We start from the raw sequence: 72,089 nt of genomic DNA on the forward strand, positions 1-72,089 counted from the left end.
GTCCGGAAACACATTTCGATTACCCGCAAACAAGGGCAGACATATATAAGTTCATTAGGAAACGTAAGCTCAAAAGTTTCACTTACAAGAACAGAACAAAACTGGTCAGCCCATTGAAAAACCAAGTAAAAGAAACACAACTAGTGGACTAACAGCGCTTAGGATATAAGAGTATTGGGGGCTTACAAGCACTTGAAAATGAGGATTTAAACAATGCACCTCCTGGCAAAACACAAAATCTTATGAATCAACAAGGAATTAAGGTTAATGAAACAATAGGTACAAATTCCAAACCAAAATTTAAGTTTGTGCCAATAATGCAGAGAGACTCGATAGATACGTTTAGTGAAACAATCACAGCTGAAGTGAAAATACTGAACCGAACAACGAAAATATAACAACAATCAACAAAAATATCATCAGCTTATCAACAAATTACGTGACTACGATACCATTGAAGTTCGAAACTCAGACAAAGGGGGCACCGTTATACTCTGGCAAAAACAACAATATCTAAAAGAAGCCATGTCACAACTGAACAACAGGAGTTGTTACAGATTAAGTACCAAACAAACATTGTGAGCCGCTCAACATGATCTACACACCAAACTTTTGGCCTGGAAAAGTATGGACCTCATCAAACAGGATGAGTATAAATATATGAAAACTGACTATCCAATAATTCCAGTCATATACTTTATACCTAAGGTTCACAAAAACATAAACAACCCCCCAGGCAGGCCAATTATATCGGCCAAAAAAAAGTCTTCTTGAGAAAGTATCAATCTACATAGACTTTTTCTTGCAGAGTCATGTAAAATCGTTACCATCGTATATACAGGATACAACAGACTTTTAAAAAAAAGATTCAAAACATCACTTGGCAAAATGACTATGTTTTATTATCCCTTGATGTATCAAATTTGTACACATCTGTACATCACAGGGACGGACGGACTACGTGCGGGTGACCATTTTATGAGCACCAGTTAGATTGAATATCATCAACACAACAAGATGATTATGAGTTTGATTAAATTTTGCCTCAATAACAACTATTTCCTATTCCACCAACAACTATACCAACACATAAGGGAAGTGGCTATGGGGGCGAGCTTTTCCCCCTGTTACGCTTGCCTCCATATGGGGTGGTGGGAAGAGTTTTTGATTAACATCAAACATGCTGCCACATTACTGAAAACGTAGTTGTTTGGATTTGATATATCGATGATTTATTCGTCATATGGCGGGAATCTGAACAAAGTGCCACGGATTTTGTCAAACAAATCAATGTCAATGAGTTAAATTGACATTTTACCTGTAACATAAGCAAAAAGAGAATCTGTTTTTTGGATGTGGAGGTATATGTGTCACAAAATCAGCTACACACTAAATTGCACCACAAGCCTTCCGCAGGAAACACCCCACTCCACAGGCTTTCATCCTAGGCATTCTATATGCAGTATTCCATATGGAGAAATGCTCAGGATTCAACTTATTTCCAGCACTGAGACTAACAGAGGCTCAATTAGCCAGTAAAAAACGCTTTCTAGAGAGAGGCTACACTGAGAAAACAATAGCCAGTGCCATAAATGAGACGAGAGAATTATCCAGAGAGGAACTTCTGTCCAGGCCCTCTCGGAAAACTAGGAAACACATCTTGTAGAAAGAATCATCAACAGGCAAGAGTGGTCCCAGACTTATCTTAACTTTTATTAAACAACAAGATAGTCTGAGTAAGATCATCACAATTGGCATCTGCTAAGCAGTGATCCAGTGCTAGGCCCCAAATTACCAGCCTGACCAACGATCACATACAGAAAGGCCCCCTCTACAAGTGATTTTCTAGACAGCAGCAGCCAGAACTGACAAAAAATTCAGGGTGGCTTTCAGGAAGAAAGGGTATTATAAGATGTTCCACATGCAAAGCATGTACACATGGGATCAGCAAAACCGTGTTCCAGACAGCCTTTGATACTCGACCCACTAAGATCAGTAAGCTGATCACTTGCAAATCGGAGTATGCCATCAACGTCTTGGAGTGCCCTTGTGGACTGCAGTACTTGGGAAGCACAAAGCTGCAGGTCCACAAGCGGGTCCTCCAACATTTGCGACCCATAACAAACATGGATACAACTTATCCAGTGACACGCCATTTCAGTGAGATGAATGGAAATGATGCATCTCAATTGAAATACTTCTCAATAGACACTATACCTCCATTAGGAAGAGGCAGAGATAAAGAGGACTCCTACGCAAACTTGAGACCAAATACATCTTGGAACTCAATAGTAAAAGTCCTCAAGGACTGAATGCAACTGAAGACTTACCCACGTGGCTGGATTAATGATGCAATTCTGACGCAGTAACAGTTAGTTTTAACTTCTCATAGTAGACACCTCTAGCAGTTTTTCCACAAGCATTTAGGCTACATATTACTAACAAATGACCTTCCTAATCTCTGCCACACATCACTTCCTTTTTAGCAGGCATACCATAAAGATTAAGGAAAAAGAATAATAATAATAATAAAATGTTTTAATGTTAACGTCACCAAATAAGGGGGAGGAGAAAAAATATTTTTTTTCCCGCTTAGTTCATGCACTTTTATACATGACCTACTGAATTCCAGGGAGGATTAGTAGTGGACCATGCATAGGGTATTACACTTGCTTTCTTACACTTAAAACAACTGAATATTTTAACTATCATTGGGTTTGCAGGCCCACTGAGGGCGGAATATTTTTTAAGAATGTATTGCGACAGTACTTTTGAATAATGTATTAAAACAGAAATTTCAAGGACGTGGTATGAGTAATGGCAATCATTGTGTATCATATATTTATGCTATTTATTGTATTTAAACAAATAGCAGATTGTATACACATCAAATTTAGATATATTAGCTTGCCAAATGTTTTTTTTAGCAAGATCCATTGTATATATATTCAGATGATTTTATTTATACATATGTATAAACATACATTGGTTTTTAACAGCAATATGGAAAGGGGCGACCATTCGGTCCCCCCGAACGTATGGTGGAGTACCACGATCCCCCCGGGAAGCCATCTTGGGCGGGAGGCGAGCCTCGGCTGGTATGCCCGAAGCGGCGTAGCCGGGGCGCGCCTTTTTCCCGCCCTGGAGTGGGCTGGCCTAGACACTGACCCGGCCGGCCACGCCCTTTGGGGCAGGCAGGGGCGGGTGTACGCCCGCCCTGAAGACGGATAAAAGGAGCAACAAGCCAAGAAAGCATCCTCTTGTTCCTGTGCTCTGAAGCTGCACCTCCTCGCTGCACGTGAGCTCGAGACGGAACGAAGAGCCAATTTTGAGCGTTGTAATCTTTCTTGTTTGTTTTGCAGATACTCTGTTGGAGAATGCCTAAAAAGGCGGGAAAGAGAATGACTACCGAGCAGATGCTGCGTGTTCTCATGAAGGAGGTGACCGACCTAAAGAAGCGAATGGCGGATAAAGACGAGGAAGGGGGGCCGAAACGGCCTTTGGCAGGAACAGCTCCAGGTGGAAAAGGCAAGAGGCCCAGAAGGGGAGCAACGGGGGGAGACGTCCCAGTTCCCTGTAACCCACGTGAGGCACCCATTCCTGTGCCGGAGGAAGGGAATCCGATTCCCGTAGTGGTCACCCCCGTGTCCGGAGAAGATATGCCGCCCGAACTGGCAGCACAATTAGCAGCGTGGTTGGGTAAAGGTAGCAAGGGCGCCACGGCTGACGACGCACGGGTGTTGATGAGGCAGCTGCGGGAAACAAGGGAAGCGACGAAGGCGCCATTGCCGGCTGCGGCAGTCGCAGATACAGCTTCCAGTTCAGGTAAGCGGCCTTTGCCGGTTGCGAGGGATGAGTCGGCACCCTCTCGAAGGGAAAAGTTGGGTCAACATGTCCCTCTAGCTATCAAAGAGAAGATATGGGCAGAGGAGTATATAAACATCTTCTCGTTGCTTACCGATCATTATGAGATGGAGCATGTTAAGAGCCAGAAGGAGCTCATGCATCCGAGTGTTTGGCGCGCAAAGATGGCCGCCTTCAAGGTAAATGAAAACATTGGCAATTGGGGCAAAGCATGGGGGGTTTTTACATCCATCTTGGGTGAACGGAGGCCCGAATTACTGCCTGAATTGCCGATTTATCAGTCACGGATCATGGGGTATTCTGTATCACACGAGGGCAATCATTGGTTCTGTTACGATAATATTTTCAGAAAAGCGAAAGAGCATGATAGAAACTTAACTTGGGATTGTTATGATTCTGTGTCCTGGTCCAAAATGGAGGACTCTGGTATGTTGAAAGTGCCATTAGTAGGGAGTAATGTTGTTGAATCCTCCCGCCAATATGCGGGGACGCCCTTTCGATCAGGTACGAGTAACGAAAATCACTCAAGGCCAATCGGCAACACAGGTAAAAGGGGGGTATGTTGGAACTTTAACAGGGGAAAATGTACTAGGCCCCAGGGGTCATGCAAATTTAGGCACGAGTGTAGTGGGTGTGGGCAATCATCCCATCCTGAGTCCATGTGAAGAGCCAAAAATGGTGATAACGGGGGTAGAGGAGGCGCCAAACAGGTCTGACATAGTCCGAGGGGCGCCTTTACCTACTCCAATTGATACCATGGCAATGATTCCCTGGCTCAACGAATACCCGGATCACGCTTCCGCTCGGGTGTTGCGGAACGGGTTTTCATATGGTTTCCGCATCCCAGTGGGGGATTTTCAGGGTATAGCAAAATGTAAAAACCAGATATCGGTCCTGCAGCATACGACCGTGGTACAAGAAAAGATCGGGAAAGAGGTGGCTCGAGGTCGAGTCGCCGGTCCATTTAATGTACCACCAGTGGCTAACTTTGTTTGTTCCCCTTTAGGGGTGGTCCCCAAGAAGGACCCGGGTGAGTTTCGGCTGATACATAATTTATCAGCCCCACGTGGTCTTTCCGTAAACGATGCGATAGACCCGGAAGTGTGTTCGGTGCGGTACGCATCCTTCGATGAGGCCGTAGCCATATTGAATCGCCTGGGGCCCGGGGCGCTGATGGCAAAATCTGATATCGAGTCAGCGTTCCGGTTGCTCCCGGTACATCCAGACGATCAGCGTCTTCTTGGTTTCATGTTTCAGGGTCATTATTACATGGATAAGTGTATGCCGATGGGGTGCTCTATATCTTGTGCCTATTTCGAAATGTTCAGTTGCTTCCTGCAATGGGTCTTCACAAAGAAGACGGGGTTTCACCATGTTATGCATTATCTCGATGACTTTTTGTTTCTGGGGGCAGCCGGGGATCCGGAATGTGGGCAGGCTTTGTCTGCATTTTGTGTCTTGATGAATCAGTTTGGCGTGCCACTGGCACCAGGTAAGACGGTGGGTCCCTCGACTTGCCTCGAGTTTCTGGGGATCGAGCTCGATTCCAAAGAAGGTTGTTTTCGTTTACCAGGAGACAAGGTGTTAAGATTCAGGGCATCCCTGCAAATGTGTATAAGTGAGTCTAAGGTTAAGCTACATCAGTTACAGCAATTGGTGGGACAATTGAACTTTGCCCTAAGAGTTATACCGATGGCCCGCCCCTTTTCTCGCTCGATCGCTCAAGCCATGGTCGGCCTGAGGGAGGGTCATCATCGCACAAGGCTCTCGGCAGAGGTTCGCCAGGACATGCGCATTTGGTTGGCATTTCTGGCGGATTTCAATGGTCGCATTGTCTGGAACAAACCAGCCGTGTCCTCTGAGGAGCTGGGGCTGTGGACAGATTCGGCTGGGAGCATTGGTTTTGGTGCCATATTCGGCACGCAGTGGTCGGCACAAAAATGGCCGTCGTGGTGGCATGATAATGGACTGACAAGTAACATTGCTTTCCTAGAACTTTTTCCCATTCTGGTGGCCCTGAGAACTTGGCCTGAGGGATTCAGGGATCACTCTGTGGTATTCTGGTCTGATAACATGACCGTGGTTGAGTGTATCAATAGCCAGGCAGCACGATGCAAATGGATTCTGAGATTGCTCAAGGAAATCGTATTACTATGTATGCAATTGAATGTACTATTTAGGGCAAGACATGTCCCGGGGGTAATGAACAAGGCGGCTGATGCGCTTTCTCGTTTTCATATGCAGGCCTTCTGGGGTTTTCTGCCCACAGCGGACCCGGTGGTGGCACCCTTTCCCGAAGCTCTCTGGTCTCTCGGTGCCCCGAACTTCGTAACCTCGTGGGAGAGAGTTTAGCACCCAGGACGAAAAAGGCATATGAAGGGGCGTTCCGATCCTATTGGGCCTTTTTGGGGGCTGCTAGGGGGGAGCTTTGGGGCCAGGAAGAGTCTGTAGTAAACTTTTTGCTGTCTTTACATCAGGCAGGCAAATCGGTGGCTACGGCCCAGAGGCATCGGGCCGCCATTTCCTTTGTGACTAGGGCTCATGGGATCCAGGACCCGACAGCGTCTTTCGTGGTGCAAAAAGCGCTACGTGGGTGGCAACGCCTTGAGGGTCGCAAAGTAGATGAAAGGCGCCCGATAGGTTTGGATAGGTTGGCCCTGTTATTATCCAGACTCCCTGCAACATGTTCATCCCAGTTTGAAACAGTGTTATTCCGAGCCGCTTTTACGCTGGCATTCCATGGGGCCATGCGGGTGAGCGAACTAGTGGCGAGGAACAAGCAGGATGTGATGGGGGACTGTGCCGAGAGCACGTTCAGATCAGAGGGGAGACAATGACTGTCTCGTTTTTCAGGTCCAAGACCGATCAGGGTGCGATGGGTGATTGCATAATCATACAAAGGATTCCCGGGTCCTCCATGTGCCCGGTGAGTTGTGTAGAGACATATTTAACACAAAGGGTGGCATCATGGGGGGGGACCTTGTTGAGACACGCTGACGCCACCCCACTGACGAGGTTTCAGTTTCAGCGGGTGCTTGCGATGTCGATTACTGCTGCGGGCTTGAACCCGGGCGAGTTTGGGACCCATTCCTTTCGGATAGGGGCTGCTACAGAGGATACAGCCAGGGGTCTGGATGTTGAACAAGTTAAACGTGTGGGGCGTTGGTCCTCCAATTGTTATAAAAGGTATGTGCGGTTGCACATGTTGTGAAGCTGTAATGATGTACTCACGCTTCTTGTTTTTGTTTGGTTTCAGTTGCGCGAGCCTATGAGGCGGGGCGAACTATGCAGTCGACCCAACACCGGGCCAGTGGTCAGACTTCACCGGCTGTGAAAAAGGAGGTGTGGGTCGTGGGCCACTCATACGTGAGGCGTGCCGCGGACGTATTCAAAGCAGGTGACATGATTCACGTGGCTGGGGAATACGGGTACAGGGTGTCCTTCTACGGAAGGGGCGGACTCTGTATTGACCAGTTTCAATCATTTTTTGAGGGTTTGCTAGGGCAGACGAGGTCACCGCCGGCTATAGTCATAGTACATCTTGGGGGCAATGATTTGGTCACCACTGGTAGACGACTTCTTCTTGAGGCAATGTTTTCCACTGTAAGTTGGTTGGCAAGAAGAGTTCCAGGGTGCACGATTGCATGGTCCCATTTGATCCCACGGCTATTTCTGTTTCTTCTCTGAATCATTCAGTAAGGAAAATTAATAACAAAGTGAGTAGATTGTTCCGTTCCAATACACTGCATTCTATTTCGCATGGTTGTATTACTGGTGACAGTATGTATCTGGGGGATGGTGTTCATTTGTCCCGGGTGGGGAACGAGTTACTCATAGGGGACTGTATAGCTTGGCTACAGACCTTAAGACATGACCTTTAGGTAGGAGTGTTGTGGGGGGTCCGGATAGCCGGTCAACTATCCGGCCTGTGGCGGTAAGGTCATGATCGGTGAGCACTAATTGGTAGATCCCTATGAGTGGGCGTCACCCATTACGGATGGGAGCGCTCGAGGGAGGTGGCCATTGGCCCCTCAACGGGGAGGCGGTTCCTTCTAAGGATGGGCCGCCGAAAGGAAAGGAAAGGCGGTCAAGGCCCCTTCCTGGGTAGGAGGGGTTACAGCCCCCTCCTGGAGAATTTCCCGGGGCCAGGTCATCTGCGACGGCAGATGTGGTAAGTTGTGTGGGGTTTGGGAGGGGGGTCTACGCTACCTTCTAGATACCTCACACGAGTCCTCGAACGACCTTTAAGTGGCGTCGAGTTTAATGGGGCCCCCGTCAAGTCAAGGGAAATTGGTAGTGGCACTTGAGGTACGCCTCTGTGCGGTCGCCCCTCACAAGTGAGGGGGTCATTTCTGGTTTAGGGATCTTGACACCGGTTACGACCTTGCCGTTGGCCCTTAAACGTTAGGATGTACAATTTCAAATTACAAGTTAATATTTTGTAGGATGTTAGTTCGGCTAGGAGAACCTTTGTATTAGAGCATATGTTAAGGTTAGCCAAACATCGCAAATGTGGAAATGAAATTGTACATAATATGAAACTGTTATTTTCATGTTTTAATTTTTGTTTCATATTTTAATAAATACGGCCGGGAGGGTCACTCCCTCCCGTCTTCCAAAAGTTCAGAACTGTTTCCGGTTTCCCATCCTTGGGGATTGTGTTGCGAGGGGGTGGCGGGTATCTCGGCCATATGAGTATTTACCATTTCACTTGGCAAACATGAATTTAAAATTACTCTGTGTTTTTATTTAATTTATAAATGCACATTTCCACATTTGTCCGTTTGCACAAATTTACCATCTACTGTTGCACTGATTATACATATTTTGCAGCTAAATAGCAGTAGAACTTTGGTTTGGGAAATGACAGTCTGTTGTTTAGGTCAATTTTTTGCACTGGCACTTTAAAAATGGGGAAGTGTTGTCAGCGCGCCATGTGATCAAGGTCTTTGTGGACCGAAACGAGTCGTGGTGGCATAGCGCAAAAATACAAATAAAATAATTTGCACAAAAGAAGAGGTGTCCGTTCCTGCTTTCCGATTCACGCTGCATTGGATCATGTGCAAAAAAGTTTACCTGAGATATATATATATATATATATTACCTACTGGCGGTCGCCAGTAGGTAGTTACAGTTAGGATTATTTTCAATGCAAAATCTCAACATTCTATTGGGAATAACTTTGGCGCCGGTTGAGGAATCTGCCTGACAATTTCCTCACATTTGCATCGCGGTGCCCCAGTCCTTCCCTGAAAGTTTGGGGGGGATTTGTCAAGCGTGGGCCGAGATAAAAGGAGGGTCCCAAAATGTGTTTTCCCCATGGTAATTTCTATAGGGCGGTCAACCTCACTTTTAGCCCGAACGGCTGAATGGATTTCCACCAAACTTGGCAAAATTGTAGGGACTGGTACCCCGATGTGCCTTTGCTATGTCTCAAGATATAGGCTCCAGTGGTTTTTACGAAAATTAACTTTGAAAAAATATATATTGGGCTACATTGTGCTATACATATGTTAGAGCCCAAATGTAGCCCAATGTAGCCCAAAGATGGCCACCAGAGACAAAAAAAACAAATGTAGCCCAAATATCAGCCAGATGTAGACCAACTATAGCCCAATGACAGAATGTCCCAGAGTGTTCTAAAGAACAACTAGAGCGCTAACAGTCTTACTTATGACAAAAGTATGGCACACCTGAAGTCATCTTGATTGGAATAAAGTGTTAACACTTAAAACTGATGACAACATCCAGTGAATGTGTATCTTTCTGAAAAATATATATTTATATTTGCATATCTAAAGGTTAATGGAAGAATAAATGGGTAAATAAATGTCTAAATGGATGTTTTTTGTGAGTAAAATTGATTGGTTAACTGATTTATTAAATGTATCTTAGTGAATACATATATTAGCGAGTAATGTTTAAATATTTAAATATCTGTATCTGTGTCTCACTTTTTGTATAAGTGGTTGCATGGGTTGGTGAGTAGCTACATGAGTGTTTATATGGGTTATTAGTTGTTTTTTTGAGTATCAGTATCAGTGTCTGTATGGTTCGGTGGGGGATATTACTTAGAGCACAGATGCATGAATGAGTGACTCACTATTTGTATGTATTTTGAAGACAGCATGTGTGCAAGACTGTATGGGTGGATGATTGTGTGTATGGGTGGGTTAGTGAGTATGTGTTTCTATAATTGATTGTTTAAGAGAGTAAATATGTTTCCGTTTCTGTAGAAGTATGTGTAGTGGTGTGCATATAGCAGTATAATCAAGTAAATGGTTTTTTGATCGTTCATTTGCATGTGTGAATTTGTGTGTGAGTAACTATATGGATGAGTATTAGTGTGTAACAGGATGTATAGGTATATGAGTACATATGATGAGTAAGTACATGCATGAGTGACTATATAGAACTGTTGGGGAATGAGTGGATGCGTATGTAGATGTTGGAATTACCTAATAAGTTGTTGTAATTGGTATTGGTTTCTCCTTTTTTAAGAAAATGTTAGTTTCTATTTTTGAATGTGTGTGTCAAAGGTTATTTTATGCTGATAGGAGGTCTGCCACTTTGTCACAAGGATGTTGTCATCAGTGATGTCATTTGAGATGTCATCAGTGATGTCATGAGTGATGTCACTGACCATGTCATGAGTGATGTAATATGTGACGTCATCAGCAGTGCATTGCACGCGCAAGTTATAGTGAGTCCAACTAACTATAACGTGGGAATTTCAATGGTTTTATGCGAGTAAAATTTCCACCTAACTATAACTGGTGTGAAACCTATGGTTTTTTCAGTGAATATATATATACACACAGAAATATATATCAATACCAGATCTGAGCTGCAGGCATTAAAACATACTTTTTTTCATTCATTGGCAGTAAGAAAAGTCAGCCTTGCACACAATCTTCAATAATGAGCAATTTTGTGTGTAAAATTTAGACAATGCAGTGAAGTGATAGACACTGTTTTCAGATAAAAAGTAGCAATAGCAACTGCACATATTAATGAACCAGAATTGTTTTCTATGGATGAACACACAGATAAGTTGTTCACTTTTCTTCACTCATAAGGATTGTGGAAACTGTGTCCCACAGTCCCTATGAGTGAGGAAAAACGAACACACACTTCTTAGCAAGGCAATATGTGGGATTTGTGTAAGTAAGGATATAGGAACCTGAAGCCACATATGATTAGTGTTGGATGTGGTTCCCTCTGCAGTGTTACCCCCTGACCCTATGCCTCCACCTTCCACTTTTTTCTGGACATTTTACCACTTCTAGCCAGTGCTAAAGTGCGTTGTTCTCTCATCCTTAAACGGGGTGCAGGCAAAATATCGAGTTGGAACTGTCAACCTACAGAAATATATCTACCCTTGCAGAAGCTGGAACAAGGTCACCGAAGAACAGCTCACCACCTCCCTCAGCAACACCCCACCTCCGACTGCCGATACTAATACCTCAGCTTGCAACCTCCACCAATGGTTCTCCAACTGCGCCGATGCACTGGCTCCTATCAAGAAAGTGCCAGGCAAATCACACTCCAAAAAAGCGAGTTGGTTCTCCCCCACCCTGCAGTCCAAACGCTCCTGTGGACGGCTCAAAAAGAGATGGAGGAGCAGCAAGACCATGGAAGACAACTTAGCCTTCAAAACTGCTGTCACTGCATATCACCACCTCATCAGAACAAGAAGGAAAGAGGCCCTGTAAAAAAGGATCAACGCCAACGCCCCCAATAGCAAGCAACTTTTCACTTGTTGTCAAATATTTTGCCAAAACCAGCACAGGGAGGGCATATATCCCACCCTGCCGAGACCCGTGCAACAACCTTAGTGCCTTCTTCCACCTCAAGATTGAGAAGATCTATGACAGCTTCAACAACCTCGATACCCAAGACCCTCTCACCGCACTCGCAACCACCGCACCCAACAACACCAGACCCCAGCAGACCCTAACAACACCCCAAAGATCATGAAGAGCATCCACTCAGGATCACCCTCAGACCACTGACTGCACCACATCTTCAACAGAGCTGGAAACTTCATCGTCCACGAACTCTGCCAAACCATCAACTGCTCCATCAACTTCACCACATTCCCGGGAGACTGGAAACACACAGAGATCAACCCCTTGCAGAGGAAACCCTCTCCTAACCCGAAGGACCTAAAGAACTTTAGACCCATCTCTCTGCTCCCCTTTCCATCCAAGGTCAACTAGAAGTCAATCAACGCCCAACTTGCTTAGTTCATCGAGGTGAACTACTACCTGGACTGCTCGTAATTTGACTTTTGAAGCAATCACAGTATGGAGACTGTCCTCCTCGCTGCCACAGATGGCATCTGTACCCTCCTTGATCAAGGCAAAACTGCAGCCCTCATACACCTGAACCACTCAGCCGTCTTCCACACGGTCTCACACCACACCCAAAGCACAAGACTCCATGATGCTGGGATCCGCAATAATGCCCTGGAATTATTACAATCCTTCCTTAGCGGCCGAACACAGAGAGTCAGGCTACCACCATTCCACTCGGAACCCACCGAAATCAGCTGCGGAGTGCCTCAGGGCTCCTCCCTGAGCCCCAATCTCTTCAACATCTGCATGGACCCACCCGCAGCCATCCTCAGGAAGCATGGACTCTACATCTTCACCCAACTGACCCTCTCCCTCACCAACGAACCCACAGTCACCAAGAGCAACTTCTATGATGCGATGAAGGCTGTCGCCACCTGGATGAAAGACAGCTGCCTCAAGCTAAACTCAGAGAAGACTAAAGTACACATCCTGGGCTCCACCACCTCCACTTGGGGTGACTCCTGGTGGGCTGCAGATCTTTGACCTCTGTCCACAGACCACGCAAGAAATCTCTGCATCATCTTGGACTCCTCGTTTACCATGCACCACCAGATCAACGCTGTCTCATAATACTCCTTCCACATGCTACGTCTGTTCTAAAAGATCTTCAAGTGGATCCCCACAGAGTCTAGAAAGACAGTCACCCACACCCTCGTCAGCAGCAGACTCAACTACGGCAACATATTATACGCCATTATCGCCCAGAAAAAACTCAAGAAACTGCAAAGCACCCAGAACGCCTCCACTGGACTCTTCCTCAACATCCACCGCCGCAGCCAAATCACCAGCCACCTGAGAGACCTCCATTGACTCCCAGTCAACACAAGAACCCCCTTCAAGCTCCTCACACACTCCTACAAAGCCCTACATCATACGGGACCTGCATACCTCAACCACCACCTCTCATTCCACGCACGCACTAGAGACCTCCGCTCTGCTCAACTGGCCCTTGTCGCCATCCCACTTATCCGCAAGACCACGGCCGGGGTAAGATCCTTCTCCTACCTCTCAGCAAAGACCTGGAACACACTGCCTCCCCCCTAAAGGCAATCACTGCCCCGATGCAGGACGGAACTCAAGACCAGGCTCTTCGACTGAACCAAGGAGCCTTGCAACAGATCTGCAATCATACCCCCCAGAGCCGTGAGACCCTTATAAGGAAGTAGTAGCGCTTTACAAGCTACTTGATTGATTGATTGATATCTCATCTTTGGTTTTGGCAGAGGTATCCACTTTATGGAACTGGAAATTGCTGAAAGGACTAGGGCCGCCGGAGCAATGTGTTGCCCCTCTACCACTCCCTGTGTTTATGTCTTAGAGAAAAGGGAGGACTGCCACAGTAGGAAGCCTCCCGAAGCTGACAGTGGGTAAGAGGTACTCCACACCAGTACAAGGACAGTGCCAGCTGAATAGGGAGCCAGCTGAATCATGAGGGCTTATGCTTCTATCTGGCCATGAGCCTCACCAATCCCCAACTGCCCTACAAAAGGTGTAGGGGCACCCACATAAAAGATCTTAAGGTTGAGCTTAAGAGCACATAAGTGATAGAAAAGAGTAAAGAAAAAAGCCTTACTTTTCATGGCCTAAGGCAGCCTCTCAAAACAAAGTCACTCAAAGGCAAAGGCCTCCCTGAAAGACATGGGGCTGCCAAATGTGAATATTTGACTTATGCTGCCCCAGGAGGACGGAGGCTTGCGGAGGCTTGATGTAAAGTGCATGGGCCACGGAGGAGCAGCAGTGTACCTCGGTATGGCCACAGTATCCTTCTTTGAAAACATTGAAATTCATCATAAGTCTTTTAAGTCATTGAATTCATGACCTAGGGAAGCTTTACTGTGGGTTACAGTGAAGTACCAGGCTGCGTTGCAGCACATATACAAATAAAAAACACACCTCTGCTGCAGAGTGTTGAATAGTGCTAGCCTTATGAAGAATAGGTATAATCACAATGAATTATCATACCTGAAGTAGAATGTTATTGAAGGATGGTAGCAGCCAGCAATGATCAATAATGCATGCATTTTGGTTTACATGTATTGGCTGAGGGGATAATTTGGCAATGTCATGACTTTAATGACTGCACCCTAATATATTGTATAAGCATATGTGGGGGAATATTGCAGTTTTCAGGTTCAGGGCTTGCTGCTACACAAAGGGGCATCTCCAAAACGGAGGAAAGGGTACATTTAGGTGGCTACCTGTTCTGTGGGGACTTTCTTTAGTGTGCACCACCTGTTGCTTGCGGAATCCTATAGAGAGAATCACCATAGACACTCCTCCTTACCATCATGCTTATATTTGTAAATGTGTGCATAGTATTTCTTAGTGTGTGTTATAAATTATTTTCCTTTTTATAAAAAAAAAGCTCTGACTCAATAGTGAATTATTGCTTCTTGGTTGTTGCATTCCTGTGGGGAGCAGTACTTCTCTACAGCACCTCCCCTGAGTAAGTCCAGTGGCAGCATGCGTGGAAGTGCTGTGTGGCGGGAGGGGCAGGGTGGGGGATAGCGGTGTCCGACCTACGAACAACAGGAGTAAGGTAAGTAATTAAATAAATCAAACAATTTACCTTGCACATGCTATATCGCCAACTCGGCGATGCAGCACGCTTTAGGTAAATGGTTTTATTTATTAATGTACTTACCTTACTCCTGTCCATCGTATGTCGGACTCCACTACCCCCACACCTTGCCGCTCCCCTGCCCCGCCCACCGCCCGCAGCACTCCCACGGTGAGCCGCCACTGAGTAAGCCTTGGGCTCCTCTGCCTTGCTAACTTGAGAGAGTGTAGTGCTGAAAAGGGGCACTTGGTACAGGGACGATTTTGGTCTTCATCTTCTTTTCGTCCTATTTAAGAAGGACTCTCATCCGTCCCAACAGTAGTGCTCTGTACCTACACGTGTGGCCAATATTTTTGGGTAGCATGCAGGACGTAAATTAAATTGTATTCTACTTCTTGGATATATTGTGCTTGGTGAAACACACATTTTAACATCCAGTGGATGACTATGACCACGCTCTTGCTAATTGTATCAAACTAATGAACAAACTGGAAAAACCTGTTCCAAAAAATTGGTAGGGTTAACATCATCAAACAGTTCTCACTTCCGAAGTTTTTTTATTTATTTTGCTGTCCCTCTGTATTTCAAAGTTTCTTTTTCCTGTAATGTTGCATCCATTTAATCTTTTATATGGGAGCATATAAACATGTAGAGATCCCCACTATCTTCATAGGCCTCTATTGAGTGAGGCTGAGTCAGTTTCTGACAAAGGGGAACATCTATCTGTCATCTAACTTTCATGTATAATATTATTTTATTGTGGTAGGTAGGTTATACTTTTTAAATGTTGTGGTTCCAGCTTTTTAGGGAAAAGTTAAAAGCTGTGTCTCGATTTTGAGCTTGGGCTGACAAGAGTACATTTGTATTCTCTGACTCCACAATGGCTTAGATCGTCAGGATGGGATCTCTGCTTCCCCTGCTCATGAAAATACATAACTGTAAGCAGGGTTTTACACATAAACAGGAAATTCTACCATTATTGAAAACAGAGAAAGAAAATAAGGAGTTAAAATAATATTTATTGGAGAACTAGCTTACCCGTCGCGCGTTGCTGCGATCTCATAAGAAAGGAAATTCAAGGAAACTCGTTATGATAACATTAAATTTACATTGTGTCATTGTTATTGAAACGTATTCAATTTATTTTTGAAAACATTTCTAAGTGTCTCTTGAGCAGTGCATCCTCGATTGGCTTCCAATCTTGATTCTGGTTGCTCTCCTGTTTCATTCGAGCGGGATTGAGCAGTGCGTAATTGTTCCTTTTCCAATCTTTATTCTGGTTGCTCTCCTGTTTCATTTGAGCGGGCTTGAGCAGTGCGTAATCGATCTGTTTCCAATCTTAATTCTCGTTGCTTGTTCGTTTGGGAAGAATGAGCTTGAGCAGTGCGTACTCGATGGGCTTCCAATCTTGATTCTCGTTGCTCGTTCGCTTGAGAATTATGGGCTTGAGCAGTTTGTATTCGAACAGCTTCTAATCTTGCTTCCCGTTGCTCGTCTGTTTCTGTAGCTCGTAATGCCTTTTTCTTTCGTGCTTCTGATGTAGATTGACCAATCGATTTCCGTTTGGGGGTCATAACTGTCGACGATACTCGCAAATTCGCTGTCTGTTTCAGTATTCGAAAGATTATGAGGGCCCTGGGGGACGATTTATAAAACATTTTTTTGACAGAAACCTTCGCTGGAGTGTACTCAACATCTTCCCAAAGTTTCATGGCGATCGGATGAATGGTGTAGTAATGCATAAAGGACAAACAGACAGACAGACATACTTTCGTTTTTATATATATAGACTACATATATCATTTAGGGCCTGATTAAGAGTCTGTCAGTCCATGGACCACCAGACCGCCGGGGCCGCGGCGGTGGTGGTTATTTGACCGCCCTATTACATCTAGGGTGGACGGACCGCTATAGCACCACCGCAATTGCCAGGGATCAGAGATGGTGGTGGTAGCATTGCAGTCTTGAGGTCACAATATGGTCCTGCCCAGCATATTATGAGTTTTCTCTCGGAAACGGTTTTCACTGAGGTTCCTTCTGTATAAGAACCATGGCAGATAGGAACAAAAGGGGGCCCTACCAGGTCCCCTGGTGCCTCTGGGTCATGGGGTGCATTCAGGGGGCACAGGTTGTGCACCCCTGTGTGTGTGCACCCCAGTATCTGCACGGCATGGACTGCACAGTCCATGCCATGCAGGTACTGCCTTTGACATTCCCATTACGGTGCCTGTTTCCTAGGCACCACCATGAGAACATCAGAGAACTAGAAAACACAACAGAGCAGACCAGGTCTGGAAAAGTGTGTAGCTGTACTAGCCGAGGTACAACCGTGGATGCATGCATGCACATAAGGTGTTGTGGCACACTGGCTGGATAAATCCCATCAGACCACCCTTTATGGTGGAATTTACGTCAGGTGGGATGTTGCTGATCATTCCAAATCACAACCGACTTAGTAGTGCCGATATGAAAATGGATGTCAAAAATCTAGCCGTGATGACCATCGTGAAGTGGTATTTGCTAAAGTGCAGTGCTTAGAGGGCAATAGTGAAATAAAATTGACTACACGGGCATTGTAAAGTATTCAAACTGCACTACATGTGTCAAGAGTTAAAAAACACGCCGAGTAGTAAGACTACCCCATGGCGTTATGTGCAAATCGGTCGACATGTTTCAGCCCGTGGGGCATTGCCCCGGCTTTCTTCAGGACCATAAACAGAAAAGCTACTGCAACTGTAAATGATGTGTTAGATCAAAAACAAAGAATGTACTAAGAAAAAGGTACATATCTACCAGGAACCTTCACATTTGACTGCCCACTGGAAGGAGAGAAGAACATCTTCTTCCCAGCTTTTTGTGGGTGACGACCTCACCTCACCCGGCGACCGCTCGGGAGAATGAGGCCCCGCTCTGTCCGTCGGTGCCTCAGATGGTAAACCGAGCGCTCGGTTTACCATCTGAGGCACCTTTTTCTTAGTACATTCTTTGTTTTTGATCTAACACATCATTTACAGTTGCAGTAGCTTTTCTGTATCTTGTATTAGGGGAATGAGCAGACAGGTCATTAAATATTCCCCTCGACCCTCCACATACCTGTTTTGTTTTTTAACATCAGAGAACTGCCAGCCAGCGGCTAAAAAGTCATAGTTTGGTGGGCGGTGCTTACACAGGTTTTGGTGGTGTGGTCCCGCTCCTGCACCACCAAACTCATAATGTGGCCCTTAGTAGACAAAAGCTTTTTTGGTAAGAATGGAACAAAGTAGAACTGTTGTTACAGGTAACAAGGAAGAAATTGCCTTTTCAGCACGCGACAGGGCAATCCTAGCTTGTTAGAATCACAGAAGTATAAATGTGAACTCTTTCAATTTTATGAATCTCCAGAATGTAATGAAGCAATTAACACAGGCTCTGTTAGGATGACTGTCAACCGAAATTTAAATAAAAAATTATAAATGTGTTCAGAGCAGGAGGAGGTTCTGATAATTAATCAAAACGTGTAGAAAGAAGAAGAAGACTTTTGTTGAGTTTAGGGATCATGGCAAGATCTCCATAAAAGAACAATTGCAACCCTTATCTGCAGATATGAGTTTCATGCAGTCAAATCAGAAATCACTTTTGAAGGTTTACTGAACAACTAACAGAAAACTAAACACATGTATTCTGGACAATTTGTAGTCCATTGATAAGGAACGTGGGAAAGCATAATCGGGAATTATTCCACATTTAAAGTGAAAGGATATAGGGCTAGTTGTGCAAAGAATAGTAATAGCCATTACCTAATAGTGATTTTTTTGTGAATTGCTATTTGATAATTGCTATCACTAATGTACAAAGGGCTTATTTATCCCCTATCACTTAAACAGTGATTCGTAATTCGTAATAAACCCACCTCATAAATAGTCGTTTTTGTGACCCACTACTATTTGCTGCCCTCACAGACATGGTGGCCTCCTGGGGTCCACAAACTACCACGTCTGTGATTGCTTTTAAATAAATGCATCCCATTTTCCCTAAATGAAAACAGAATGAGTTTAAAATTAAATGCTTAAATTTCATTTTTTTTAAAGTAGACAATGGTCTTTTGGATTACAGCCTGCTCTTAAAAATATGTACTCAACCATTCCTAAAGTGGAAGGGGTTCCCTTCCCATTTGCAAATGGGTTACCACCAACTTTTAGTTGGCGGTAAAGTACGAATTTTGTGCGACCGCATTTCAGTCACAAAACATTTGTACATACAAATGCAAATCAGTATTTGGAATGAGCGACCCGTAAACACCCCTTCCAAATACCAAATTGCAAACCTGAACTGCTATTTGGTAACAGGTTACCAAAACTCAGTTTGGGCTTTGTGCATCAGAAAAGGCATTTTTGCGTGCACAAACAACCCGATTCTGCGAATCAGGCTGTTTGCAAACGCTAAACTGTTTCGACAATTGCTTTTTGGTCTACCTAGCAGCGTTATGATAAATGTAAACAAGAATTTATTTGTTGCTTTACCTTTAATAGGTACAAAGCATCCGGCAGTTGGGCTAATTATCTATTTTTGTGTTCTTGGAGCAGGGAGCGTGGTGATCAGCTCTAAAACCTCTAAACTTATAAAAAGGCCCTTAGTATTAAATCAGCTGGGGGGCTCAGGAGTAAAGAGGAGTTTAGTGAATGCTAAAGAAAGGTTTTGGTCAGTGAAATACACCCACCTACATAAGAGCAAGCGTAATTCTATTCACAGACTGTGCTCTTAAAGTTAGTACAGTTAAAAAGAAACTAAAACAGTAGTAAATGTTCTTCAGTTCAGATCTGGATTAACTCCAGTGCCATTCATCTCCAATCACTGGTACTACAAATCTCTCCCTTCGAAAATAATGGGAACAGGTTTTTTAAACTGAACGCCACAGGAAATATTGTTAAAATAAATTAATGTATCCATATTTATAAAAATGTATATACACTTAATTTAATTGTATGGTAAAACAATTATATATAAAAATAAATATTATTTTGTGGTAACATTTTTAATAATCTATTTGTAATTCTACTCCATATTCAGTAAATATAAACATTTCACTTTGGTTGGATTTTTTAAATAAAAATGAAGATACGAATATTTATAATTAAAAATCAACTTAATGGTGCTGTCACATTTTTTATTTTGCTCTTTAAAATAAATAAATACATACGAATAAATCTATAAAATAAATGCACATTAATATTAAATTAAAAAAAATATTTTCACAATTTTCTCAACATTTAGAAACTTTTTACATTTTCAATGTGCTTCACAATAGGGAGATCTCCAAACCCGGTGGCAGAGAACCCCTCCTACATGTTAAAATGTACTAGCAGTAACTTTACTCTATTAACTAAGCCTCTTGGAGAGAGGAGTTGGCCTAACGGCTAGGGCAGTCAACCACTTAATCTCCCTGTGCCTAACAAAAATGAATGTATCCTCATGTTACGCAACTGATGCTCTTATAAAGCGCTCTGATACCCGATACCTTCGGGTCAAGTTCTCGCTATATAAGACTCTGTTTAAAAAAAAGGCCATCATTATGATGTTGGTGGGACCGCCACCAACAGGCCATCGGGCAGCGATCGGACTGTAATCCCTACAATGGAGGCCAGGCACTGTCGTAGGGATTCCAATTTCCTTTTCCTTCAGCCTTTACATGGCGGTGCAACCACCATGTAAAAGCAGATGTAAAGGGACTTTGGGGGTCCCAAGCATGGCAAACATCCATGCTCCGTATGCTAAGCCCCACATGGTGCCTGACACACGGTGCATAGATGTTGGAACACATTCCTGTTTCTACTGTACCTTGTGCTGCAGCCTTTTTCCAGGCAGCAGCAGAAGCTTCAGAAGAAAAATGTAGTTTCTGCCCTCCTACACTGCAGTCTTATCAAAATGTGTTGGGTGGAACCGCCGACTACTTGTCCGGCAGTCTCCAGCCCGCTGCAAAGAAATGAGGCCCTACATTTTTTATTAAATGTTTAATTAATTTAAATATATAAAATGTAATTAAAAAAGTCCCACCTAAAGTAAAATATTCGTATTCACGTATTATGGTTTACAAATTACAAAAAGTTATGTAAAGAATTAATTTAAATTAATTTAATAAGTTACAGGATTTTTTTATATACATTTTTTTAAAATATTGTATTCAACAGTGATATTTATTTGTTTAAATGTTTAAGTATATTTAACATTGTATTAAACTAAAGTCAAAATAAATAAAATTAAATCAAATTAAATTAAAATAAATTAATTTATTTTAACTTATATGCTTTGGAGTTCTGATGTAAGAACTGCCTTTATGTTTTTTCCATAGGAGGGTGTTGCACTACCAGTAGTGTGCCTCCTACTTGAGTCCTGAGCTGCTACTGCTTTGGGTCCTTTTTAGCTGTTGTAACTTTAAACACATAAATATGGCGTCACTACCTGTTTCAAGTGGTGGAGACATCTCTGCACATTGTATTAAATTTACACACTGAAATGATGAAATGGTGAACAGACAAAAAAAATTAATGGTGAAATTGTGAACAGACAAAAATAGTAAATTTACTACAAAATGTAAGAGTAAATTTACAGATGTAGATTGATTCACATAGAAATTCACATTTGTGAATAAGCCCCTAAATCCTTGCCAGCTTTCCCTGGTGCCAGTCATCTGACTGCTATGACACCTCTCCTGCCTGGAGAAAGCCTCAGCAGACAGCCAGTCCAGCCTCAGCCTCAGTACAACGCCGCACAGTCTCCAGCCATTCATGCCTCCAGGTTCCTGCACCCTTAGGCTCCAGAAGTTCTCGCTGTTTCCCTGCCATTCCTGCCACCATGGTTCCCTCTCTCCCGCCTCCCATGTACATCTCCAAGGACCTACTTAATGAAAGCTGCAGCGCATCCACACCGCTGATGTGCCTGTCCATGCCTGGATCGTGCCCAGAACCACAAACCCTGTCCACCCCCCCGCCCCCAGGGTTCTCCACTGCCAATCTCTGTAATCTACCATTCGGTCACAACAATTGCTGCATTGCATTTCTACACTTCACAGTGGAACCATTGTCTGGCCCCATGTCACTCCACCTCCTCTCACGGGCTGACCACCTCCTCTATATCCCACTCTCCACCATCCACGTCGGCCAAAACCCCGCCAGATCAACTCAGATGTATCATCTTCAATGCCAAATCTCTCTGAAAACATGCCATTCAAATTTGTGACACCATCCCCACCCTCACCCTCAATGAACCCTTTATTGCAGAGACATGGATCACTCCAGCATCGGCCCGGACATCACCATGGCAACACCCATTGGTTACAATAGAAACACCATGACAGCACCAATAGGCAAGGAGGTGGCATCACCATCGTACACAAGAAATCAAACACCTGTAACATCACCAATGACGAGACCACCCCACTCCTCCTGGGAGAACTCAACTTCCACTTAGATGACACCACTTACACCAACTACACTTACCTCCTGGAAAGAATGGACAACAATGGCCTCAGGCAACTTTTCACTGACCCCATGCACAAAGCAGGACACACCTTCATGTTCAGCAACAGAATCAAATACAACCACACATCAGAACTCACCTGGTCCGACCACTGCATCGTACACTTCACCATCACTGGACTTGGAAATACCGTCCCCAACTGACACAGCGTTCCCTTCTGCAACTGGTTCAAGGTAATGTAGCAACAATAGGCAGACAACCTCACCATCACACAACCCAAAGACACCACCAACGTGGATCAGACAGTACAGAACTTCAAGGACTGGATCACCAGCACCGCCGACCGAACTAGCCAAAATGTACAGGCCCTCAAACAAGCCAGCTGATACATCCTGGAACTCAGCACATCAAACCGAAGATGCAAACAACTAGACTGCACTAACAGGAACCACACTGACATAACCACCTTCAAATCGTCCCTCAGCAGCTAACACCAACAGATCAAAGCAGAAAAAGGGAGGCCCTGGCCTACCGGATCAACACCAGCCCCAACCAAACTAAGGAATACTTCACCATCGTCAGAGAGTTCACCTGCCACTGAAAACTCCATCCCATCATCACAGGAACTCTGCAATGCCCTCGCTGACCACTTCCATAACAAGATAGTGGCTATCTACAAAACTTAGATTCTCAACCCTCTGACCCCCTCAGACTCCAATCAACCATCACTGTCAACTTCCCACTCACTGCATGGAAACATCTCAGCACACCGAACACAGCAACCCTCATAAACACTATCCAGGCGGGGGCACCCACGGACCCCTGCACCCACCAACTCTTCAACCTCAGAAGAGACGTGAACAGCCGCCTACTCACCACCATCCTCATGTCTCGTTAACCCCTGCCACCTTTCTCGATGCCTTGAGACATACCGAAGTCTGACCCCTCCTCAAGAAACCCTGGGCAGATCCCAACAAACTCTAGACCTACCATCCCATCTAACTGCTCCCCTTGCCCTTCAAAGTCTAGGAGAAGGCCATCAACCTCCACGTCACTGAACACCTGGAGGGAATCAATCTACTGGACCCTTCCCAATCAGGATTCCAAAACAACCACAGCACTGAGGCAGCCCTGATCGTTGCAACAGACGACATATGCACCCTACACAGCAGATGAAAATCAGTCACCCTGATCCTGCTTGACCTCTCCGCTGCCTTTGACATGGTCTCCCGCCAAACACTCATCGATCGCCTATGCCATATTCGTATAAAAGACGATGCGCTAAAATGGATGGCATCTTTTCTCAAGGGATGCACCCAGAGAATCCGGCTCCCTCCCTTCACATCGCAAGTCAAGCACCACATCTGCAGCATCCCCCAAGGCTCACCCCTTGGCCCTACCCTCTTCATCGGCTAAATGACACCACTCACAGACATCATCAGGTCGCATGACATCAACATGATCTCCTACGCCAACAACACTACACTGATCCTATCACTCTCAGTTGACCCCTCCTCGATGAGGATAAACTTCCACAACTGTATCAAGCAAGACTGAAGGACAACAGCCTCAAGCTCAACACGGACAAGACAGAAGTCTCCATCTTTAGCAAACACAACACCCTCTGGAATGACTCCTTGTTATGTTATGTTATGTTATGTTAATAATGATTTATTAAGCGCACTGACACCGATTGGTTTCCTGGCACTATCGAAAGACAGAGGGCATGACCAGGGTTTTAAAGCGTGCAGGATTGTTAGTATGCTTGTTGATAAAGCCAGGTCTTTAGAGCTTTCCTAAATGATATAAGATCCGGGCAAAACCGGATCTCGAGAGGGAAGGCATTCTACAAACGTGGGGCTAACGTTCCGAATCTGCAGCTGTCAGAGCGCTTGCGTTTAAAAGATGGTGTCTGTAAGAGGCCTTGACGGGCTGAGCGCAGGTTACGGGACGGGACATGCTTCGTGATGAGTTTTTCGATAAATTTGGGGCTTTTGCAGTGTAATGCTTTAAATATCATGCAACCCGTTTTGAAGAAGCAACACTGAGCTACAGGGAGCCAGTGGAGTTTCATCAGGAGAGGGGTGGCTGATTGCCATCTGGGCTGATTCAGAATCAATCTGGCTGCGTAATTTTGTACCATCTGAAGACGTTTCAGAAGGTACTGAGGTAAGCCCAGATAAATAGCAATCGCGTAATCTAGATTGGAGATCACGGTGGCGATCACCACCTGTGTCAAGGCCTCTGGAGTAAGGAGGCGCCTGACCTTCTGGATTTTCCTAAGTTGAAAGAAAGACTTGGAGACCACCTGACCCACTTGGGTTTTAAGTGATAGATCACTGTTCAAGGTGACTCCAAGTGTCTTTGCTGAAGAGGAAGGAGTCGGTGCTTGACCCATGTCTGGCGGCCAGTAGTGCGAGCCCCAATGTTTGACACTGTCACCCGTGAGGACCAGCTCGGTCTTTCCTGGGTTCAACTTCAAGTGATTTTGATCCATCCAAGCTGGGATGTACCTCATGGTTGATTGAAAGATGGAAATGGACGATTCAGAATTGTCGACTGTAAAGAGCAGTTGCAGGTTGTCTGCATAGTTGAGCACCATCACCTGTTTATCTCTCAGAGCCTGGATTAGGAGAAAGATATAGAGATTAAACAAGTGGGGTGACAGGGAGGAGCCCTGGGGTACGCCGCATGTGATGGTCAGTTTGGTGCCGGCTAAATCTCCTAGGCGGACTGCCTGAGATCGGTCCTCCAGGAAGGACTTCAGCCAACTGGCTGCTGTGCCCCGGACGCCGGCCTGGGTGACACGGTCGATCAGGATGGTATGATCGACCGTGTCAAACGTGGGCGACAGATCCAGGAGCACTAGGGCCTGGGGGGAGCGTTTATTGGCACAGTCCCGGACAGTGTCTAGTACCGAAGTTACCACCGCCTCCGTTGAGTGGGCGGGGCGAAACCCCGCCTGATGAGGATCGAGGCAGTTTGAGTCCTCCATGAAATTGGACAGGCATTTGGTAACATGAGCCTCCAGCACCTTTGTTACAAAGTGGAGTAAGGAAATAGGACGATAGTTTGCCTTGCATGTTGGGTCCGCCCCGGTTTTTTTTAGGAGCGGTATGACGGTTGCTTTCTTGAACGCAAGGGGGACTAGTCCAGAGGCAATGAGTCATTCAGGAGGGTGCAGGCAGGAGCCGGGATAACTGAGAGACAGTCTTTTAGGATGTAGGGTGGGCATCTGTCCGACGGGCCCCTGATTTCACTCTCACCAGCAGATCCTGAAATTGCTCTGGGGTAATTGGAGGGAAGCTGCTGAGAGTGCCAGTGATATTAGTACTGGCAGTTGTGAAGATGGTGGAATGTATGGATTGTGGTATACTAGCTTTGATGGCCGCAATTTTCTCGATAAAAAAGACACTCAATGAATCGCAGAGGGTCTGGTTCGGGGGTAAGCTAGGGCGGGCATTATCGAGGTTCGTTAGCTCGTTTAAAATGGAAAAAATATCCTTTGATCTGTTTGTTGAGTTAACAATGTGGGAAGAAAAGTAAGCGGCTTTGGTGGATAGAATGGATTTCATGTATTCTTTCCTAGCTGTGATGTATCTATTTTTTTAGTCAGGGGCATAACTGTGGCGCCAGTGTTGCTCCAATTGGCGCAAGGCCAGTTTCTTTGCTTTAAGGTCTGGTGAGAACCATTTTTGGGCGTCTGCGCGCCGGGCCAATTTGACCTTCTTGTATGGGGCATGGACATCACTTGCTGCTTGCAGCCAACCAGAGAGGTTGGTTTCGGATGCATTAATATCCGAGTGGGGGGGTGGAATTGAGTTAGCCAGTGTATGTAGAAATTCTGATCTGTCAAGGGAGTTCCATTTCCTCGCTCGTCCACCCGCTGCTGTAGTGGCTATCTTATTGGGGGAGTAAGCAAGATTAAATTTAAGGCGGAGATGATCAGACCACACGCAAGGGCTGGTTACCGGAGTTGTGACTAACAAGGAATTAGACCAGACCTGATCCAGGATATGGCCTTTACAATGTGTTGGTGAGTGCACTTGTTGTACAAAATTCAGGTTCGAAAGGAGCTCGGTGAGTTCACTCGAATGGGGGCCTTCCAAGGGGTCATTGTACCAGTAGTTGAAGTCCCCTACCAGAAGAATCCTGGTGTGATCTATATCAAGATTAGCGATCTGCTCGCTAAACGTGAGAGAGAAAGAAGGTATATTGCTAGGGTGTCTATACAGGCGAACACAGGCCACTGTCATGTGGGGGGTTTCAAGTTTTAGGACCAGGTTATCAGTATCCGGGAGATTCAGACAAGTCAGGCCAGTGACTTTCAGGTAGGAACGAAAAATAGCCGCTACCCCTCAGCCTGGTTTGCCCAACCCACGGTCAGCATGAATGATACAGTAGCTCGGTGGGAGTGCCGCTATTATATCGGGGGCGGAGTCAGGGTCAGCCAAGTCTCAGTGAGTAGAAGGATGTCACTTTTATCCATATCTAGCAGGAGAAAGAGGTCCAACTGATGTTTCACCATGGATAGGGTGTTTATATAGAGTATGGACAGGGAATGGGCGTGTGTGCCAGGCTCTGGCCGGCTTTTAGGGCATAGATTCGCCAATTTGGTAGGTTCAAAGGGAGAGGTACAGTTGACTAAAATCCCTTGTCTCCGGGCCCGGTAATACGTTTCCCCAGGCAAATGTCCCTGGCCTTTGTTGCATTTCAGCAGATCGGCAATGGAGTAGGGAACTGACCCGACAGCATGGCTGGCCCCGGGGCCCGTCTGGGCGCGGACAGGCGCAGACGGGCTTGCCTTTGGCGCTCATTCGATGCGCCACCGGCGTGCCCGCTGCGCTCCCTAGACGGGGGAGCCATTTTGTACCTGCGAGGGCGGGAGGGGCCGAGCACTGGACCGCTCGCCTGCTCCTCACCCAAGATGGCGGTGGCTAGAGGGCTGGACCCCAGGCAGCTCCTAATCGTCTGCTATGGGGACGAGCATCAGGGCAAGAATGCAGATTAGGGGAATGAGCAGTTCCGTGTCCGCACAGGAGTGCAGTGCCACAATTAAACATTCGGTCAGGTAAATGACCACAAAACGAGCGTAGTGCTATTAAAAATAAAGGTAATCCAAATACACACAAATACACTCCTTTGGGGTGGCAGAACTTAGACCCACCCCCATGCCAAAAGACCACACCTCCAACCTTGGTATCAGCCTTTACAGTGAACTCTCCATGAAATGTCAAGTCAAACTGTGTGCTCATGCTGCTTCAACAGGCTCTGCATGCTCCCAAAAATCTTAAAGTGGCTCCCCATCAACACCAGGAAGACCGTAACGAAGGCCATTATCACCAGCAGACTGAACTACGGCAACACACTCTATGCAGGCACAACCACTGAACTCATGCTAAAACTCTAGGCCATCAAGAACGCAGTCGCCAGACTAATTCTCAACCTGCCCAACAGACCCCTCATCACCCAGCACCTAAACAACCTCCACTGGTTCCCCGTCCAGAAGAGATGCCAGTTCAAGCTCCTGACACACGCCTACAATGACCCCCACAACCAAGGACCTGCCTACATGAAAAATCAACTGCACTTCAACTCATTCCTCAGGAACTTCCGCTCCGCAGACCTTGCCCTTACACAGACACCATGCATATGCTGCTGCCATGCCTGAGGATGCTCCTTCTTCCATCTTATCACCAAAGCTTGGAACACCCTCCCCCTCCACCTCAGTACCTCACCCTCACTGACCGACTTAAGGAAGGGGCTTAATACCTGATTCTTCAAAAGAGACTTACAGCTAGCACCTGGTTAGCCTTGGGAGTCACAAACCGCTCTCTATAAATCCTGCTTGATTGATTGCTTGATCAAAACAGTCACTGTCTATATGGAAATGACTACTTCATTTGTAAAAAGTGTGGTAAATTCAGGGCAAGTTCATCCACAGTAAAACTATTCCTTGCACTAACAAAACATGTGACTATTTATCCCAGGATCCTTCCAAATTCAATGAGTTTCAAAATTATCATTCATAGCACAATGGTTTCATAAGATTTGAAGAAAAACAAAAAAGAGCGGCATTCTGACGATATAAACTTTCAATCAATCAATCAGGGAAATGTAAGCGCGCTACTCACCCGTGAGGGTCTCAAGGTGCTCAGGGGGGTCCGCAGATCTGTTTAGCAGAAGAGCCAGGTCTTGAGAGTCTTCCTGAAGGTGTTTAGGGAGGGGGTGCGTCTGATGTCTGCCGGTAGCTCGTTCCAAGTCTTGGCTACAAAGTAAGAGAAAGATCTCCCACCTGCTCTGGCTCTGTGGATGTGCAGGGTTTCGGCCAGTGCGAGGTTGGAAGATCGGTGGTTTTTGGGTACGTGGAAGTTGATTCTGTCTTTGAGGTATTTGGGCCCGTTGTTTAGGCATTTGTAGACATGAGAGAGGATTTTGAAAGTGACTCTTTTCTCGACGGGGAGCCAGGGGAGGCTTCGTAGGTGTTGACTGATGTATTCATGTCGGGGGACGCAGAGGACAAGTCTGGCGGTGGTGTTCTGTATTGTCTGGAGTTTGCGGAGAAGGGACTTGTTGATGCCGGTGTAGACTGCATTTCCATAGTCCAGTCTGCTGCTGATGAGTACATGGGTGACTGTCTTCCTTGACTCAGGGGGATCCACTTGAAGGTCTTGTAGTGGATGCGGAGGGTGTTGAAGCAACTGGAGGTGATGACGTTGACCTGTCGGTTCATGGTAAGTGATGAGTCGAGCACGATGCTGAGGTTCTTGGCGTGATCCGAGGGGGTAGGAGGGCTTCTGAGGGTGGTCTGCCACCAGGTATTGTCACATGCAGAAGGAGTGGTACCGAGGACTTCTGTCTTCTCAGCGCTGAGCTTCAGGCAGCTGTTGGTCATCTAGACTGCGACGTCCTGCATTCCTTTATGGAAGTTGAGTTTGGCAGTGGTGGGGTCTTTGGTGAGGGAGAGGATGAGCTGGGTGCCATCGGCATAGGATATGATGTCGAGGCTGTGTTGTCCGACGATGGCTGCGAGGGGGGCCATGTAGATGTTGAAGAGGGTGGTGCTCAGGGATGAACACTGTGGGACTCCGCAGGTGATTTTCGTGGGGTTGGAGAGGAAGGGTGGGAGTCTGATCCTTTGGCTTCTTCAGGTGAGGAATGATCAGATCCAGTCCAGGGCTGTTCCTTGTATGCCTGCTTCATGTAGTCTGGCGACTATTGTGCTGTGGCCACTGATAGGTCGAGTAGGATGAGGGCTGCGGAGTGGCCTTGGTCCGGGAGGGTGTGGATGTCATCTGTGGCGGTGAGTAGGGCAGCGTCTGTGCTATGGTTGCTTCGGAATTCAGATTGGGACGGGTCGAGGACGGCGTTCTCTTCAATGAATCGTGTCAGTTTCTCTGCAACTTTGGTGCGAAGGGGAGGAGCGAGATGGGCCGATAGTTCTTGAGGTCAGTGGGGTCAGCTGTGGGCTTCTTGAGCAGAGGTCTGACTTCTGCGCATTCAGTCATGACTTCTGCGCGCATTCAGTCATCTGGGAAGGTGCCTGTTTTAAAGATGGTGTTGATGGTGGGTTGTAATTCGGGTGCAATGGCAGCCACAGCACTGTGGTAGATGTGAGGGGCACAGGGAGCGGTGTGGGCCCCGGAATGGATGCTTTTCATGGTCGAGGGGGTGTCTTCGGCCATGATCGGTGTCCAGTTGGAGATGGTGGGCTGGCTGGTGTTTCTGGGGGGAGGGGCCATATGTGGTGCCTGGTGGATGGTCGATCGTAGAGGTTTTTGATGTTGAGGTGAAAATAGGTTCCAAGCTTGTCGCAGAAGTCTTGGAATGGGGTGATGTCTGTGGATTCGCTCTGTGGGTTGGTGAATTTTCGAATGACACTGAAACGTTCCTTGGAGTTGGTGGAGTTGGCCAGGATTTTGTTGTGGATTAAGTTCCTCTTGGTGGCTCTGATCTGGTTGTGATAGTCAGTCATGGCGTCCTTGTAGGTGGTGTGGTTTTCGGTTGTGTCAGTGTTTCTCCATCTTCTTCTTCAGGCGTCTGCAGGTGTGTCTGGCTTCTTGGAGAGCAGTGGTGAACCTGGCGGCTTTCCTGGGGCATTGTCTGTCAGGGTTGCCAAGTGGGATGAGCTTGCTTCGCAGTAGGAGATCCAGGTGTGGAGTTCTTTGGCTGCGTCATTTGCATCAGGTGCCCAGGTGTGGTTGTCTGGGGTGAGGGTAGAGTTAAGTTGCTCGTTGGTAACCTTGCTCCAGTACCTTCGGGGTGGGCGTGGGACTGGTTTGGGTGCCTTGGGTTTGTTGATTGTGAAGCATACGCAGTGGTACTTGGTCCATGGCGGCTGTGCTGTGTGGTTGGTTTGGATGCTGTTTCCTGCCAAGAAGATGGGGTTGAGGGTGTGTCCTGCTCTGTGGGTCGGTGTGTTGATGAGTTGTTTAAGTCCGATGCAGGCGAGGTTTTCACGAAGGATAGTGGAGTTGGGGTTGCTGGGGTTGTCGAGGTGGAAGTTCAGGTCTCCAATGAATATGTAGTTTGTTGAGGCGATGGCATGGGGTGCAATGAAGTCGGTGATGGTGCTGGCGAAGGGTGTTCAGGGGCCGGGGGGTCAGAGTGTGGCTTTGGGAGTGGTTTGGATCTGTAAGTGCATATTTTCGGCAGAGGGGAAGGTTTTGCTGGAGGTGCTGAGGCGGAGGGTGCTCTTGTGGGCGATGACGAACCCCCGCTTCCTGGGTGGGTGGGGCGGTCTTTCCTCTGGATCTTGTATCCATCTGGGATGGCGGTGCTGATCTCGGGGGCGGAGGATGTATTGGTCCAGGTCTCTGTGAAGAAGGCGATGTCGGGCAAGAGAGAGTCGAGTAGGTTCCAGATTTCCATGGTTTGTGTACGGAGCGTACATTAAGGAGGATGCATTTTAGGGTGTCGCCGGTGCTGGCGTCGCCGGTGTTGGAGGCGGGGGGTGGCAGTGAGGGTCTGGTAGCAGTGGAGGCAGGAGAACTGGTCGTGGGTTGTATTCGGCGAGGCCTGTTGGCTTTCTCTAAGTCTTCCAGTGTTGAGTGAGAGGAGGGTGGTGGTGTTAATGCAGCGCTACTCCGGAAATAAGTTCTAATACGATATCACCTTTCCCTGAAGTACAAAATCATACATCTTACTCATCAGTGGGGCCCATAACACCGCAAGTCACTCATAAACACTTACATCTTACTTCATGGATCAGTGAAATTCAAAGGAGAGCTGCGTGTCATAGTGGAGTATCTAAACTAAAACTGAATATTTATACTATTTACACCTGCAGTTTAAATGAGTTTAAGATGGTGTTCATTTAATAAAACATTTTATTTAGACACACCACCACTGAGATCAATGGATCTGCTAGTAAAAAAATTAGGCATAGGAAAACTCAAGACCATCTTAATTCTCCATTTATAAAATTTTTATTAAGAGCAAATTCAGCATGTCTAAAAAAAGTTATTCACTTTATTTATTTTTTCTTTATTTCAAAAACGACATTTAAAGAATAAGAATTTATTTCAAACAGTTAATTTCATTAATTTTGTGAAAAATTCAGAAATGGACATTTAGTTTAATTCAGAAATGCAAGTATTGGCAAAAGACAGATAGTTCCCAAAGTTAATTTTCTCCTACTTCCTAACTTCCCTGACTAATAGCCTCACCAAAAGTTCAGATCGCATTCAAAAGAAATAGAAAATTATTCAAAGAACTTAGATCTCAGGAAAATCAGTATTCCGACGACATCTCTCGAGGAAATCAAAAAGAAGATATTTCTTCAGTAAGATCGGCACTTTTTATACCTTTTTCACTGGTATGTAACTGTTACCACAGATTTTTTACAACGCATACCATTACCACAGATTTTTTACAAAGCAGGTCATTTTACAACGGAAACCTTTACAACGCAATACACTACAACTCAGATACTATTACAACGCATACCATTACAACGTAAGTATAATTATAGGTAAGTTTATCTTTTTTTAAAAACATTTATTAGTGGTATTTTGTTATGGGGTACAGGGGTATTTTTAGGTTTTAGGGCTGGGTTTGGGTTTTGGGGTACAGGGGTATTTTTAGGTTTTAGGGCTGGGTTTGGGTTTTGGGGTACAGGGGTATTTTTTAGGTTTTGCGGCTGGGTTTGGGTTTTGAGGTACAGGGGTATTTTTAGGTTTTAGGGCTGGGTTTGGGTTTTGGGGTACAGGGGTATTTTTAGGTTTTAGGGCTGGGTTTGGGTTTTGGGGTACAGGGGTATTTTTAAGTTTTAGGGCTGAGTTTGGGTTTTGGGGTACAGGGGTATTTTTAGGTTTTAGGGCTGGGTTTGGGTTTTTGGGTACAGGGGTATTTTTAGGTTTTAGGGCTGGGTTTGGGTTTTGGGGTACAGGGGTATTTTTAGGTTTTAGGGCTGGGTTTGGGTTTTGGGGTACAGGGGTATTTTTAATATATATTTACAAATAATAAAATTAAAATGAATTTTATTTATAAAATTATTTAATAATTAAATAATAAATAATTAAATTAAATAATACAAAAATAATTATTTACATTATATAATAATATTATATACTTACCTATACTTACGTTGTAATGGTATGCGTTGTAATAGTATCTGCGTTGTAGTGTATTGCGTTGTAAAGGTTTCCGTTGTAAAATGACCTGCATTGTAAAAAATCCGTGGTAATGGTAGGCGTGCTAAAAGTACGCGTGGTAACATCATATATCCTTTTTCACTAGCTCTATCTATCTAAAAGAGTAACTTTCAGCCTAAATTCAAGTTCTGATTGGAAAATTTTGGGGTGGATGAGCATCATCTAATCATTACAATATTATTTTTCCTTCGGTCAGCTAGTTTTAATCATTGTTTTGGGCCATGTCCGGCCTAGTCCTGTTCTCCATTTGCAACTTCGCAAGATCTTCTCATGTTCTGAACCATTGTGCTCATCCTTTTGGCAGCCATCTTTACTTCCAGGCAACACCGTCCTTGAACTGTGTTCACTCCAGACACAAGCAGCTCGCACTCAGACTCAGACTTTATTCGCGCATGCGTGTTTCTTTTATGGCCACAGTAATCGAGTGACTCCATTATCTACTAGGCCTCAAGAGTCAAAAATGGGAACTATCATAGAAACAAACACAAATGAACGTTATTTTAAGAATGTTATCCCTTCTGTTTACCTCCCCCTTTCTAAGGTTTTCCCTATTAGTAGTTACCTAGTGAAAATAGCCACATTTAAGCATAATATACTCACTTTTCCTCGTGTTTTGCCACAAAATACGTAAACAAAAAGCACATTTATGCCGCATTCCATTATCTCAAAGCTGCTATTAGTTTAGGACATGACCGATTCACAAAATTAGTTAATTATGATTGCAACATAAGCATAATTAGTTTCCCACGTATGTCTGTGTAGGTGCAACTTTTATTCTAAGTTGGTTAATTTCACACGTCATTCAATCAGTCCAAGTTATGAATATGGAAGTGCGACTTTACAAGGGGTACACAAAATGTTGTTTCTCCTCCTAGATCCACCAGTTTAGTAGCAACGGGTAGTTGGAAGTCCAGGGTTCCTGGCGCTGGCCGCGGTCGAGTCCCGGATGGGCGCAAGCAGGTTTGCCTCTGGCGAGCCTTTGGTGCGCCGGCGGCGCGACCGCGCTGTGGCATACATTAATTAGGGGAGGTGGGAGGGAGGAGAGGCTGGGAGGCAGGAGCGGGGGAATTCCGGGGCGAAATCCTGGGCGGAATTCCAGGGGGGTGGGGGGGGGGGGGGGCAGCAGCGGCGAAAGGAACAGGCAGGAACGAGAAAATAAAAACAGTGGTGGAATTAGAGCATGATACAGATGGGCATAATAGCAGAGGCACAACAGGGAAAAATTAAGAAAAAAAAAGTCTTCGAAAGGTTACGGTGGTTGCAGACAGTCTGGTACCAGTTGGAGCGGGCAACAGGCGCAGGAACGGACAGCAGCCTTGAACCTCCCAAGGAGGAGGTCGGGGTCTGGAGGCAAGACACTGCACAGCAGAGCTGCGGGGAGAGTGGCCCTAGACCAATGCTTGGAGGTCTTACTTTCAAGATGTAAATGTATAATTGCTAACCTCTAATGTGCTCAAGCAACAAAAATGATCAATCAAAAGATTACTAAACAATGTTTTCCTGTTGTAGCATTTTCCTTTTTAGTTTTGGATACAGTTCACGGGTGACTCACTGATCCACTCGGATGCTGTGAGCACTTTTCATGTTTTTAAACATTCACAGTTAAGCCAAATCACATAATTCCAATAAATTGTCCATATTCAGGATGTACTCAAAATAAATCTTCTTATTTTATTTTCTTGTTTTCTTTTGTCCTTGTCAAAAATGTGGTTATATTGTACAGAAATTCACAGAAATACGATAGTGTAGATGACATCTCCAAATGTAGCCAGTAGCCGACACGCGTTTCGTCTCGGGGAGATTCACCCGACGACTTTGTCAGGGCAAGCACAAAATCTCTGGGAGCAAATTCACCACATTCCAGGTAGTAGCTGTGTGTGGTCCCCTATAATATGAGTCTAAAAAAGTATAAACGTGACGTATCCTTCAGCATTCGGACGATTTCCATAAGTAAGTATCTTGCAATATGGTCCAAAAAGATGAGTATAAGGCAAATTCAGGAAGAGGAGAGTACTCCCGCCATCAGTATAGGTTCTAACATAACAGATTTTAGACCCATATTTGGCGATGTCATCTACATCAACGTATTTACTGTGAATTTCTGTACAATATAACCACTTTTTGACAAGGACAAAAGAAAACAAGAAAATAAAATAAGATTTTTTTTGAGTACACCCTGAATATGGACAATTTATTGGAATGACCTGATTTGGCTTAACTGTGAATGTTAAATTGGTCTTTTTCACGGGAGTGATACTTTGTTTACTGTATATTGCGACATGGGTGGCCATTCCCATTTCGTTCCTTGGAGCATTTTGGAGAGATTTCCAGTCATACCGTGACTCAAATATTGGTTTTGCGCAAGGTGTAACATAGCCACGCCCCTGAGCATGTTATAAAGCTATAATGCCCGTGCATAAGCGGACAACTGGCCATGCCAGAAGCATATTGCAACTTGGATCAGTCAAAATCACCATCCAATCTGAGCTGTTGCTGCCAATCTTGGCCCTAATAATTGGGCAGTGCTGGAGCTCTGAAGAGGGATATCTGCCAGAGATGCTGGATACCTCCATCTCTTTAGACTCTACTTTAGAGTAGGGAACATCTGTCAGGAAATGTCCTCGTGCCCAGCTCCCCCTCACTGTGGCAAGCACTACCTATACACTGCATGCTAGGCCGTGTTAGAAGAGACATTATCAAACAGTTGGTTGGTGGTGGTATTGTCACTATTTTTATTGTTTTACACTGGGCAAAGATGCCTGTCATCCAAATGACTAGGCAAAGATGGCTGCCATACAAATGACAAGTCAAAGATGGTCTCCATTCGAAAAGACTACTAGTCAAAGATGGCTGCAACCTTGAACTCTTGCAATGTTTTGTGAACTCTCTGTGGCCATCTTGGGAGAATCCTCTATAAATACAGTGTGCCCTCTTCAACAACTGACTGTTATTGATGGGGCTTTTGGATGATGGCAAGATGAGTGAATCAACAGAGAGAGGAAAGTCTTGCTGATGCAGGCTCACTGACAACCGGAGAATCAGGCAAATACACAGCCTCTTCAGAAGAACGCCACACAGCTGATACCTAATTTCTTCCTCTGCTGGTAGGACATTATGGACTACCCTTTGAGGGAGCTTGTATTGGGACCCTTGGTTATTTTGAAACAATTTACTCATGCACTTGAAGTAATTATCAGCAACAGTTTAAAGGCATGATATAACCCGGGGACTGGAGAACTGAGAGTTCATAAATATTGGAAACAATTACCCGATTTTGAGAAACCAGCAGAACTTTATTTTACAGACTGAGGATCTCTTCTGTGATGTAAAAGAATAGTGAGGTTCGATTTCAAAACTGTATCATGTTCGATATTCTTTGGCATAGCAATGGTTCAATGGATTATGTTATTAACAGTGCCATAGGTGTGTTCTGCTGACACTAGTGTTTTAGTAAGAGTCCAGGTATTGTAGTGTTGAAGTCTTTTCTGTACCTTTTCCTTGCCGGTCTCCTTTCCAGCAATACCCTTCCTACTTTCTCTTCCCCTCATTTAGCTACTCTGATACTCTGTGGAAATTCCAATAGGAGCTGCCGGTAGGCATTTGGTGGAAGGAACTGTTCCTGAGTATCTCTTGTCCAGACATCATCTCCAAGGCTCTTTAGTGGAGAAACAAAATAAGAATGTACAATAAATATATGAGAAGTTGGTGGTAAAGAACACAGGGTTGTAGGACCTAGAGATGAAATTCTAAAAGCCTCAGTTTTGTTTCCAGGGTGATGACACTTTAAAATATTGCAATACCAAAGGGGATGATGGACGGAGCGTTTGAGCAAATCAAACACTCACCCCCAGTTCACTGATCTGGGTTTAATCCATCTACATTCTTTAGCTCACTCCACCACCCCAGTTCAGACATGGCCATATGCAAATCAGTCTGACCCTGTGCCTCATTGGAATACTCCAGCCCGAACTGCCAAGCCATGTCTTCCCTGGACCAGAAACAAGCATTCTGGGACCGGTTTCGGATTCATTATCCTCATCAGCCAGGCTATCTTGAATCCAGTGGTAGAGTGAGCAAGGGACCCACGTCTGGGCCTACCCTGCCAACTTAGGGCGAGCAAAGTGATACCAAAGGGGATGAGCATCCTGGGACCGGTTTCGGATTCATAATCCTCATCAGCCAGGCTATCTTGAAGGATGGACGGAGCGTTCGAGCAAATCAAAACACCCCCTTTTGTACCGCTTTGTTCGCCATAAGTTGGCAGGGTATGGTCAGACGTGAGTCCCTTGCTCACTTTGCCCCTGGATTCAGGCAAGCCTTGCTGAAGACGGCTGTAATGCCAGAAACCGATCCTAGGAAGCTTGATTCCGGTCCAGGGAAGGCATGGCTTGGCAGTTCGGGCTGGACTGTTTCCCATGAGGCACAGGGGCAGACTGATTTGCATATGGTCATGCCTGAACTGGGGTGGCAGACTGAACTGGGGTGGCAGACTGGGCTAAAGAACGGTGATGGATTAAACCCAGATCTGTTGACTGGGTGTGAGTGTTTGATTGCTTCAGATGCTCCGTCCATCACCACCGCCTTTTGTATCGCTTTGTTCGCCATAAGTTGGCAGGGTATGCTCAGACGTGAGTACCTTGCTCACTTTGCCACTGGATTCAAGCAAACCTGGCTGAAGACGGCTGTAATGCCAGAAACCGGTCCTAGGAAGCTTGATTCTGGTCCAGGGAATGCATGGCTTGGCAGTTCGGGCTGGACTGTTCCCATGAGGCACAGGGTCAGACTGATTTGCATATGGCCATGTCTGAGCTGGGGTGGCAGAGTGGGCTAAAGAACGGTGATGGATTAAACCCAGATCTGTTGACTGGGTGTGAGTGTTTGATTGGTTCAGATGCTCCGTCCATCACCACCCCCTTTTGTACCGCTTTGTTCGCCATAAGTTGGCAGGGTATGCTCAGACGTGCTCACTTTGCCACTGGATTCATGCAAACCTGGCTGAAGACGGCTATAATGCCAGAAACCGGTCCTAGGAAGCTTGATTCTGGTCCAGAGAAGGCATGGCTTGGCAGTTCGGGCGGGACTGTTCCCATGAGGCACAGGGTCAGACTGATTTGCATATGGCCATGCCTGAACTGGGGTGGCAGAGTGGGCTAAAGAACGGTGAAGGATTAAACCCAGATCTGTTGACTGGGAAAGAGTGTTTGATTGGTTCAGATGCTCAGTCCATCACCACCGCCTTTTGTACCGCTTTGTTTGTCATAAGTTGGCAGGGTATGCTCAGACGTGAGTCCCTTGCTCACTTTGCCACTGGATTCAAGCAAGCCTGGCTGGAGACAGCTGTAATGCCAGAAACCGGTCCTCGGAAGCATGATTCCGGTCCAGGGAAGGCATGGCTTGGCAGTTCTGGCTGGACTGTTTCCATGAGGCACAGGGTCAGACTGATTTGCATATGGACATGTCTGAACTGGGGTGGCAGAGTGGGCTAAAGAACGGTGATGGATTAAACACAGATCTGTTGACTGGGTGTGAGTGTTTGATTAGTTCAGATGCTCCGTCCATCACCACCTCCTTTTGTACCACTTAAAAATATTGGGCCCGATTCACAGAACTAACTTTAGACAAAGTCCTAAATTTACTACCATTTTCGTATTCACAGAAGGCACTTACTCATTTTGGTATTCACTAAAGACACTTAATCATTTCGGTATTCACAGAATTTAGGAGTCCTAACTTTAGGACTCCTAAATGCCTTCTGTGAATACCGAAAGTCTTAAAAGCATGGGCGAATTTTGCGAATTCATGGTTCGCGAATTCACGTGAATTCGCAAAAAAAATCAGCGAATTCGCGGATTTCCCCGCGAAATCGTGGATTTTTGGGCAATTGCACTATACTCAACTGGAGTACTTTCTACTGGCTAATCAGTAAGTGCTACCTCGTTGGGTAAATGTATCGTAATTTTCCTACACTACATCTGCATAAAGGCCCAGAAGAGTTGTCTCCAGTGACCCCGCGTGTCAGTAACTTTGCCACCGCGCCCATAGGTGCCGAGGTCCCTCGAGTGAGCTGTCCATCACAGTGGGGGAAAGGGCGGGAAGAGGTTGCATAGCCTATTGTGTGTGGGGTGGGGCTTCTGTGCGAGTTCACATGCCTCTTGGTTATAAAGGGTCAGAGACCGATCAGAGCAGCAGATGAGGAGAAAGCAGTAAGTGCTACCTTGTTGGGTAAATGATTGTGCTTTTTCTACACTACAGCAGCATAAAGGCCCGGAAGAGTTGTCTTCAGTGACCACGTGTGTCTGTAACTTTGCCTGCTTCGAGGGTCAGAGCAGGGTCAGAAAATAGTTGCAAGTAGGCAACGAGGTGCCGCTCAGGAAGCACTTACAGGTGCCCAAGTTGAAGTTAATTTCTGTGTAACCATTTTGTAAATGGTTACAAAGAAATTAGCTTCAACTTGGGCACATGCTGTAACCCAGTAAGTGCTTCCTGAGCAAAATTTGTCCCGCTCGCGGATTCGCATGGTGCCTGCCACAGGGAAATGCAGTGCATGACATTTTTACAATGCGAACAGTGCTGCAGACAGCAGCACTGTCCGCAATGTTAAAGGTCATCAAAAATGGAGCAAAGTTTCAGTCCTTGACCAGGCGCAATGTGTTTATCGTGATTTACACGTATTTTTTACTTTTTTCATAATCAACATTTTTGATGATAATTAATCCATGTACTCCCAAATTATTGTAATGATTCATTTAATTTCCTTGGTCTTTTTCACACGTGAGATACGTATATCTTTAACTGCTTCTTATGCCACGGATATGCAAAACCATGCCTTTTTCCGGGCACGCCAAAAGACATAAAACATTCCCAGTTGCAAATCTTATGTGACCCAATGCATTTCGGGCTATTCAGAAGCCCTTCTTCAGGGGTAATCTACAAATAAAAAAACATTGCTATTGGAATATGGTTCCATTTCAATAATGAAAAAAGTAAAAAATACGTGTAAATCACGATAAACACAGTGCACCTGTTCAAGAAGTGAAACTTCGCTCCATTTATTATGGTATTTACAAGCATGTGAAAACAGGGCAGTTCACGTAACCCAGGGAGCACGCATAAAGTGGAAAGTTTGAAATACTTATGGCAGCTGTTGAAGCAAGGTGTGCACGGCAAATTCCAAGTTTGATTCGCAATTTTCAAGGACCAGGTTATGCCCAACATACTGGCAGGCGCATCGTGATTTGAGTGGTGAGACCGCCGCATGACTGGCGGGAGGTCATAACCACCGCAACGATGGCGGGCAGACTCAGGTCCGCCCGACATTGTAATGACCCCCATAATATTGAACGTAGTGCAGTGAAATGCATGCAATGCATGTTCAGCATTACGTCGGGTGCTGCAGCCAGCAGCTCCTACCGCAATGTTAAAGTGCAAGATGCGACCACCATGGTGGTGGTCGCATCCTAATTTGGAGAGCGGGACTGCCGCATGACTGGCGGGCGGTCCCAATCCCCACTATGATGCCAGGTTGACTCAAGTCTGCCCGCCATCGTAATCAGTCCCTTAGAGAGGCTGTCACAAAATTTAGAGTGGGATGTGGATGGCACTATCCCAGCTTCTTTTTATGTAACATGCAAAGAAAATCCTGTGACCCAAATGAGTTTATTAAGAGCCGCAGATCTTTTTTCAAGAAAGTATCAACTAACTGTAAAGGATAACACTCACAGGCCATGTTTATAGCACTGATTTTCCCATGTACATATTCCCCTATTTTTATTGAGCTGATGTGGAATTTCCAAATAGTGTAGATTTGAATTAATGACTTAACGATTAGTAATATTGTTTAGTTTTGGGACTGTATAAGGTATTCAGAGTTTTTATAACCACAGCGCACGTAAGCTTTTTGTCATTAAATGCATGTTCACTTTAAGGCGGTGACTCCTTTCGATACGTGAAACAACATTTGATTAAGCACGAAATCTACATCACCAAGTGTTTCAAACCGGCATGAGCACTTTTTCGATCTTCGTTTCCACACTTGTCTCTTATAAGCCATTTTATCATTAAGTGCATCTTGATTTTCAAAATAGAAATTTTCTCTTTACATGCAAATTGTGTATCATTACTAACCAGTCACTAAGTACATGGTCATTTCCAAGTCGAGAGCTTTTCTTGACATGTGGACATTGGACTAAGAGTTAATTCTGCATTACTACTAAGTCATGTGAGCACTGTTCAGCATAAGCCTCCGTTCTGGCATCTACACCCCATTCGATATTCGCATTTCATACTTGTTGCTTGAATAATACGGTTATTAACCATACACTTAGTTCACCAGGTTCGCCCAGCTGTGTTTGGTTTGATTATTTTCTAGCCGTGTCCCATTTGTTTTGCATTTTATCTCACATAGGAGTTTGCGATTCACCTGCACTGAAACCTTCACTGGTAACCGGGGACAGTGGTAAAGCCACTTCCTGGTACTGTCATTTCATTTCAGCTTTTTTGATTTTTTAGGAGCATAATCCCTGACGAAGGGCATTCACCAAGCCCAAAATGCATTTGGGACAATTTACACCTTATTTTATAATGCTTCATTAATACACACCACCACATGAATGACTGTATTAATTCATGAAATCATAGTGATGATTATGATGACCTAAATAAAAAGCTTAATGCATCAACATGTTGAACTTTGATTGAAGTTGATTCCAATTTGGACACTGTGGCAGGGCACCTGAGGGACTTTTACCGGGGGGGGGGGGAAGGGGTGGGGGGGCAGTCTAATTGAACTTTTAGAAAGTTGGCATTTTCTTACTTTAACCATTCAGTGCCTGCTGCCCGTCTCTCATCACATGTATGGGGTAGGTGACAGCTGGGTTTTGTGTATTACCCCTAGACAGCCTTACACAATTGGAGCTTAGGTGTGAGATGATGAGCCATTTTGGCACACTGAGATGGAGGAGCTGGACCCAGCCTCACTTACATCTGAATAGGCTGCATCCTGGCCACACACAAAGGACTGCATACCCACCTATAGTGAGTTTGGAGTCAGAGCAGGAAGGGCAGGGCCTCTGTGCACTTCAAAGGTCTGTCTTTGAATTCTCCTCCACTTCAAGGGCATCACTGGGTATAAATACTGGACCACAGACTCCACCACTTCAGTACGCTTCTGGACATGTGGATACTATGCCAGGAGGAATAACTGCTGTGCTGCTGAAGGACTGGCCATCTGTTGGACTGCTGCTCTGCTGGACTCCTGCTCTGCTGACCTGTTGCCCTTCTGCCTGGATGAGAAGGATTGGCCCTGCATCATTCGACCCAGAATCCATGGTGACTTCAATGCTAGTTTACTGGCCTCCTGATCCGAGGTCTCAGGGACATAAAAGAGTTCCAACCATCCTGCTTCTGCACCTGGACTCTGCCAGCTATGAGTCTTCCCTGTCAAGTGGTGCCACCCCAGTCCTTGACCCTTGGAATTTGGACTAAGGTGCTTGCCAATGGAACTGATACATCCTCTTTCCAGAACAATGCATCCCCAAACAGAACCAATGCATCTTCTCGGCTGAGCGTCACATTCTGAAGCAGAACTGACACATCACCGCTGCTGTGTTGATTGGACCCATCATAAAAGACTTGCATCTCAGCTGCCTCCCACATCTTGGGTTCAAAGCATCACCTTCTGAACTGTCACTGTGCAACGCTTTACCTAGTGCAAGCTCCTTGCATCCCTTGTCGATTGCAGCCTTGAACACAATGGCGAATCTCTGTATTGCAGCTTCATTGCTCATTGGAATCAATGCATAGCCTGTGCCACATCTCACATTGCATGCCACGTTGACAGGATCCTTGATGCCCATGTATCATGGCCTCACACCGCAGCCTCATTGCATCTCGGAACTGAGACATTGCCTCAGCTGCGTGATTCATCTTCGACGCAGATCCATATAATGTTCTACAGACAGATTTAAGGTACTTTGTTCAGTGGACCTGTTAGAAACGGGACCCTGGCTGGCCAAGACTCGCGTCGAGGTCAGTCAGGGATCGCCATTTCTAAAGTCAGGGCAAGGGAGTCACACACCAAGGTAACCCCCGCTCACCCTCTAGGTAACGTGGGGTGAGCAGTCTAGGCTAAACTTGGAGGCGGTATGAGTTAAGTATTTGCGCACGCACCCCAGCAACAACACCCAAGGCCCACCACAAAGGAGAACTCCACACAAGGATATATATAAAAAATAGCCTTTGTATTATAATAAACAAAACACATTAGATAACACACAAACTTTACAATGTGCCAGGGGCACGGGTAAAATTTACAAGGGGAATTATGTACAGGACAGGGCCACATGGACCACTGTCAGGGGTAGGCACTTGTTTAGAAAGTAATACTGGTAGGTACACACTTAGGACATAAACATTAGAATGATTAGCACCAAAATTATAAATGCAACACACATCCAGTAATCACTGGAACAGAGTAAAGACCTCCTATGCAACCCTAAAACACTGTAGGAAATCACGCAGGTAACTAGGACCTTCTCATCAGGACCTAAAAAAGGAATACCAACACCTAAGCAATTCGCTCTTAGCAAAGGGAAGGAAACCTAAACATAAAATGGGACATCAACAATCCTCTATGCAGGTCACTCTTAGCAAAGTGGATAAACATAAAATGGGACATCAACAATCCTCTATGCAGGTCACATTTAGCAAAGGGGATAAACATGAAGTGGGACGTCAACAATTGCACATGAGATAATAAACACAGAGGTGCAGATTACAACATATGCGCAAGAATCACATATACAGAAATCACAATGCGCTGGGTGCACGTAGCACAACACTCAAAAATGTCCCTCAGGCCAACTGGCCTCGAAAGGGGCGGAATGCCCTGAGTCTCAGTGTCAGGGAAGCTGCGCAGGCAGCACAGCACACAAACCTAAACGTAGCAGTTGCCCACAAAGTGCTGGGCAACTGATGCAGGAAAAGTTAGGGCAACGTTGGAGCCAGGAGGGCTCAAGAACAAGGTGGGGAGACACAGTGTGGGAGCCTCGGGGCTACAACCAACTAGCTGCCTGTGTCCCCCTAGAGCCTCCCAGGGCTCGCCGAACAAATGCACAAATGTAGAGCTTCAGCGCTCTCAGGATGATCAAAAATGCCCCAGAGCCTCTCTCAGGGCTCTAAATACGATGTGGGCGTGTGGAGCCTCTTGGGCTCAAAGAACAGAATGGCCCCGCAGAGCCTCGTGGCTCTCAAAATGAATAATTACTGCCCACGTTGGAGTCCCTCACGGGGGACTCGGGAATCACACAATGCCCCCTGAAGCCCTCGGGCTTCACACAGTAGTGCGCGCAAGATCACGCTACGGGGGAGGGGCGGACACCGACAATGTGTCCCGACGCCCCTCTCTCCTTGCAGGCACTCACCGGGTGTCTCGCTGGCCTGCAGGGCGGAGAAGCACTCTCTGCCGGTCTCCTTGCGGGGCTCCTCCTCACTCGTCCCGGGGCTCTCCCTTCGATCGGGAGCCTCGGGCAGGAGACGCCGGCTGCTCCTCTCGCCTCCCGCCTGGCCTCTCTCGCTGCACGCCGCCTGACTTCCGCCAGGGCTGCCAATGGCAGCGCGGCCCTGGGGGGTCAGGAGGCGGGACTTCCGGGTCGCTGCAGGCAGCGCGGCGGCCCGGCAGGGGCAACACACACTCCTGGGCTGCGGCGGTGATCTCTTGGCAATGCCGGGTGGGCACCGGCTCGTAATCAATAAAATAGCAGTGGGGCCATGCCGGGTGGGCACCGGCCTCAAAAATAAAGACAAAGCGAGGTGGCACTCGCTACGCCAAAAATCGGCGAAATCGGCTCCAATGCCGGGTGGGCACCGGCAATGCAAATAAAGCACTCCCAAGCGCTGAAGGTCGAGGCACAGCGCTCTCAAGCGCCAAGGGAAGCGCACTCGGCGCTTCAAGGAAAATGAAGCGCGCCTAGCGCTATAAATAGAAGCAAATAGCTATTGAGCGCTGGGGCACAAGGAAAGCGCGCCTAGCGCTATAAATCAAAGTCAGGGTGCCTCCAGGCACAGCAAAGCTCCAGCAGGGTCTGGAGGCAGGCAGAGGGGCAAGGCAGGGCCAGAGCCAGCACACTGGGTCTCCAGGCAGGGAGACAGCCAAGTGGCGGTCCTCTTGGCCGCAGCAGCAGCAGCAGCCCCCTCTGGCAAGATCCTGGAAGAAAACCAAAGACAGGACAAATTGTATGGGGACACAGCCCCTTCTTATACAGAAAAACCCCTTTGTCTCGGGGTGCAGGGTGGGGGAAAACCAGTCGCAGCTGGTTTTGAAGTACTCTGTTTACCTCAACCACCCTCTCTATTCACTGGCAGGGCTAGGGTCATCAGTCGCACTACAGGGGGTGGACCCAGCATTGTCTGGGGAAAGTCCAGGCCCATCAGGGACCAGGTGCACTCTTCCCAAGCCATCAAGCATGCTAATCTCACACTCACCACCGGGCAGACCCATCCAGCCTTCCTGGAGCCTGGCTCACCAGCCAGCTCCAGCCAATCACACTGCAGGCAAATTTTACAGTAATATTCCAAGTCCTAGAAATGGCATTTCTACACATGACACACACATACCACATACACCATTGCAAAGCATTCATTCCCACGATCACGCACATACCAAATTCGAGCATGCACTCCCCAAACATCAGGAATTACTAGGGACACAGACATTCCCCATGCATCCCTATGGGAGAGCAGGCCAGCCTAACTACATGCACGCACTTTACTCTCGGACACAGAGAAAAAGTGCACACAGACCAGAAAATCATCCACACAGATCACAGATCTAAAGCAAAAATATTAGGGGTGAACCTGCCTTAAGGGCCAAGTCCAACACAACTCCTTCCAGCCAAAACGCAGGGCAGACCAATCACCACCGTGATGGACTTCCCTGCTTGGGGCGATAAAACACGGACGCGGGCCCGCAACTGCAGGGACACCCTCCTGTTTTACGCCACTGTGAACCCCTGGGGTTCTTTCTAAAACTGTGGTAGGGACTCACTGGACTACCCCACTGGTACTCTCCAGCTGCCCTCGGCCAGGACCAGGCCCTAGGCCACCCAGGTGCCACTGGTTCCTGCCAACTCACCAAGTGGGGGGTAGTAACCCCTGGCACATAACAGCCATTTTCCACTCTTCCTGTCTGCAAGACAGGGCTAGACTGCCACTGGTTCTCCAGCCTAGGGTCTACAACCTTAGGTGGACCAGGAGTCTCAGGGAAGGCTCTCCTCCCCTTACCTCTTCTCCTCGGGTTCCTCCTCCTCCTGCGAGGGGTACCCTCTAAACACAACTCTCCCAACCTAGGGTTTAACCCCTCAGGTGGTACCGGGGTCAGAGGTGGGCTTTCCCACCCTCTGCACCTCCTTCCAGAGTCCTGCTCCCTCCCAACCGGGGCGGTACCTCTGGAGAAAGAACTGGTTAGGACACTGATTACAGTGTTCCCACCCTTCAGGTCAGGCAAACCCTGAACCTGGGCCTCCAACCTCCGGTCTAGAACCTTCGGTGGAATTACTGCCTGGCACTCCAGGACTTCTGGGGACTCACATCCTATCCCCCAATCACTCCTTTCACTGGACTTCTGTACTCTCCCTCCTGGAGCAGTACTGCCAGACTCCACAACTACAGAAGCTCCGCTCACAGATGCTCCAGGTTCCCCACACACTAGGAGATCTCCCTCAAGTGGACTAACAGGTAAGCATAGGTCCCCACCCTGGTGTTCCCTAAAGAAACCATCCAGGCTCTGAGGCAGGGCTTCGGGCATCTGGGGACTCTCGGTCTCACACTTACTTCCGCTCCACTGAGACAGACAGCAAGCCCCTACACCCTCCTCTCTATACTGAGACCTAGCTGGGCTACTCTCACCCTCCTCCACCACGCTGGGTTGGAGAAAACCTGACCCACTATTATTGGAATCACTCACTAGCGGCGCTAAGGAACCTCTTGCACTCTCCCAGCGCTCTGCTTCATCTGCAAGGTCCCAAGGACAAAAACACTTCAACTTCAGCAGGTGCTGACGCAACTCTGGACAAACAACACTGAGCAACTGCTCTTTGAGGAACATATTTACCACACCGTCCAGCTCATGGTCCGAGTTAGCCCTCAGCCAATCACACATCGCATCAGAACAGTCATCCACAAAATACTTCCATTTCTGGTGAGACGGTTTCCTAAGGTTCCTAAACCTCAACCTATTCTCCTCCTCTGGAGAAACAGGAACCATACCCGGGGAACTGGGAGTGGGACTGTCAACACCAACACTTAAAAAGCTGCCACCACTGGACTCCACCCTCCCTGGGGAATCCAGACAATTACAAAAGCACTCAGGGGGTAACCTACTCTCTTGGGCTACCTTCTCCCTGAACAAGGCCCTCTCAGCCTCTAGCTTGGCATGCTCCAACCTGAGCTGTTCCAACGCTAGCTGATACTCCCTCTCTTCCTTCCTATCCAACCACTCCTCTGGGGACAGGGAAAGGGATGGGGCGCTGGTACTGACAATGGACCCAGCAAGGGACTCCCTATCTATGGGGTCATCACTCTCTGCTGACATCCATCCACTGTCATCACCATCCAACTCACATTCATCAACAGACTCTTCACGGCTCCTCACAGACTCACCACCCTCATGGCGTGCGGCCCGGGCCCTATCTCTCTCTCTCTGCTCAAGATCCCACTGATCCTTTTGCCATTGGATCAGGCTGTCCCTAAGCTGGGACTGAGTAACCAACTCACTCACCTCTATGCCTCCCTTTTCGCAGAATCTGACCAGCTCTAATCTACTGTACCTAAACAGACTACAGAGATCAAAAACTGGCTCCATTTTGGCGGACGTTCTCGGGAAAAGTTTGACACAGGGAACCTGGGGGTCTGAGCTAAGCAGGAGAATACAATCACAAAATTCAGCAAGATTCCTATCAGAGAACTTGCACTCCACTGTCCAGCGTAACACACACTCATTCACACACAACCCTCCCCTCGGACTGGTAAGTCAGTTTCTACCACCCCTGATTTTCTCAACCTGACCACTAGCGACACAGGTACCAAACTCTGGGAGCAGGGCGGGGAACAAGGTACTGGACAAAACACAAAATGCCACCTTTCAGGAGAAGCAAAACTGAACTTCCCTAAAAAACAATAATCCCCAAAATGCGGTTATCTAAAAAATGCAGAGCTTTGAAGTGTGGCCTGTCGCCACTGTGGTACAGCGCAAACACAAATCCTTATCCTCACCGCTTGCCGCCAATGTTAGAAACAGGACCCTGGCTGGCCAAGACTCGCGTCGAGGTCAGTCAGGGATCGCCATTTCTAAAGTCAGGGCAAGGGAGTCACACACCAAGGTAACCCCCGCTCACCCTCTAGGTAACGTGGCGCGAGCAGTCTAGGCTAAACTTGGAGGCGGTATGAGTTAAGTATTTGCGCACGCACCCCAGCAACAACACCCAAGGCCCACCACAAAGGAAAACTCCACACAAGGATATATATATAAAAAATAGCCTTTGTATTATAATAAACAAAACACATTAGATAACACACAAACTTTACAATGTGCCAGGGGCACGGGCAAAATTTACAAGGGGAATTATGTACAGGATAGGGCCACATGGACCACTGTCAGGGGTAGGCACTTGTTTAGAAAGTAATACTGGTAGGTACACACTTAGGACATAAACATTAGAATGATTAGCACCAAAATTATAAATGCAACACACATCCAGTAATCACTGGAACAGAGTAAAGACCTCCTACGCAACCCTAAAACACTGTAGGAAATCACGCAGGTAACTAGGACCTTCTCATCAGGACCTAAAAAAGGAATACCAACACCTAAGCAATTCGCTCTTAGCAAAGGGAAGGAAACCTAAACATAAAATGGGACATCAACAATCCTCTATGCAGGTCACTCTTAGCAAAGTGGATAAACATAAAATGGGACATCAACAATCCTCTATGCAGGTCACATTTAGCAAAGGGGATAAACATGAAGTGGGACGTCAACAATTGCACATGAGATAATAAACACAGAGGTGCAGATTAGAACATATGCGCAAGAATCACATATACAGAAATCACAATGCGCTGGGTGCACGTAGCACAACACTCAAAAATGTCCCTCAGGCCAACTGGCCTCGAAAGGGGCGGAATGCCCTGAGTCTCAGTGTCAGGGAAGCTGCGCAGGCAGCACAGCACACAAACCTAAACGTAGCAGTTGCCCACAAAGTGCTGGGCAACTGATGCAGGAAAAGTTAGGACAACGTTGGAGCCAGGAGGGCTCAAGAACAAGGTGGGGAGACACAGTGTGGGAGCCTCGGGGCTACAACCAACTAGCTGCCTGTGTCCCCCTAGAGCCTCCCAGGGCTCGCCGAACAAATGCACAAATGTAGAGCTTCAGCGCTCTCAGGATGATCAAAAATGCCCCAGAGCCTCTCTCAGGGCTCTAAATATGATGTGGGCGTGTGGAGCCTCTCGGGCTCAAAGAACAGAATGGCCCCTCAGAGCCTCGTGGCTCTCAAAATGAATAATTACTGCCCACGTTGGAGTCCCTCGCGGGGGACTCGGGAATCACACAATGCCCCCTGAAGCCCTCGGGCTTCACACATTAGTGCTCGCAAGATCGCGCTACGGGGGAGGGGCGGACACCGACAATGTGTCCCGACGCCCCTCTCCCCTTGCAGGCACTCACCGGGTGTCTCGCTGGCCTGCAGGGCGGAGAAGCACTCTCTGCCGGTCTCCTTGCGGGGCTCCTCCTCACTCGTCCCGGGGCTCTCCCTTCGATCGGGAGCCTCGGGCAGGACACGTCGGCTGCTCCTCTCGCCTCCCGCCTGGCCTCGTCTCGCTGCACGCCGCCTGACTTCTGCCGGGGCCTCCAATGGCAGCGCGGCCCTGGGGGGTCAGGAGGCGGGACTTCCGGGTCGCTGCAGGCAGCGCGGCGGCCCGGTCGGGGCAACACACACTCCTGGGCTGCGGCGGTGATCTCTTGGCAATGCCGGGTGGGCACCGGCTCGTAATCAATAAAATAGCAGTGGGGCCATGCTGGGTGGGCACCGGCCTCAAAAATAAAGACAAAGCGAGGTGGCACTCGCTACGCCAAAAATCGGCAAAATCGGCTCCAATGCCGGGTGGGCACCAGCAATGCAAATAAAGCGCTCCCAAGCGCTGAAGGTCGAGGCACAGCGCTCTCAAGCGCCAAGGGAAGCGCGCTCGGTGCTTCAAGGAAAATAAAGCGTGCCTAGCGCTATAAATAGAAGCAAAGCGCTATTGAGCGCTGGGGCACAAGGAAAGCACGCCTAGCGCTATAAATCAAAGTCAGGGCGCCTCCAGGCACAGGAAAGCTCCAGCAGGGTCTGGAGGCAGGCAGAGGGGCAAGGCAGGGCCAGAGCCAGCACACTGGGTCTCCAGGCAGGGAGACAGCCAAGTGGCGGTCCTCTTGGCCCCAGAAGCAGCAGCAGCCCCCTCTGGCAAGATCCTGGAAGAAAACCAAAGACAGGACAAATTGTATGCGGACACAGCCCCTTCTTATACAGAAAAACCCCTTTGTCTCAGGGTGCAGGGTGGGGGAAAACCAGTCGCAGCTGGTTTTGAAGTACTCTGTTTACCTCAACCACCCTCTCTAATTACTGGCAGGGCTAGGGTCATCAGTCGCACTACAGGGGGTGGAGCCAGCATTGTCTGGGGAAAGTCCAGGCCCATCAGGGACCAGGTGCACTCCTCCCAAGCCATCAAGCATGCTAATCTCACACACACCACCGGGCAGACCCATCCAGCCTTCCTGGAGCCAGGCTCACCAGCCAGCTCCAGCCAATCACACTGCAGGCATATTTTACAGTAATATGCCAAGTCCTAGAAATGGCATTTCTACACATGACACACACATGCCACATACACCATTGCAAAGCATTCATTCCCACGATCACGCACATACCAAATTCGAGCATGCACTCCCCACACATCAGGAATTACTAGGGACACAGACATTCCCCATGCATCCCTATGGGAGAGCAGGCCAGCCTAACTACATGCACGCACTTTACACTGGGACACAGAGAAAAAGTGCGCACAGACCAGAAAATCATCCACACAGATCACAGATCTAAAGCAAAAAGATTAGGGGTGAACCTGCCTTAAGGGCCAAGTCCAACAGGACCTGTCTCAGTATTGTTTTATTTATTAAAATCAGAGTTATTTTTCTAACTTGGTGTAGAATCTTTGTGTGTGGTGTTTTCACTGATTTACTGTTTGAGGTGTTGCTCAAATACTTTACACACAACCTCTAAAGTTAAGCCTGACTGCTCTGTGCCAAGCTACCAGAGGGTGAGCAAAGGTTAAGTTGGGGACGGGTGTGCCTGTCTCTTATCCTGACCAGGATTGTGGTTGCTGCTTGACCATCGCTCATACCCCATTCAACCAGCAATTTAATTTCTAGCATATCTCTATGAATTTCAATCAGTAACCTTCCCAGGAAATGAATGTGTGAAACTCACTAGAAAATATACCTATTTCTGTTTTCATTATCGTAAGCTTGCGTATTTTAGGAAAATGAAATAAATTTGCCAGTTTAGGATTAGTAATTGTGCACATTTTTAAGTTAACTTTAGAAATCTTTTCATCTCTCATTTAAAGATATTTTCCTTAACAAGTCATTTCTTCCTCCACTTCCATGTGAGAATTATGGGAAGTGGCACTGTCTGCCACTTAGTGCAAGAGTTATGTCTGCACCTTACTTTTGTAAATTAATTGCATATATAAGTTTATGAAATGCAAGGAAATGAACTTAAGAATGGTTGTTCGTATCAAAAACGTACACGTGAGAGTGTGCATAGCACAATTACCTGGGATTCCTCTAACCACTCCCTATAGAGATTAACCAAAATGTTTGGTACTTTTTTGTTGCAAAAACATATTATTGTTTTAACCATTAACTAAATATGTTGAAGCACAAATGAATCTTTAGAGAAACTCTAAGAATGCTTATGGTGCACACCACTTCCTACATTTGGCAGTTAGTAGTGGTGTGTGGCCATCTTGGAATGGTAATTTGTATATGCCCACCATGGTTGTCACATTGAACTGGAATGGTATCATACACCATCCTGAACCAAGTGCTAGGGTGGGGCAGGTCCTGCTGAGTGGCAGCAGGGAGGAGTGGTGGGCAGAGGGCTGCCTGTGAACTATGTAAAGTGTGCATGTCTCTTTGGCCGCTTGTTTGCAATGGCCAGCCAGACATGCACACTTAGCTGTTTTAGACAGCTGGGTTGAGAGTAAGTGCAGGCCTCCAATGTGCTGCAGAGCGTCAAGAGAGGCCGCTACCTCCATTCAGGGCGCTGCTCTCATGCTTTTTAACAGCATGTGAGCAGCGGCAGGATGGTCAAGGTAGTTGCTGGTGCCCGCTCTGCAGTCAACAGAAGAAGAGGTCCTAAGCGACGAGAATGTGTAAGGTGAGTGTTTTTTATTTTCCATTTGCCCCCTCTCTCCCTCCAGTAGATGCCAGCCGCCACTGAATGGTATAACATTATACCTTTGTATGCTTAACATTATACCATTCCAAGATGGCTGCCCATCACTGATGGCTTTGCCAATGATTTCTTTACAATTTTACACGCATAGGTAGATCCCATTTCAGCTTTGCAGAAGCACTGGCAAAGCAAGAAAATTAACAATTGTAAACGCTTCTTAACAATTGTGCTATTCCTATTGACAATGCTGTCACATGCTAAATGAGGGTGAAACTAAGGAAATCACAATTTTCGAGTCCGTATAGCCTTGTGGTTTTTGAATGGTTTAATGAAAGCTAACACCATTACTTCTGAAATCAATTTGTTTTATTGACAGGGTACTTCAACAAATTATAGATGGTTAGCTTATCTTACTTCTTGTAAGGCCACGTATGAATTTCTGCAATGAAGATGTTTCATGTCTCGCAGCACAGGGACTGATTGCCCTCACACCATTTATTTGTAATTGCTTATGTCTGCTGAGGTTTTAGGGTGCATGCAAATGAAGTGTAGAATCTAAAAACTGATGTTTTCTCAACATCGTCATTTTTTTTTGATCGAGGCTATGAACTGTGGTTTTTCTTTTCCATGGAACAGAGGTTTATTTCCATAAAGTTTGCAAAACGAGCATAAAGCCAGCAGTGAGGGGGATTTCTTTACATTCGTGAGCCAATGATATTAAAAAATGTGGCCTAATTCCAAGAATGGGAAAATGAATCCCATGTATTCTGAAGTAGGAAGCATAAAATGTAATTTTTGCTAACTAGCAGTTCGGATATTACTCAGCTCCCAAGCCAACATCTTTGGCACTGCAATAATGTTCATATGGAAAGTGACTCCTGTAGTTGGTTGGTATATTTACGTGATTAAGAGATGTTGATATATTAAATATCACAGTATTTGTCTCAGCCTCAATCTACTCATTCATCATTAGCATGGATATAAGTGTCATTTCAACTCATAAACACTTGATATCATCAAAACGAATGATTTTATATACACTTAGAATCACAATATCTAATTGTCACTCTGAATTTAAGGCGACAGTGTAGTCTTGTTTATTTTGCATGTCCTCAAGTATTCTATGGTGTTACATTGAAACGCCCTTAAATGAAAGTTCATTATTTATGATATATGCATTTATTTTAGATCATGAACTCATAGACTTGTGGAGGGGAAAAAGTTGGAGGAGTAGGAGCGGGACTACATAAATAACCAAAAGGAAAAACTAAATAAGGAAGAAATGTATCAATCTGGAATAGTAAGCGCGCATCTGAACACTCCTGACTTTCAGATAAGTATGTTCCAGGTGCAGGAAATGAAGTGGGAAGTGTCAGAGTAAACTTTCTTGATCGTGCTTTGATTTGGCCAGTGAACATTGGCGGCCTTCTGGTTCATTGGTGATTTGCATTAACATTAGGCGACCGCTGATTGGTCACTGCGAGAAATGTATGTTTTACAATCATAAAAGATGCCAAAAGCAAATGTTTGTCAGGCGAAAAGATTGTGAAAATGGTGGTCCAGTTTACTGTCAGTAAATAGTCCTCTTCCTGTTTGCCTAATATAGTGAACTCCTCAGAAGTGGAAGCTTCTTTTTTCTTCAAACAGCTCTTCTACAATACGTTCGAAGGACTAGAGGCATTTCTGGACCTCATTCAAGACACTGCAAGAGGGGCAGATCACCTCTGCTCTGGAAGAGTACTGTGTAGAGTAGAGAGTTGTGCTACCCAGTCTGATAAACTGGCCTGTCATGGTAAAGTGGTCATGTATTACAGGAAGACCGGAACGGCAGAAGATGGGTAAATAAATATATATATATATACTTTTTTATATAGAGTTTTATATAGCACGAACTTGACCCGAATATCAGAGCGCTTTACATAGCACCAGTTGCATTACATGAGGACACATTCATTGTTTTTTATTTTTTTTGTTGGGCACAGGGAGATTAAGTGATTTGCCGAGAATCACAGGATGTTCAGCGTCACTGCCGAGATTCAAACCCAGTTCCCCAGATTCGAGGTCGACCGCCCTAGCTGTTAGGCCAACTCCTCGCCTTAATATATATATATATATAAACTCCATGCCTTGCACTGAGGATTTGGCAATAAAGTTCCTTCTTTCTCATCGGGCAAGTGTCGGTCCCCCCCTTCATATGGAGAGTGGGATTAGATCATATATATATATATATATATATATATATATATTCACTGAAAAAACCATAGGTTTTGAGGAAATATAAATTTTATGGTCAAGTAATGTTCCCTAGCGTGTACCCCACCGTCTCCATGTACCAGCTTAAAGTGCATGTAACTTCCCTCCTGTGCCAGCTATGAAGACGCAAATACATTTGCGTCCAACGTTAACATGTCCTCTTTCAGACCCACCCTGAATGGGTTGAATATTCCGTTTCCAAGTATACTATGCCAACGTCTTTTTATGGTGTACTCTACACGTTTTTCAGCTCTGGCAAACTAGGCCCTGAATTCTGCCATCGAGCCTTTTTTCCTCTGCTTTCTGACTCTGAAAGCCTCAGCCCAGGCTGTCTCTGTACTCGTGACCTCTGTCTTACTCCCTGTCCGGCTCATGGCGCTTAGCTCAGCCTGCTGCCTGCCAAGACTGTATTCAACCTTCGAATTATCTGTTCCACTCCTCGAAACTGCATTCCTGCCTACTAGTTTAAGTAAACATCCCCCCAGCTGCAGAGCAAAGGGCCCGGCCTCACTGTCTCCGTGCAAGTAATTCATAGCCTCTGTTACCATGGAAGGCCCATGCCCCTCGCATCCCATGTAGACACTTAGGCGCTTATACACGCACTCACAGTCAGTATAGAATAGCTTCTGCCCCAGAGACCTTTCCCTCTAGATAGTATGGTTTCCAAACATCAGATATCAGATATGATAGAAGTACGAGTTGATCTGACATGCCAGACTTCTGTCTCTTTCCGCCAGTGTAAATGTCAAGTCCCCTGCACCCGTCTGTTTCACGTCAATCATACGTCATGCAGCTGCGCGCGCATCCATGCCTCAGATTTCTGCTGACATTACAAAATTCTGCTTTGTTGCCACCCACTTGTGACACCTATCTGTGACGTTTCTAGTACACACCTCCATGTTCACGCCCAGTTCACGCCTTCTAATTACGTATCACTACCACGTGGATGCTGTTATCTTGTTTCTCTCAGCTGTTACGCCTACTGTATTGGTTTCTATAATGCAACTTAAGTATATAAGCTATGTATTGTCAATAAAATATTGCTCTATCCCTTCCTGCACCCCAGTGGTGGCAGGAACAAGATATCCGGTCTTGACCATTCCTTTTTAAGGAATAAAACCCCTAAGAACTCTAACACCACGGACTCTGCCTCTTTCTTTCCGATTGAGTTATTATTGATTAAGTACTTACCTGCATAGAAATTAGGACGGTAAATCAAATATTTACCACATTATTCTGGCGCCCGAATAGGGACCCCTCCCCCACCCCACGCGCCGGTTGGTGCGTTGCAAGCTCTGTCCCCTGCCATCAGTTAGACGGAAACTACGCGTACTGGCAGGATTTCCTGTATCTCCCTCTGGCCCACGGAGGTGACGAAGACTGCGATCAGCACCCAGACGAGGCGGTGAGGAGTGCGGAGGATCCCGACCAGAGCCTAGCCGAAAGAGGCAAGGTCCGAGGTGTCAAGAGGCCCACCAGTTCCCGAAGTATCCACGTGTCGAGTCGAGTCGAGTCGAGTCCAGTTCGGTCCAGTCGAGTTTTCCGAGGCCTTCTGTTTCCGTGCTTCCCGGTGAGTACCATTGCTGGGACGTATCAAGACGGGTTTGGGTACACAAACGCGGTCTGCACTGTTTTAGACAGTGTATCTGTACTGTTTAGCAGTATATCAGTTATTTCAAGTTTTTGCACTGTTCTTAGCAGTGTATCTGTGCTGTTTAGCAGTACATCCGGTATAGGGGGTAGTCATATATGTCTCAAATGTCTTCCATGTGATTAATGTCGTGGTATGAGTGTGACTGTTTTTAATGTGCATTATTGTGTTCTTGTGTAACTAGCTGTATTCAGTATTAAGTAGCAAGGATTGAGCATTCAGTATTAAGTAAACAAAATGCCGTTTTTCAACAAGTTAAAGCAGATAGGAACTAGGAAAGGGATACTAGAGGAAGAAATTCCTATCCCCCCTAGGGACACTCCTGGAAATTTTATGTACCACAAGCATGGCTTAGATGCCATATTGTATCTAGATTTATGGGCCAATTATACTAAGCATCTAGACGAAAGACATAGATGGCCTGTTACCGGAACATGGGATGCCGAGTGCATCATGAAAGTAGAAGAAGCACTATGGAAAAAGAAAGCCAGACAATCTCAGAAAGACGCCATAGAATTTTGGCGTAAAGAATCACATAAGCGTGCTGAAAAAGCACTCCGTAGAGAAGACAGACTTAAAGAATCAGATAAGGCCCAAGAAAACGAATTAGTTACTGAAGGGATCCGAGTAAAATCAGAGCAAATAGACCGTGCACGAAATAATCTCGTAAATGGCATGTATCTAGTGGCCGAGGGTTCGCCTAAGGCCACTTCAGGAATACCGAAAAATCTGCCGCCACCATTGGTTCCAACTAAAGTAAATCACAGGACTACTAAAGACATATTCCTGAATTCCTATCTAGAGGATGGAGCACCCGCTTACACCAATCTGCCTGTCCGCGTCCCGCCTACCGACGGTGACGGAGGTGGCAACCCGCCTACAGACCCTATCCCACCAATACCGCAACAAGGTTTCCCCGTTCGACAGTCCTCCGTTCCTGCACTTCCACCACTTCCCGCACCTAAGATTGATATACCGAAACCGCTTCTACCTGATCTTACTAAAAGACAAGTCCAAGTACACATACAGACTCCACAGAGAGATAATGTCCAAGCTTCCGCCTCAGGAGGTGCGACAGGGGGTCTTCAGACACCACCAGCAACACACAGATTACACCTTAGGGACATACAGAACACTTTTACGTTCCAATCACCCCGTCTCGACATACTCAAAGACCCGCTTCCAGTTTGCAGATACGATCCAGTACCCGGCAAAGACGATAGGATGTTGATAGCATCACTACGATTGCGACAAGCTACAGATTACCTAATATTATTCTCAGGAATGAAAGAGCACTTAGATAGAATATACCATTTTGTCCAGACTGGGGAAGACCCTGAAAGTATTAAAGAGGCCATGGCACATCAGAAAGTTGACACTCAAGCATATATATTATGTTTTTCATAAATTGCCTAATAAGAGAACGAGACAGGCCTGAGACAGAACAGGATGAAATAGAGGCACTCAACAAGTGGGGTCAAAATATATCCGAAGGAAAACATGATAAAGGGGGTTGCATAGCCAGTATGTACAAGAGAATAAGAAAAGCAGTGATAGAAATACACAAAAAAGAGAAAGAAAAAGCTTCCTCCGAGGAGGAGGAAGAACCTGAAGAACAAGAAAAGACTACAGACACGATAGCGTATGTAGGTAAGGGAACTTACCTTAGGAAAGGCATTCGTCCGGAAAGCAAGAGAGTTTTTCTCTCTGGCATAACAAAACCGAATTCTCCGGAACATCAGTTCCAAGAGACTGATAAAAGGCTTCGAGAACGAATGGGGTACCATGTACTCAATTCTATGGATGAACAAGAACTAGCCCGGTCAGCAGTGCTATGGGCTGACAATTCGAGCATATACAATGATGACACAGTAGCGCAGACATTTCTGAACCTCTCCCCAGACGAACAGAAATTAGCAGGTGTATACATGATTCAGCATCTCCTCACGTTATACAGAAACCAACATTCTGATCCAGGTCCCTTACACGATACATTAGAAGCATTACTCATGAACAGATGGAGAGGTCTAAGTACCAAGTTAATACAAATAATTCTAGAACAACGACATAGATACAACACTTTCTTAAGTACAGAATATGTTCCCGCTCCGCCCCCAGAAAGAAAAATGTATCATATGGAGCGTCTGCATGGCATTGAAAGTCAGAACCCCTTACGAGAAGTGCATCCAGTTATGGGTACCGATAATAACCTGAAACGTGTGTATGTACACACGCCTCTGACCAAGTTAGAACTATTGGAAATGAAGAAACTAGTACCCTGTCATGATAAAGACCCTGCAGGTTTTCACAGAGAACTTAAAGATATGTTGCTGATGGGAGATTACACATATGAAGATATCATGAAAATGTTAAAGGTACTGCTGCCCACAGGCATCTACGAGAAACTCAAGGAAAAAGAATGGGAGGTAGGAGACAAAAAGATTGTATGGGCAGAAATAGAAGACGAGGAGGAAAAACGTACCCCAGGGCTAGGCCTTGGGGAGAAAACTAAAGCATTACCAGGTTTAATAGTACAGGTTCTGCCAAGATTACTGACAACTAGAAAGGAAGATTGGGACGCAATTTCGGCCTGTAAACAGAAGCAAGATGAAGATACTAGTGACTTTTATTCAAGATTCGAGAAATGTTTCATTATTAATAGTGGTCTTAAACCAAGTAGCGAGTCGTACCCGCATCTTTTTGTATCAAAGTTAGTCGAGAATTCCCTGTTAGCAGTTAAAAACCGTGTATACAAGGTTGAGAGTACATGGCAAGCAAATACGCCATCACAGATGTTACAAATGTTACAATACCATCAGAACAGAATCAGAGAAGAACAGGATCATGAACAGAAACGTATGAAAGACACGAAAATGAAAATGTTAGTGGCCCAATCAGTTCCAGCTGACAGCCAGAGAAAGGGTACGACCCAGACAGGTCACGCCGCAGCTCCCGTTAAAGGGACATGCAACTATTGCAAGCAGCCAGGTCACTACGTACATGAATGCCCAGTCCTGAAACATAATATAGCAACAGGTAAAACTAAGGAAAGACCGCATCCACCTAGACAAGACCAGGTCCAGCAACAGACTTCACAGAATATACAGCCTATGCAGAATACACAGCCTACGCATGTTTCATCTCATACAGCACAGACGGTAGCGGTACCACAGCCACAGCCCATTGCCGCGACTCAGCAAGTTTCACAACAGATGTACCAGTATGCCCAATCTGCTTACCCCGATTATCCACGATACACATGAAACAGCCTAGAGAGGGAGGTTGGCTTGCCTCTTATTGAGATTCCTGTAGATCAAGAGGGTCCTTATGTACACAGTCAAGTATTGGGAAAAGACAGAAAGTTTTTAATTGACACAGGGGCAAGCCGCACAACAATCAGCCATGATGAAGTTCCAGGGGCACCCCTCTCAGGCTCACAGAATGTTTCCCTTGGTTTTTCAGGACAACCTATTGTAAATGAGGTATCAGAACCAGTCCCCCTGGCTGTGGGTCCATTATCACGTGTTACAGACCTATTACTTACAAAATCATGTCCAGAAAATCTGTTAGGAATAAAGGCATTGAAGGCTCTAGGAGCAGTGATATGTTGTTCTCCGGAAGGAGTTAGACTCTTTTTGCGAGATTTCAAGGGTCACTATGTATTACGAGAGTTTGATATCAGATTGAAAAATGTACCAGATCACCTGTGGGCACAAGGCCCAACCGATGTAGGCTGCATGCACATTACCCCATACCGTGTTACACTGAAGCCAGGTGTTGTTCTACCACGTATCAGACAATACAAGTTACCACCCGATGCTGTAGTGGCTTTACTGGAAATCATTGAAGAGCTCATTGCCCAAGGAGTGGTCGTAGAGACCGACTCCAATATCTGTAATTCCCCTATCATTCCGATTCTTAAACGTACTGATCCCAATGCACCGCCAGTATACCGGCTGGTGATTGATTTACGAGAACTGAATAAATGCATCGTTCCACAGTACCCTGTGGTTCCCGACATCTCTTCCCTATTGACTGCTATTGATTCAGAAGCAACGTTCTTTACTGTAATTGACCTCAAGAACGCCTTCTTTAGTGTGCCTATTGATCCAGAGAGCCAATACCTCTTCGGATTCAGTTTAAATGGACGAAGTTTCAAATTTTCACGCGCACCTCAAGGATTCACAGAAAGCCCCAGCATCTATAGTCAAGCACTGAAAAGACAACTAGATGGTATTCAAATGCCAGTCAACACCGCCTTACTGCAATACGTCGATGATCTGTTGATCACCGCACGAAATGAACCCGAATGTGAACAAGCATCACTGACAGTTTTACACTTTCTGGCCGACAAGGGACACAAGGTGTCTCCTTCGAAGCTACAATTCTGTGTTCAGCAAGTTGTGTACTTGGGTCACTTGCTGTCCAAAGTGGGGAGACAGCTCACTCCTGATCGCATCCAGTTAATCGTAAATATGCCACAACCCCAGACACAAAAGGAAGTGCGGGCCTTTATAGGCCTCACCTCGTACTGTAGACAATGGATTCCTCAGTATGCATTTCTAGCTAAACCACTCATTCAGTTGACAACACAGGAGGCAGCAACTTCGACTGCCCTTCCGTGGACTCAGGAACATACACAAGCCTTTGAAGAATTAAAGAAAGCTTTATGTCAAGCACCAGTTTTAGCGACACCATGTTACAGCAAACCTTTTACACTTTTTGTTACAGAACATGATGGTACAGCGTTGTCTGTCCTCACTCAAGATCAAGCAGGTTCACATAAGCCTTGCGCTTATTTTTCAAGTACATTGGATCCAGTAGCCCAGGCGCTCCCTGCGTGCTTAAAGTCAGTAGCAGCAACAGCACTAGCAATCAGACAGAGCGACTCAATTGTTTTAGGACATCAATTAACAGTACAAGTTCCACATTCTGTAGAGGTTCTTTTAAACAGAACTCAGACTCAACACTTGACTATAGCACGACTGACAGGTTATGAATTAACACTATTCCAGCCACACATAGAAATCAGACGCTGCAGCATTCTGAACCCCGCTACATTATTACCTTCAATAATGACAGATCCAGCCCCGCATGATTGTATAGAGATCATTAATGCAGTAACAAAGCCCCGACGAGACTTAACAGATGTTCCATTGACAAATCCAGACCTGACACTTTATGTGGATGGTTCATGTATGAGAACAAGTACAGGAGAATTAGTGGCCGCATATGCAGTGACCACTGAAACTGAAGTCAAAGAAACATATCGTATTGATACGTTGTCTGCTCAAGCGGCAGAGCTTATTGCTCTGACCCGAGCCTGTATACTAGCCAAGAACAGAAATGTTAACATATACACGGATTCCCGTTATGCGTTCGGAGTCGTACACGACTTCGGAATGTTGTGGCAAGAACGAGGTTTCTTGACCTCTCACGGTGCCAAGATCCAACACGGTCCCCTCATTCAAGCACTGTTAGAAGCAATACATCTGCCTTCAGGCATATCCGTCATGAAGTGTAAAGCACATACTAAAGTTACAGATTCCGTTTCCCAGGGTAACGACCTGGCAGACCAGGCAGCAAAACATACAGCATTGACTCACACCCAGACAACTGACGTGACAAAGACAATAGTGCCGACACAGTGTATGACAGTTAGGGATCCCACACTAGATGTAATCGATATTCAGACACATGCTACTGCAGATGAAATCAAGAAATGGACTGAACTAGGAGGGATCCAGACAGATCAAGGTTGGATGACGAAGGGAAAATCTACATGGTTTCTCCCCGACTCTATGGTTCAAGTCATAATAAATACAGCACACAGTCCAGCACATCTAGGAGAAAAAGCTATGTTAGACAGTTTACAGAATCTCTGGTACAACAAACATTTACGAGCAGCAGCAAAACAGAAAGTGCGTACTTGCATGATCTGTTGTCAGTTCAATCCAGGTAAAAGCGTCCCTGTAGAGCAAGGTGGATTTCATCCTCCCGATCACCCTTTTGAAGTCCTCCAGATGGATTATATCCAGATGGACCGTTGTCGAGGATTCAAGTACGTCCTCGTAGTTGTTTGTGCACTTTCCCGTTGGACCGAAGCATATCCAGTCCCAGATTACACTGCTCCGACCACTGCCAGGCAGCTGGTTCGAGAATTCTTCCCACGATACGGCTTGCCTCGTGTCGTGTACTCAGATAACGGACAGCCATTCTCATCCGAACTGATGAAGCAGGTTTCCTTGCTGCTAGGATATCAGTGGAGATTCCATTGTGTCCGACATCCCGAAGCCGCAGGCCTTGTAGAGAGGCATAACCAGACACTGAAAACACGTCTTGCTAAAGTTTGTAAAGAAAAAGGGGTCGACTGGATAGTCGCCCTGCCAGTTGCATTGTTCTATATGAGGATGGTCGCCCACTCGAGATCAGGACTATCCCCGTATGAAGTGGTCTTCGGACGACCACCGAATATGTGGGGGACGCCCATGCCTAAGAAAATTACCGATGTTGATTGTAATATGCTGACAGATTACCTTGCCTCCTTGATGTCTGCACTCCAATCATGTCGTTCACAGGTTGCCGCAGCCTTTCCTGACAACACAGATGTAAAGCCGCATGATGTCCGTCCCGGCGACACGGTGCTAATTAGGAACTTCGACAGGAAAAGTCCGCTGGAGCCCCGCTGGAAAGAGCCGAAGACCGTCCTTCTTACAACGAGGACCGCTATCAAAGTTGAAGGCAGAAAGGGGTGGATCCATACAAGCCATATAAAAAAGTGCAATGAACTGATGCCAGAAAAAGACTCGTTCACCCCTTCCAAAGACTGTATCGAACCTAGTGACTTTAAAGTCACTCCTGCTTTAAAGCCACTCCTGAGGCGGAAGCCTCAGGAGTGGCTGAGGCGGAAGCCGGGAGTTAGCTCGCCCCTATTTTAAATTGTATTTGTGTTGTTGCCTTACGATTTTAATTACAACTGCTAACTTTACCCACGCTTAGCGCACTCGTAACAGAACCGGCCAACGAGGGCTGACTCGGCATTCTGTTGCTAGGAAACGCCGCGTCACTGCTGCGGACACGCCCACCCACGTGACCATCACGTGACCACGCCCACCAGATCTACTTGAGAGCGCGCAGATTGCTTTCGCGCGTTCAAGGAACTCCACTCCTGAGGCGGAAGCCGGGAGTTAGCTCGCCCCTATTTTAAATTGTATTTGTGTTGTTGCCTTACGATTTTAATTACAACTGCTAACTTTACCCACGCTTAGCGCACTCGTAACAGAACCGGCCAACGAGGGCTGACTCGGCATTCTGTTGCTAGGAAACGCCGCGTCACTGCTGCGGACACGCCCACCCACGTGACCATCACGTGACCACACCCACCAGATCTACTTGAGCGCGCGCAGATTGCTTTCGCGCGTTCAAGGAACTCCACTCCTGAGGCGGAAGCCGGGAGTTAGCTCGCCCCTATTTTAAATTGTATTTGTGTTGTTGCCTTACGATTTTAATTACAGCTGCTAACTTTACCCACGCTTAGCGCACTCGTAACAGAACCGGCCAACGAGGGCTGACTCGGCATTCTGTTGCTAGGAAACGCCGCGTCACTGCTGCGGACACGCCCACCCACGTGACCATCACGTGACCACGCCCACCAGATCTACTTGAGCGCGCGCAGATTGCTTTCGCGCGTTCAAGGAACTCCACTCCTGAGGCGGAAGCCGGGAGTTAGCTCGCCCCTATTTTAAATTGTATTTGTGTTGTTGCCTTACGATTTTAATTACAACTGCTAACTTTACCCACGCTTAGCGCACTCGTAACAGAACCGGCCAACGAGGGCTGACTCGGCATTCTGTTGCTAGGAAACGCCGCGTCACTGCTGCGGACACGCCCACCCACGTCACCATCACGTGACCACGCCCTCTTCCTATGCCAGCCCATAGACTTAAAAATGTGCTGTAACAGGAAGCGCAGCGGACGAGCGCAGCGGGCGCGACGAATGCGCGCCGAAGGCGCGCATAAGGCAAGCTCGTCTGCGCTCGTCCGCGCCGAGGACGGGCCGACGGCCACCCCCCCTGCTACTCCAGACCCATGGCCTCATTCACATACGGTGAGATTAACCTATTCCGCCGACGAACTACGACAACTAAAACACCTAGCGGAGCAGCCGCACTCACTCCCCATTCTAAGACACTCCAACCATATCGTAGGCCCATTGTCATGTCCATCTTGCATCAAACGTTCCAGAAAGTCCTCAATAAATAACACACCTTCCATACAAGCGGCACTTATAAACGCCAGATGCCTTCCTAAACATAAAACAGAAATAGCCGACTTGATCGATGAGTATAAACTTGACTTATTGTTTATTACTGAAACTTGGGGCGACGAGGCCTCTGGACCCGACTTTGCCGAAGCCACTCCCAACAATTTCAATGTGTGCAGACTCGATAGACCAATAAAAAGAGGTGGCGGCATTGCCATCATTTATAAAAACCATTTTAAACTCGCGACCAAACCACATATTTGCTCAGAATACGAGTCACTTACATTCACTCTAGGTTTATCAGCAAAAGCATCCTTTAAGGGAATGCTGATCTATCGCCCTCCTGGTTCAAGAGCGAAGTTTTTATCTAACATAGGGAATCTACTGGAAGCAGTCGCTGGCACCCCCCAGTTTACGCTATTAGGTGACTTTAATTTTCACCTTGAGATCTCAAACAACCAAGACACCATACAACTAATTTCAGATCTTGAAGCTGTGGGACTAATACAGCTCATTAACTCTCCGACTCATCAAGCCGGTCATACATTAGACGGCATATTCACAAACAATCCTCTGGTAAATATTACCCAGATAATCCCCTTGATCTGGTCAGACCATTCAGCCATTTGTTTTACAATACAAACTACTGCCACTAAATCGCACACTGACGTACCAGCTCGACTTACATACAGAGACTGGAAAAATATTGATATATCTCAATTAGCAGAGATGATACAGGATTCCTATATCCCTACTGAGCAAGACCCTACTAAAGCATCCCTAAACTACCTGTCCAACCTGGACTTGGCCTGTAACAAACTAGCCCCTCCCAAAACAACACACCGAAATAGAACAACACCTTCAGCCCCATGGTTCACGGAGGCCCTACGCATGCAGAAACAACATTGCAGGAACCTGGAAAGACAATGGCGCCGCAACTACAGCCCGGCAGACAAATCTAACTACAAAAATGCCCTCGCTATCTACAAAAGAGCGATAACTACTGAGAAAAGTCACTACTTTATCACTCAGATCAACCAGGCAAAAAATTCATCCGGAGAATTGTTTAGGGTAGTTACCACCTTATCCAACCCCCCGACGCCGCCCTTAGAGACCTCTCAATCACTGACCGATGCCTTGGCTACCTTCTTTGAGGAAAAAGTCAGTTCCATCTTCCAGACTTTTTCGCGATCTACCCCGCTACAATCTGTGACGTCTCCCTCTACCAGCAATTCACCAACTTTTGTATCCTTTAAACCTGTAGACAAAGACCATATTCAACGTCTAGTAGTCAGCACCAAATCCGGCTCCCCCCCGGGACCCTTGCCCCCCTTCCATTCTCAACCGCATACCGGAAGCAATTTCCCCCTCATTAGTCACAATATGTAATGCCATGTTCACTACGGGAACATATCCTTCTGTCTGGAAAGAAGCAATAATAAAACCATTGCTGAAAAAACCCACGCTAGACCCTCTTCTTCCAGCAAGCTATAGACCGATTGCTTGTCTCCCATTTCCAGCAAAGATTTTTGAAAAATCCATGAACCTGCAGCTGTCAAAATTCATAAATGCTAACAACTTGCTAGACGACACTCAGTTCGGTTTCAGGCAGGGACACGGGACTGAGACGGCACTACTGAAAGCCGCGGACGAAATTAAAACAACTATGGACAAGGGAGGATCAGCTGTCTTGATACTCCTAGATCTCTCCGCTGCTTTTGACACGGTCGATCATATCACTTTGATCGACCGTGTCGCAGCCCTGGGAATAGGAGGAACGGCTAAAGACCTGATTGCCTCATTTCTCGCCAATCGGCCTCAGATTGTCAAAATGGGTAACTACACCTCTCAGACCTTTTCCCTCCCTTGTGGAGTCCCACAAGGTTCCTCGCTAAGTCCGACACTTTTTAATATCTATGTGTCGGACTTGGCGAGGGTGATAAAATCTTATGGCATTGCATTGACCACATATGCCGATGACACGCAATTAGTGCTATCGGTACATGATAACAGAACTAGCGTAGCAGCCAATTTCCGGGAGGGTATGAAGGCAATAAGCTCCTGGATGTCATCAAATTGCCTCAAGCTTAACTCTGATAAAACGGAGGTGATGACATTCGGGAGCTTGAAACCAGCATGGTCCCCACAATGGTGGCCACCGGAGCTGGGATCCCCACCCGAACCGGTGACTAAGGTTCGTAACTTGGGAGTTATCTTCGATAACAAACTGACCTTCCACCACCACGCCAATACCGTGACATCATCTGCATTCTTTATACTTAAAAAAATCAAGAAACTTCTCCCATATCTACCTCAATCAGCTGGCAAAACTCTCATTAGCACTCTTGTGTTCACAAAAACGGACTACTGCAATTCCTTGCTTCTCAACGCGCAGGAAGGAGTCCTTAACAAATTCCAGACCGTCCAAAATGCGGCTGCAAGAATTTTACTCTCAATCCCCAAATTCACTTCAGTATCCCACCGCCTCAAAGAGCTCCATTGGCTCCCAATCAGGAACCGAATAAAATTTAAGGCTCTTTGTATAGCTTACAAGACCCTAAATTATCCAGGGCCTAAGTTCCTAAAAATAGCCCTTCATCCTCTGGAGCATCGCAGAACACTTCGATCATCAACTACTTGCATGCTGTCTGTCCCTCGGACAAGAAAAGCGACTTGGGGAGACAGGTGCTTCACCACAGCTACTGCCAAATTATGGAATACCCTCCCATTGCATATCAAAACTGCCCCCACCCTCATCAAATTCCGAAAGAGCCTCAAGACATGGCTTTTCTCCTCTGTTTAACCACCCTCATAGAGTAAGAGTTCTTTGATCACCAGCGCAGAGACACCCGTATGGGTATTTGCGCGCTTTAAAAATAGCAAAAAATAAATAAAATAAATAAAAATAAATAAAGTTCCGAAACAAGAGAAAACTCCCCAAGAGGAGTACAGATTGAAACTCCGATCTAGCAAGTCAGACAGTTTAATTGTTTAAGTCCTCCCCTAGGTGAATCGGTTAAATAGTTTCTGACATGTATCCCCTAGATCGAGATAGAGAGAGAGAGAGACAACTCAAGAAACGTACATATTGTAAATCACTCCGTAGTCACTGTATAGTGACATTATTGATTATGTTTTTTCTAAGCCTTCTGATTATTGTTGCTAGTATATTGCTTTCTATATACTACCCTATTTTCAAGCGTGAACAATCTGCTTATAATGACACTGCCGAACATTCCTTTAGTGAATTACCTCCCCACGAACTTTCTTACAGACTTGCGCTGCGCAACAACACATTCATTAGTATGTTACATCACTCCCATCAGACTAACAATGCTACAAACTGCTGGATATGTGGCCGACTCCCTCCCTACCAGAAATACAAGGGAGTTCTGCCCCTCTTTCCGTACCCGTTCACACACAATGGCTCCTGTGGTGCCTGGTTTAGAATAATTAATTCCGTAGATCCTGATATTGCTGTTTTTAAAGGGAGCTGGGTTTGGGGAAACTTGAACTTAGTTCTGCTTAATGCCTGCTATCCTGACAAGAAGGGACTTCCCATTAGAATAGGAACTGATCTAGAAAATGAAGTATATGGATTAGGTAATTATACAATTAACCTTATGATTCTTACTGTCGAATCCGAAGCTGCACCAGTTCTCCCTGCTATGTCAGTATTACCAGTCACTGGTGAATTATGTGTCAGTAAGAAGGGTTCAGTACACTTAGGTCATAGCAAATGTACTACTGTGGTCGAATTCAGTGATCAAGGCAAATCTTCCTTTAGAGCTACCCGTCATTCCTACTTTGTTTGTGGCCATACCGCATACATACGCTTACCTCCAGATTGGGATGGTACCTGTTACATTGCATTCCTTCTGCCACCTGTTTTTCTAGCTCCTCCTGATTATCACAGAAATACAAATCTAGTAAAGAATAGACTCCGAAGAGATCTCCCGATTGTCGACTATACTGAAACGGCATGGGAGCAGTACACAGATTTCAATAAAGGATTCTTTTTCTTCACAGGCCCCGTCCAAAATAGTAAACTAATCCGCAGATTAACTAGAACACTTGAAGCAGTAGTGAATGAAACTGCCTCCGCCCTGGGTAACTTAACAGAGGAGCAGTCCGCCATGCGGGTTGTTGTCCTTCAGAATCGTCTTGTTATTGACGTCATCTTGGCAGACAGAGGCAGAGCTTGTAAGGTCATCGGGTCAAGTTGCTGTGTTTTCATCCCAGAAAACGCGCCAACAGTATACCAAGCTATTACACGTCTTCATAAAATTGCAAATCTGATACATCAGAATCCAGGCACCTGGACTTGGTCCGGTTGGTTCTGGACAACGTTAACCGCTTGGGGATGGAAGATCCTATCCTTCCTAGGCATTGCCCTCGTCATAGTATTCAGTTGTTGCCTGTGCCTACAGTGTGGGCCAGCGATATGTGGACTGTGTGCCACATCGTGCATTGAACATTCCAGTTTTTTCTCAAAACGCGAAAGAAAGAAAGATGAGCAAATGATGTTACAAGAACAGACTGATCGATTCATGAGGATCGCTATATCATGAAGGGTCCGTAGGGAACAAGGAGGGAATGAGGAAATATAAATTTTATGGTCAAGTAATGTTCCCTAGCGTGTACCCCACCGTCTCCATGTACCAGCTTAAAGTGCATGTAACTTCCCTCCTGTGCCAGCTATGAAGATGCAAATACATTTGCGTCCAACATTAACATGTCCTCTTTCAGACCCACCCTGAATGGGTTGAATATTCCGTTTCCAAGTATACTATGCCAACGTCTTTTTATGGTGTACTCTACACGTTTTTCAGCTCTGGCAAACTAGGCCCTGAATTCTGCCATCGAGCCTTTTTTCCTCTGCTTTCTGACTCTGAAAGCCTCAGCCCAGGCTGTCTCTGTACTCGTGACCTCTGTCTTACTCCCTGTCCGGCTCATGGCGCTTAGCTCAGCCTGCTGCCTGCCAAGACTGTATTCAACCTTCGAATTATCTGTTCCACTCCTCGAAACTGCATTCCTGCCTACTAGTTTAAGTAAACATCCCCCCAGCTTCAGAGCAAAGGGCCCGGCCTCACTGTCTCCGTGCAAGTAATTCATAGCCTCTGTTACCATGGAAGGCCCATGCCCCTCGCATCCCATGTAGACACTTAGGCGCTTATACACGCACTCACAGTCAGTATAGAATAGCTTCTGCCCCAGAGACCTTTCCCTCTAGATAGTATGGTTCCCAAACATCAGATATCAGATATGATAGAAGTACGAGTTGATCTGACATGCCAGACTTCTGTCTCTTTCCGCCAGTGTAAATGTCAAGTCCCCTGCACCCATCTGTTTCACGTCAATCATACGTCATGCAGCTGCGCGCGCATCCATGCCTCAGATTTCTGCTGACATTACAAAATTCTGCTTTGTTGCCACCCACTTGTGACACCTATCTGTGACGTTTCTAGTACACACCTCCATGTTCACGCCCAGTTCACGCCTTCTAATTACGTATCACTACCACGTGGATGCTGTTATCTTGTTTCTCTCAGCTGTTACGCCTACTGTATTGGTTTCTATAATGCAACTTAAGTATATAAGCTATGTATTGTCAATAAAATATTGCTCTATCCCTTCCTGCACCCCAGTGGTGGCAGGAACAAGATATCCGGTCTTGACCATTCCTTTTTAAGGAATAAAACCCCTAGGAACTCTAACACCACGGACTCTGCCTCTTTCTTTCCGATTGAGTTATTATTGATTAAGTACTTACCTGCATAGAAATTAGGACGGTAAATCAAATATTTACCACAGTTTGAGACCATATATAGTTAGGAATTAGCATTTACAAAACCTTGAAAATTCACTGAAAAACCATAGGTTTGAGACCATATATAGTTAAGAATTAGCATTTACAAAACCTTATTTTACTCATACAAAACCATTGAAATTCGCATATATAGTTAGTTGGACTAACTATATTTCGCGCACCCGCAATCCACTGCTGATGATGTCACATAATACATCATTCATTACATGGTCAGTGACATCACTGATGACATCACTGATGACATCTCAAATGACATCACTGATGACATCACTGATGACATCATCCGGTGACCGTATGTTTCTGTGAAGTTTAAATATGTTTTACATATTGAAGAATGAGTGGATGTATAAGTGTCTGGATGAAAGATTAAATAGGTGCGTGACTGACTGTAGGAGTGAGTGATTAAATGTGTCTTTCTGAATGCTTAGTTTAGTGACAAAACTGTTTGAATGTGTGTATCATTATCTTTGTTGTTGTATAACCTGTTGCATTTGTTGATCAGTAGCTATATGAGTGGCTATATGTGTTATTGATTGGTTGCCCAAGTATTAGTATGAGAGAATGAGTGTGTGTGGGGGTGGCTGGGAGGTGTGTGATTCTGTGCATAGATGTGTGAGCAGATGATCCACAAGATGTATGGGTTCAAGAGTGCATGTGGAAACACCTGTATGGGCGGTTGACTGTCTGCATGGGTGTATTGGTGAGTGAATTGCAGTGGATTGCGGGTGCGCGAAATATAGTTAGTCCAACTAACTATATATGCGAATTTCAATGGTTTTGTATGAGTAAAATAAGGTTTTGTAAATGCTAATTCTTAACTATATATGGTCTCAAACCTATGGTTTTTTCAGTGAATTTTCAAGGTTTTGTAAATGCTAATTCCTAACTATATATGGTCTCAAACCTATGGTTTTTTCATTGAATTTCAATGGTTTTTAAATGCTAATTCCTAACTATATATAAGGCCCCAAACCTATGTTTTTTTCTTTGAAGTTCAAAATTTGGTTAATAGCAAATGTCTATAGCTATGAAATGTAATATTTTTGAAAATGAATGAATCCTATATTTTATTTGTATTTGAAACACATTTTTATTATTATTTTTTTTTATTTTTTTTGACCCTGGAGCGCTCCCCTGGCGCGCCCCGGAGAGCGCCGCGGAGAAGGTACTCGTTTGAAGCTCCCCGGTGCGCGAACCGGGAAGCGTTCCGTTAGCGCCAATGTCGCGAACAAAAACATGATCGTGACGTATCACGTAGCCGCGACCGCGTGATACGCACGGCGTAAGCGCACCCGGAAGCACTCGAGCGAATACGATCGCGCAACGTAAACTAGTTAATTGTGTAGAAGAAATTGAATCATGGAATCCAAATGAGGACATACCTGACAAATTAATGTTGGAAATTCTTTTAGATTTTGAAAAATCACAGCAATAAATTTTTATTTAAAAATTAAAAATTGTTTGAGACATTATTCTTTTTTATATGTAAATTATGAAATAGTACCAAAATAGATATAATGTAAAGTGACACTTAAAATATACTGTACAACTTTTTTGTGTTACATAGTAAGTTTGCTCATAGTTACTTTCTTTCTCCCACTATATTATCTCCAATGTGTATTTAACATCTCTTTATCATCTCCTGCCTCTATGTTGTTTCTGCTTTCCTGACAGACTATGGTATGAATTCCATATACGACAATAACTTCTGTAA

The sequence above is a fragment of the Lissotriton vulgaris genome, chromosome 8 (genome assembly GCF_964263255.1).
Source record: "Lissotriton vulgaris chromosome 8, aLisVul1.2, whole genome shotgun sequence".
In the NCBI taxonomy this organism is placed as follows: domain Eukaryota; kingdom Metazoa; phylum Chordata; class Amphibia; order Caudata; family Salamandridae; genus Lissotriton; species Lissotriton vulgaris.